This window comes from Pelophylax lessonae, assembly GCF_965119305.1.
Source record: "Pelophylax lessonae genome assembly, chromosome: 1".
Classification (NCBI taxonomy): Eukaryota; Metazoa; Chordata; class Amphibia; order Anura; family Ranidae; genus Pelophylax; species Pelophylax lessonae.
In genome coordinates this window covers 202,306,116-202,378,204 of record NC_138768.1, presented here as the reverse complement: position 1 = coordinate 202,378,204, position 72,089 = coordinate 202,306,116, and the positions used below count along the sequence as shown (strand labels likewise).

At 47.1% G+C, this 72,089-nt stretch overlaps 1 protein-coding gene across 1 annotated transcript; it reads right to left on the bottom strand.

Annotated features, from left to right (window-relative positions):
• Positions 1 to 17,236: 17,236 nt before the first annotated feature.
• Positions 17,237 to 68,438, bottom strand: PHAX (phosphorylated adaptor for RNA export). Its single transcript, XM_082261984.1, has 5 exons — positions 68,244 to 68,438; positions 49,734 to 50,332; positions 42,349 to 42,469; positions 40,531 to 40,614; positions 17,237 to 17,525 (listed from the first exon to the last, which is right to left on the bottom strand). Exons 1-5 carry the CDS (start codon positions 68,352 to 68,354, stop codon positions 17,265 to 17,267), a joined length of 1,176 nt encoding a protein of 391 aa, XP_082118110.1. The 5' UTR covers positions 68,355 to 68,438; the 3' UTR covers positions 17,237 to 17,264.
• Positions 68,439 to 72,089: the final 3,651 nt, after the last annotated feature.

Here is a 72,089-nt window from a genome sequence, read left to right as displayed (position 1 = left end):
AGGTTACTGCACATTAAGGTGTGCTAAATTAAGGTAGCCCATTTACTTCAAATGGGCTGGCAGCCACTTTCAAGCCACAAAAAAAAAAAGACAGCGTATGGCATGTGTCTTGTGGTGGAAAACCCGTTACTCTAACAGCATGTTGGGGTGACTGCAATGCATTTACGGTGATGTTCACATTATCATACACTGAGACAATGCAGTGAAACATGCAATTTACCACGGCTTATTGCAACATAAATGTGAATGTTTAATAATGTTAACATTTCACACTAAATATTTTGCTCATGGGTGTGTAACAATGTAATGTACCAATAGCAAATTTATGAAAACCAAGGTATGTGTTGCCCTTTGGACATGTTGGGAACCATTACCTGAATTACCAAAAACCTTTATATTTTGTAAGCTGATCACCAATACATCAGATGAAGCACACATGCACATGACACAGCAAGCACATGAAAATGTGAAATACATGCGAACAAATTTTCAGCTAAATTACAAAAAGTTTGGAAAGGAGAAACCAATGATGAGCTGATTATCTCCTTTGAAGTTATTAAAACATTCATCAATGGGGGGGCGGAGCTACCGCGGACGTGTATGGCCGCATGATCTGAGAGCTCCTGCACAGGACCAGGGAAATCTCATCTACGGAGTCGCCTAACACCGACAAAACACACCGACGGCTCGGCGGTGACCCCGTGAACACAGCGGCAATGTCCCAGAGGCAGCGCGATCCCCCTAAACTTAAGAAACTCACCATGTTCTTTCCTCCAGCGGCGGGTCGGTCCAGCCAATATGATGCCCGCTCCTCTCTTAACAGGGACGCTGCCAGCGCCCTGGCAGCAGCAGCTCTACTCAGGGACTCCCAGCACACTGCGGATGACGATCCCGACCACCACTCTGGTCAGTCCACCCCATCCACTCACAGTCCTGCTAAAAGTAAGCAGAGACGATCCACTTCACCCCTAGCAGGGGATTAGGCACATGGCGGGGGATGGGCAGAAGACATGCCTGCAATGGACACACAGATCCCAGATCCTATAGCAGCATTCCCTACCACGGGACAGCCTATTACAGACACGGCTTTAAAGGACATTGTGATGCTGCTGCGATCTTCCCTACAGGCTGACCTAGTTGCAGGATTGAGGGATTGCAGGGGGAACATACACGTGGTAGAATCTAGGGTTGACCAGGTGGAAGAGCAGATGACAGATTTTGCCACATCGTTTAACTCAATGGTAGATGCACATACATCCCAGGCCGATGATATTTCCTGGATTAAGTCCAAGTTAGCAGATCTTGAGGACCGGTCACGCCGAAGTAACCTGAAAATTCGCGGCATCCCAGAAACAGTTTCCTCGAATCCACTCCCGCACTTCGCAAAAGACCTGTTTCTGGCTGCTGTACCAGGCTTTACCCCTACGGATGTCACTATTGACCGTATACACCGCATCCCCAAACCTCCCCACCTGCAGATGTTCCAAGAGATGTGCTGCTTAAAATGCACTACTATCAAGCAAAAGAAGGCATTCTTCATGCATTTAAACTAAAAGACCAACTGCCCGAACAAGCGAAGAACTTTCAAAGTTTTTCCCGACTTCTCCCGCTTCACAATGCAACGCCGAAATAACCTAATGACCGTCACCAAGGCCTTGCGCAACCATGACATCCCCTACAAGTGGAAATACCCGGCAAGTCTGCTTATCACTAAAGATGGCACTACCAAAACAGTGCACAGCTTGGAAGCCGGACTAGAGCTCCTGCGCACCTGGGATATCATCCCTCCTCAACGCCGTAACCACGCCACCTCAAAAAGCGAACACCTCGCTGGGCTGGTCCAGACCCTCTACGGATCACCGTAACAAACCCTGAAGACATCACCATGACTTTATCATACTCAACGACCTTCCCTGGTCCGATGCACTGGTACTCACCACCGTACCTTACCCTGTTACATGTTGCAGGTTACCCTGCCCGAATCCCTTCTCAGGAATTCTATTTTTTACGCCCACCTATGGGCCTTTTGGTTGCTCTCGTTGGAGCTTGTTTCAATTACCATGCAGCGTTCGTCTCTCGATTTCCCTGACTCTTATGACAACATATTGCACCCGTATTTCCACTTCCCAGTGTACTTCATTCAGGAACGACTCTCCTATCTTGCTTATCCTTTTTCCCAGACCTGGATCTCATCGCCTCCCATCTTGAACTGTCCCCTGTACACAGAACAAATCTCAGATCTTAACAAATACCGCCTGCTGATCACATCTCCCCTGACCCTTCTCCCATGGGATTGAAGATTTTATCCATTAACTCCAATGGACTCAACCACCAGGCCAAGAGAAGGACTTTATGGAAGGAAGCCATTACCCAGAAAGCTGACATTTTAGTAGCTCAGGAAACGCACTTTCAGGCGGACGCATCTCCCTACTGTCAGCACCGAAACTTTCCTCACATCTTCCTTGCTTCTGCCTCTGTTAAGAAGAACGGTATCCTGGTGGCAGTCAGAGACTCAGTGGTGTTTACCCTCAAGTCGTCCCATCTCGATCCGGAGGGTAGATATATAATCCTGATATGTATTATTGATAATGTGCCCTTGACATTGGTATGTTTGTATGCGCCTAATTCTAAACAGATGCTCTTTATACGCAAGCTCCTCAAAAAGGCTCTGGCGTTAAGGGAAGGTCACCTCCTCCTGTGTGGGGACTTTAACTTACCCCCAGACCCGCGGGTCGATACCACCTCGGGGTGTAGCAGACGCCCGACTGGCTTGGGTAGTCTGCTGCGCCGGGAGGAGCTATTTGATGCCTGGAGATGCTTCCATGCGGAAGAGAAAGATTTTACCTTTTTCTCGACCCGCCATAGATCTTATTCCCGTATTGATCTTTTTATATTGGATTCTTGGTTGCTACACCACACATCAGAGGCTAACATCCATGATATCTCCTGGTCGGACCATGCGGCCATTTCCATAACACTCCAGCTGGGGAAGTCTGGTTCGGGCTTCTCCACTTGGAGATGTGACAATAGATTACTTCAGCTCCAACAGTATTCCTCCACAATCCAAGACCACTTGCAAACTTTCTTCCAGACCAATGATGATCCAAATGTCTCACCCCAAATATTATGGAATGCCCACAAAGCCTTTATTAGAGGTATGTTAATCCAACTTAAGGCCAGGGACAGGAGGACACATAAGACGTCCATAGATTCCTTGTTGGCTGAAATCCGCAAACTGGAAGCTTCCAATAAGGCCTCTCCTACAGACGCAACATCTGCCACCCTCACCAGACTTCGTCACGATCTATGCCTCCTTTTGATCCGAGATCATGACAAAGCTATGAGGTCCCTTAAACTGCTGTTTTACTCACAACATAACAAAGCCGGGAAATTCTTGGCCAATCGCCTGAAAGCGCGGAAAGCCAAGAGTAGAATACCCCACATCTTCCACCCGTTTACCAAACAAAAATTATTAAAACCCCAAGACATAGCGGACGCTTTCTCAGACTACTACGGGGCATTATATAACCTGAAAGAGGACTCCACATGCACCACCCCCTCCTACTCAGATATATTGTCTTTCCTGTCAGAGATAAAACTCCCCTCATTGACTGATGCGCAACTTATGACACTAAACTCACCCGTTTCCCTTGATGAAATTTCCCACACTATTAGTAAACTTCCCAATGACAAATCCCCTGGACCAGATGGATTTACAAACGAATACTTTAAACAATTCCAGGACATCCTATCCCCGTTCATGCTTCGCTTGTACCAATCAATTTCCCAGGCAGGCTCCTTCCCCCCCGGAAATGCTTAAAGCACACATAGTAGCCCTACCTAAACCTGGCAAACCCCCGGACACCCCAGCGAATTTCCGCCCAATATCCCTGCTAAATGCAGACGTGAAAATTTACGCCAAAATTATTGCAATCCGCCTCTCCACAATCCTTCCCTCCTTAATAAATCCCGACCAATTAGGCTTCATGACCAATAGACAGGCGGCAGATGCCACACGTCGAGTTATCAACTTAATTCACTATGCAGAACTGACAAAAACACCTTCCTTTCTCCTATCCATTGATGCCGAAAAGGCGTTTGATAGGGTCTATTGGAGATACATGCACTTGGTGCTGGAGAAGTTTGGATTCTCAGGCCTGATACTATCAGCCATTACGGCTCTGTATTCTCACCCATCTGCCCAAGTTTTTGTTTCGGGCATGATTTCCAAACCATTCTCCATCACTAACGGCACACGCCAAGGCTGCCCGCTATCTCCAAGCATATTTAATTTGATGATGGAACCGTTAGCAGAACGGATCAGATCCCATCCCCACATTTCGGGATTTCGTACTAAAGGAGTCCCCCATAAGATAACCCTTTTTGCAGACGATGTCATCTTATCCGTTACCAACCCCACAGTGTCCATGCCCTTCTTACACCGACTACTTGCGGACTTCTCTTCCATTTCGTATTACAAGGTGAATTTCACCAAATCACTCATTCTTAATCTGGGGGTACAACCACATGCTAGACAACATATGGAATCAAACTTCCCGTATATATGGACCGACCGGGATATATCCTATCTAGGTTTGAAGCTGACCCCTTCTGTTGCATCACTGGCAGAAGCTAACTATAAACCCCTACTGACAGACATCCAAACAGACCTAGCCAAGAAACCTTATCAGGATCTCTCCTGGCTAGGGAAATTGGCGGCTTTTAAAATGATGACCCTTCCCAAAATCCTTTACATATTCCGCACCCTTCCTGTCCCTATCCCGCCAACGATACTCAAATCCCTCAATCGGGTACTTAAACAATATATTTGGCAGGGGAAGCAGCCCAGGTGCTCGTGGACCCACCTTACCAAACACAAACGGGTAGGGGGGACAGGCATGGTGCAACTACAAGACTACTTTTTAGCGTCATAACTCACACAACTGCCTTCGTGGTTCCCCGAGAACCCCGACATCCATTGGTCGCACATAGAAGCCTCATTTAGCAAAGTGGACCGCCTCTACCTCCTACTACTAGCAGATAGCTGGAAACCTCAAAATAGGCCAGACTTACTAATCTCAACTAAAACATCCCTTGCTGCATGGAAAGAACTTTGTAAACACACAGATGTCAAGGAAGCCCACTATAAACCAAAACTACCCATACGATTACTAGATATCTTGATCCCCTGTATATCCACCTCTAAATGGAGAGACAGGGACATACACTGGATTGATGACCTCTTTATAGACAACCATCTGAAAACATTCCCTTCCCTCACCCAACAATACCACCTGCCAAAGACGGAGCTCTATAACTACAATCGCATATCCTCGTTCCTGACCAGGAATCCACCACCTGCCATTACCATTCCATATAAAGTATACCGGTTCTTCACTGATCCCAACGGGTCCACCAAAGGCATAACCTTTTTCTACAATATGTTTAACGCCAAAACTTCCTTCCTTAAAACTAACCCCATGGTCAAATGGGAAACTGATCTCCAAAGGACCTTCTCCTCTCAACAGTGGACGCGAGCCTTCCGGCACTCCTATGGAGTGTCGAAGTGCACCAACCACTGGGAGCTGTCACAGAAAATTCTGTCCCGCTGGTACTTTACTCCGTATAGGCTGTCCCAATTCTACAAAAACCATTCCTCGCTCTGCTGGCGGGAATGTGGTCAAGTAGGCAATCTATACCATATTCTGTGGACATGCAAAAACCTATCCAGCTTCTGGAACCAAACCTTTGGCCTTAAGGCCCGTACACACGTACCGATCGTCGGCATACAAACGTCGGTGGACGAAGGATCTGCCGATTGTACGCGTGTTAGTATGGTGCCTCCGACAGATGTCTGCGCACAATCCGCGGACAAAAGTCTTTCTTGCAAACATGAAAATTTTTGTATGCCGACACCAGAACGGACGATTGTTCGCCTGTCAGTACAGAATTCGGCCGACAGACCGCAGATTTGCAAGACTGGGCATGCTCAGAAAATTAAAAACACAGGGAAAGTTAACCATTACATGACATCACTTCTGCAGTCAGCTGAAGTCTGCAGACAAAATTCTTGTGCTGTCCTTGTGCTGTCTTTGCACTTTTCAACAGACACCGACATCCCGGGGAGAAAAGAGGAACATTTGTATGCCGACCATCGGTACGTGTGTACGGGGCTTTATCTCCTCTGTAGCGCAAACACACATCTCGCCGAACCCAGCTATGGCACTCCTTACACTAGACATCGATCTCATCCCCAACAAGGCTAGATGGGTGGTGTCACATATACTACTGGCCGCTAGGGCCACCATCACTAGGAGATGGAAAAACACAGAAGCTCCGAATCTATCGGAAGTCGTGGCTTCAGTGCGGACCACCTTTGAATTTGAAAAGTCACTGGCGAGGAGATCCCAATCCTTACCATTACATAACAAACACTGGGAACTATGGACCAAATGGAATGATAAATAATTGTATGTTTCAAGTTGACATTCCCTTCTCTCTTTTGATATGTTTTCTCATATATCAATTGTTGTCTATGTAACTTCACTCATGTTATACTTTGTAACGCTGACTGCATTTCTTGTACATGTTGTTTAAAATTAATAAAAATTATTTAAAAAAAAAAAACATTCATCAATGCAGTGTATAGTATTGTGTTGCGTTCAGGCATGAATACTTTAGCCATAAATTTAAGCACCATCTTTAAACATAGGTATTTAAAACTTGTGTTTTCTGTTTATTAAAAATAAATATAAAAAAAAAAAAAAAAAAGGAGCAGCAACATTTAGTCAAATCCAGAGAAAGTGCACTTAAAAATGACGAATTAAGCAAATTTTAATATTTCAAAGAAAATATGATGTGGTAGAAAGCAATTTACACAAGAAAAGTCATGTTATGATAGAATGTAGAAAATTAACAAAACCAATATGAAATGAAGCACCTTGTATAGAACATCCATTCCATGACAGAAAAACTACAAACACCTTTTCTACACATTTCTTGGGAGTTTATACAGTCCGCTTCCCTAAAGATGCACACAGCACTGTGTGTACACAGGACTACAAATACATAGTAAAGCAGTTTTAGATTTCATGCATTTAAGCCTAGAAGAAATGGTAAAAACCCTATAGATGACAGAGAAGTTCGCTAAATGGAACATGGTGGAGACTTTCCTAGCTCTATATTCCTCCTTGGTGATGCTAAAGAAATGCCAACCTAAGCCTTTAGAACAGCCAAAGAATGGTGGCCATACACACTTCGATAAATAATGGATTACTTTTCAATAGATCCCTTCGGATAGAAATAAAGTGATCCATAGTCAACCGCCCATTTGATTGATATGCCACACACAGTGAAGAGGAATTCAAAGCGTAGTTAAGACGTGACCATAATTTACAATTGTAAGTTATCGATTGCATCTGTTTCTACCATGAAATCTCAATCTAATTGCTTGAAATATAATGAGAATGATGAGCAAAGTGTCTCAGTACTTCTGATCAATGCAAAACGATCAATACATTTTCTACCCTGGCCGATAAACTAAGTTTGATCAAATCTGACCTGCAAAGAATCTACTTCGATTGGAAGGGAAGTTATTGCCATTATTTGAGGATTCAATTGTTTGGACTGAATCGTACATAGACTGAATAATAAAGTCGAAGCTGGTTTAAAAGTCAGGGTATAGAGAATACAAGAAAAACACATGAGTTTTAAATCAAACATCAAATGAAATAAAAACTCACACCCTCCAGCACCAAATAAAAACACATTGTGAGAGCTCATTAAATACATAGCTGCCTTAGAGATTCCATCCATCTTTGGCTGGCCTAAGTAAGCAATGGCAGCTTATATATTCTTAGCAGCACAGTCTTTTCTTTAAGGCAGCAGGGTGGAGGAGAATAAATCATGGGAGTCATTCTATCTTATGTTTGCATTTAGGCTGAGTTCACAATGGTGCAAACACAAACATTGCATGTGATTCGCACCACATTGGTGTGCAGATCACATGCAATGTCTGTTCGATGCAAATTCTGCCATACAGATTGTATGGCTGAATTTGTACTGCATTCGAATCAAAATGGTACAGGACCCATTTTTTGGTCCGCACTAGAATTGGATTGCATAGGTGTTCAACTTTATATTGACACCTGCAAAGTGCAGTGTGAACTGTCAGTGACATGCGATGTGGGAACCCGCACAGAAATCGTGCTGGTTCCCGCATATGTGTGAACCGAGCCTTAAGATGTATTCACACCTGTGAATGCACCGGCTTAGGAATTAGCTGCAAAAACCCCAGAAGGGGTTCCCACAGTTAGCTTATGAGAGGCAGACCCACTGGGTATCGAAGGCTGCAGGCTCCCGCAGCTAAGTTACTCCCACTTGCATGTAACCACGAAAGCATGACCAATTACATGTGTGGGCACAATTAGTTGGAGGAGCCAGCAGCCTCCCATTTAAATGGGGCTGCTTCTTGCATCTAATTGTGGGAATCTATGCTGGCTTTGTCACATCTAATTGCTGAGTGGGTGCAAGTGTGAATGCACCCTAATCACTAGCCTAGAAATGATGACTATTTAATCATCCTACTTTTTACACAGCACCGCCTAAAATGTTTTTGACCCTTGGAAGCATCAGAATAAACTGCTGTTGACAATGACTTCAGTATGCTGAGACTGAAGGGATTACGTTATAAAATATAATTTATAACTCTGCCTTTATGCTGACCGTAAACATGGCACTGTTAATTGTAACCAGCTTTAGAATGAAGTAACTGGATGAATCAAGCCAACCAACCACTAAAGGGCCATACACACTATAAGATTTTCTGAAGACTTTTTCCTTTAGACTTACCAAAACCATATAATATGAGGTCAAACCTAAACACTTTCAATTTGTATGCAATCTGGCAGGCCCTTGCACTACATAGAAAAAGGTAAATCTGAAGGAAATCTAACCACAAAAGTTGGATAGTGTGTATCCAGCTTTAGAGTTGCTTTACACTTGACATTGAAGCTATTGGTAATCCGTTAGCTTGACTGTTTGCAACAGGAGGATTTAAATTTCTATAAAGTATTGGTGTGTATGGCTATCATTAAAAGGACACAGTCGCCTTGTCCTTGCAGGTGCAATGACCGTGTCCATGTAAAAGGCACTGTCTAAACTGGATAGTTTCACCATGTCAGAGCTCCCCAACATTTCTTGCTTCCATAGTGGCCACCCCTAAAATCCATAGTGTAGAGTGGGTCAGATGTTACCTGTGACACGTCACAGTCTTTGTCATGTTACAACGCTAGGGCCTAGTGCTTGGCTGACCACCGTCACAGGGGAGTGGGCCACATGTTCCCTCAATCTTGGGTGCACCAGGTTTTGTCAAATGTAGGGTCAAAACTGGGCCATGAAGAGTTTCAATACAGTTTATTTAAAATGGAGCTTTAGCCTTACCTAGCCTAATCTTGCACAGGGCCCTCTCCTGTACTGAAATTGCTTACACTAATTTCACTGAACACTGTCCGCTTTCCACATTGTGCATTAGAGGCTGAAACAGGTTAGAGAATATCCAGCATCATCTAGTCCAGGGTTTCTCAACCGGGCGTTGCTAGAGATTCCTTGAGCGATGAGCAATTTCTGCCCCTCAGATAAATTCCCACTCACACCATTGATCTTTTTCGCTATCTGTAAAAGAGTAATTCTTCCCAATAACCATAAGTGTAAGGAGCATTCTTCCCACTGACCATCACACTAAGCCTAAATCTATTCTACCTACCCTGTAAAAGAATAGATCTGTGTACTTACCTACTCTGAAGTTGCTCGGGTCACAGAATCTCTCCAGTGCCCGCTTCAGAGTAGAGAAGAGCAGTGACAACGGCTGTAGAGCCATGGTGATGATCTCACTCATAGGCTTACTTTGGGGCAGCCGTGGTCAGCTGTCCCTCTTCTACACTGAAGCCAGTCCTGGGACCCAATCATGTGACTGGCCCAGAGCAACTTTAGAATAGGTAACTATCGACTCCTTTCCTTTAGAATAGGCTTAGAATGAGGGTGGCAATAGGTTTTAGTTAGGTTTTGACTGGAAATAACGGAATTTTTGTAAAATCTTACGGTAAAATTCCTCTGAGTCCTCCGACAGTCGCCGCCCACTCATACAGTCTTTACCAATGGGGTATGGACTTCCTCTCCACAGGAGTAGCTAGGCCTAAGACTTGTTAATACAAAAGCTTTTACATAGACACACCCATGGGGGCTGTCCCACTGGTCCAATACCCCCCTGCAATCAGCCATCCCAACTCAGTTTGGTAGCAAGCAGTTAAGTGTATAAGAACCCCAAAAGAGGGGCAGGGGCGGCGACTGTCTGACTCAGAGAAAGGAATTTTACAAAAACTCAGTTTTCTCTTACGTCCTCCGACAGTCGCCGCCCACTCATACAGTCTTCACCAATGGGGATGTCCCAAAGCAGTGTAGACATGAGGGGTGGGAAACGCAACCGTCAGAAAAAGCAACGCAGTACCCACATTAGAGAAAGGAACCTTACATGAACAGCAAGGCAACCTTCTGGGCAACAAAAAAAAAAGCTCAACAGGAGCAACAACCCAGGAAAGCAAATAACCAAGGGGGTAAACAACCCCAACAGCCAGGGACCCGCACAAAACCAGGGTCCCCCTATGGTACTGCCGCACAGAGAACTTTGCGGCCAAAGGAGGCATCAGCTGATGCCAGAACATCAATTTTGTAGAATTTGGAAAAAGGTATGCACTGACGACCAAGTCGCAGCCTTGCACACCTGGGCCACCAAGGCCTGATGCCGGAAGGCCCAGGACGCACTCACTGATCTGATAGAGTGCACCTTGACAGGGAACGGAGGCACCCGTTCCTTCAACGAATAGGCCTGTACAATTGTCTGTCTGATCCATTTGGCAATGGTCGCTGCAGACGCAGCCATACCCTTCCGAGGTCCCTCAGGAAGGACAAAGAGAATCAGATTTCTGAAAGGATTCAGTCGACAGGTAAACCCTGATCGCCCCGACAACATCCAAAGAATGCAAGGCAACCTCCTTATGATGCTTAGGATTCGCACAAAGCGAAGGTAAAACAATGTCCACATTTAGGTGAAAATCCGAAACCACCTTTGGCAGAAAGGACGGGCTAGGTCGCAAGACCACCTTATCCCTATGAACCAGCAGGTAAGGGGAGCGGCAAGACAACGCCGCCAACTCCGACACTCTGCGAGCAGAAGTGATCGCTACCAGAAAGGCAACCTTTTTAGACAGCAGAGGCAACGAAATTTCCCTGATGTTTTCAAACGGGGAATGCTGTAACACGGACAGAACCAAGTTCAAGTCCCATGGAGGTAAGGGCTCCCTACGAGGAGGGGCCAAGTGACGCACACCTTGAATAAAGGTGCGAATCAAGGAATTAGACGCCACATGGCGCTGAAAAAGAACAGCCAGTGCAGATACCTGGCCCTTAATCGTGGCCAAAGCAAGGCGCTGGTCCACACCAGACTGGAGGAAAGCCAAGACCCTCACCACCGAGTATGAACGAGGAGAGAAACCCCTGGACTCACACCAGGCAAAATAAGCTTTCCATGTACGGTAATAAATCTTACCAGACGAGGCTTTTCTAGCCTTGATTAAAGTAGGAATGACTTCTGAAGAGAGACCCCTGTCTCTCAGGACCTGGCTTTCAAAAGCCAGGCCGTTAAAGCCAGCGACTAAAGCAGGATGGAAGATCGGTCCTTGAGACCGGAGATCTTCTCGCATCGGCAGCCGCCATGGCAGCTCGACGGCCAGGTGAACGAAGTCCGCGTACCAGGACCGGCGTGGCCAGTCCGGCGCCACCAGAATCAGCAGGGTTTGTTCCGAGGCCAACCTGCAAAGGAACCTGGACAACAACTGAATCGGAGGAAAGGCATATATCAGACGATACTGATGAAAAGGCACCACCAGCGCATCCAAAGCGTCTGCCAGAGGATCGTGCGTTCTTGCCACGAACCTTTCCACCTTGTGGTTTAGCCGAAACGCGAACAGATCCACATCCGGGGATCCCCACTTCGCGCACAGCATTTGAAACACCTCCGGGTGCAGGGACCATTCCCCCTGGTCCAGGGTCTGGCAGCTCTGATAGTCGGCCTGCCAGTTTTCCACACCCGGAATGTGAACTGCCGATATCGCCGGGACATGAGTCTCAGCCCAAGACAGAATACCGGTCACCTCCTGGGCCACCCGGGCACTCCTGGTGCCCCCTTGGTGGTTGATGTAAGCCACCGCAGTGGCATTGTCCGTCTGCACCCATACAGGACGGCCCTGAAGACGATCCGACCAATGAAGCAGGCACAGCCTGATCGCTCTCAATTCCAATATGTTTATTGGAAAGGAGGAGTCAGTCCTCCCCGACCAAGTGCCCTGGGCAGACAGGTTGCCCAGGACGCTACCCCAGCCCGACAGGCTGGCATCCGTGGTAATCACCGTCCACAGTAACGAATAAAAAGAATTTTCCTTCCGACACAGCCGGGGACTGAAGCCACCACAAGAGATCCATTCTGGTTTGGCAACTCAGACACTCTCAGGTCCAAGGACTGAGGTAGTCTGTCCCACCTGGCCAGGATCTCCGCTTGGAGAGATCGTGCGTGAAACTGTGCAAATGGTATCGCCTCGAAGGCTGACACCATCAACCCTAGGGACCGCATACAGGTCCTGAGTGACGAGAATTCGTTGTCCCTGAGGGACCTGACCTCTGACTGCAGGGTCCGGAGCTTGTCCTTCGGTAAAAACACCTTTGCTTGAGCAGAGTCTAGAACCATTCCCAAATATCGGAGACGAACCGAAGGAGACAAGGTCGACTTCTGAATGTTGATAGTCCAACTGAACTCCTGGAGCGTCTGGACCATAGTGGACAGATCGCGCAACAGGCTCTGACTGGCACTCGATCTTAACAGGAGATCGTCCAGATAACCCAAGACCGCAATGCCCTGTGCCCGCAAAAGGCCCAGAAAAGGTGCCAACACTTTCCTCCGCGACAGCAAATCGGAGGTACCTCTGATGACCCTCGAAAATGGGGATGTGCAGATACGCATCCTTCAGATCGATAGAGGCCAGGAATTCTCCTGGACTCAGAGAGGCCACCACCGAGCGGAGCGATTCCATGCGTAATTTTCGAACGCGCACGAAGCGGTTCAGAGCTTTTAAGTCCAGAATCGGACGAACCTTGCCCTCCTTTCTGGGCACAGTGAACAGATTCGAGTAAAACCCCTGAAGCCTGTCCCGATGAGGCACCGGGACAATTACCCCCTGGGCGAGGAGATGCTGTACTGCTTGACGCAGGTCTTGTAACCGCCCTGGGGTCAAATGAAGATTTGAGGGAAAGAATCTGTCCGCCGGCCGTGAAAAACTCGATCTTGTACGCTGATCAAATGATTTCCTGAACCCACCTGTCCGGAATTCGGAGCAGCCAAGGTTGGAGGAAACCACGCAAACGTCCCCCCACCCCAGAAATGGGTGAGGGCGCCCCTTCAGGCAGAGGCGGACTGAGCCGCCGCACTCGCTTGGCCGGATTTTGGTTTGCCGGCCCAGGGCTTTCTCTGGCCACCCTGGCCCTTGAAGGGTTTTCCCTTGTTCTGCGCCTTGAAGGCACGAAAGGACCCCTGATTTGGTTTAAAGACGGGGCCCCGCTTGCCGCGGAAAAACCTACCCTTAGGATTCTGGGGAAGCAGAGTGCTCTTGCCCCCAGTGACTCCTTTAACCAATTCATCCAGGGAATCCCCAAAAAGGCGAGACCCCGCATAGGGAATGTCAGCCACCGTTTTTCTGGACTTTTGGTCAGCCGACCAACTTTTCAACCAGATTAATCACCGCGACACTGGACAGACACGCAGCCAATGGGACCTCAATTAAGGCCGCATCGCACAAATACATGACCCCTTGATAAATCTGGTCCACCATCTCCAAGGTAGTAGGGGTGGGGCAGAATCAGCCATGAGGGTGCGTTTGAGCACCTTGGTCCAATCCGCCACAGCCTGAGCCACCATGACCGAGGCAAAAATAGGTTTTAGCATGGAACCTGCCACCATGTAAGAATGACGGGCAAGTGATTCCAGCCTCCTATCCGTAGGATCCCTAAATACCGGGGAATCTTCGGTGGGAACCAGAGTAGCCTTGTTCAATCTGGCTACAGTGTGATCCACTTGAGGAGCCACACACCGGCGCGCAACCGTAGTAGCCGCAAAAGGGTAGAGAAGTTGAAACTTCTTAGGCACCGTGAAGGTGTGTTTTAAATTGCGCTATAGCTCATTCACTGTGTGATGAAACTCAGCGGGGCATGGAAAACCTGCGCCGTCTTGCGGGTCCTGTGTGTACCAAAAGAGGACACAATGCCCGGAGGATTGGGCTCATCCTCTAAATGGGTTTCTTTTACGGCAAGAATCAGTGCATCCATAGCTGCGCGTTCCTCGGGCGTCCCAGGGGGGGAATCATCCACCCCTGCAACCTTCGCCTCTCCCTCAGACTCTTGCGGGTCCGGAGAAGAGCGAGACCCTGAAAAGAGCACGCTACCTACAGCAACCATGTCACATTCAGAATCAGAAGAAAAAGAAATCCTAGGCCTTTTTCTAGCAGCACGTTCAGTCATCAGCACATCTATTTTGGACACCAAAGTCGCCACAACAGCAGCCAAATTAGTCAGGGCAGAGGATTCAGAGGAACTTGAATCCCCCACCAAAGCTGAAGGGAATTTGCTGCCCTGGAATTCCATTGCAAAAAAAGTTTTTTTTTTGTAAGGTACTAGCCCTTTAAGCGCGCCGCGGACCCCCGCAGCACACCGCTACAATGACTGTGGAACACAGACCCCCGCAGGGACAAACTGAAAGCCAGGAAGATTGCACAAGGAGGAAAAGAAGGACAGCAGAACAGAGCCCCACAAGTGTGTTACCACCGTAGTCGGTCGCTCCTGAGTGAAAGAAAGGAAGTGATGTCACCGCCAGAGACTGAACTGAGGCTGCAGGCTAAGGAAAAATGGTTGCCTATAGAGAATAATGGGAGGCTTCGGTAAAATGGCCGTCGACATGTGCTCGGAACGATAGTTTGCCACACACAATATGGCGCCGCAAGGCGCCAAAATACACTACATACAATGCTGTATAAGCGCCCATAGTGAAGCCAGACATGCTGCCCACACCTAAAATGGCGGACCGGCGTTTAACCCCGCAGCGGTCGCCACACGTGTCTGTACCTCCAAGCACCCTAAAGTGACTCAGGAGCAGTACCCCCAAAAACCCCACACAGCGCTGGCTGTGAGAAAAAAAACCCTCAGGGACCGGGATCAGGGAGCCCAAAACGCACAGACATAGGGGACACCACAGACACACAGGACTGCCGACCCCAGACAGAGGCCCCACACAGAGTGTACTTACCTGTACCCGATAGCGTGGGGTGCCTCATATCAAACGGAAAACCACCCACCTTCAGATGGCAGGGGGTGCCGTCAGCCAAAAACTCAGGACACCAGTAGTGCACGGACGAACCGTTGCTGTGTCCGGTGAGGTAGCCACCTCACAGGCTGCATCCCTGAGGACAGGGATGGGTTGTTTGCGAGGCCAGGGCGAACACATAGCCTGCTAAACGCTCGATGGAGGGCCAGGAATTCCATCTGACCCTCTGTCCTGGAGAACCAGGACTATCAGTCAGATTCCCACCTCTGCAGACGCTGTCTTCATCCGAAGATCCAACTAACGCTGACAAAATAAACAGCTAGTAATGCAAAGAAAAAAATGACATTTGCAGAAAATAAATCATAAAATAGAAGAAGGCTGAGACTGTAGCCCCAGCACAGGGAAGCCTATCTACTCCTTAGCTAGGCAGAAGACAATCTGAGTTGGGATGGCTGATTGCAGGGGAGTATTGGACCAGTGGGACAGCCTCCATGGGTGTGTCTATGTAAAAGCTTTTGTATTAACAAGTCTTATGCCTAGCTACTCCTGTGGAGAGGAAGTCAATACCCCATTGGTGAAGACTGTATGAGTGGGCGGCGACTGTCGGAGGACGTAAGAGAAACTTTAATTTAAAAATTGTATTAGTATGTTGGGAGAAGGAAGGCAAAAATACAAACAAACTAAACTTCAGCTTTAAAGACTGAGCTGAAATGAAAATTAAGTGGTACAAAACTATTTTGGAAAGTAAATTTGGAGAACGCAATCTAATTTTTCTTCCCGGATCAATCAAGGCAATTTCAAATTCACCTTCTTGAGGTAGACTGAAAACCACCATTTTATGTCTTCTATTGCTTTGTGATTTCGACAAACGAATTAAGAGCTCTATTAAACTGTCACATGCAAGATCGGCTTTTTAGGCAGTAACAATTACTACTGTGATCATGTGATGCAATGGAAAACAACTAGGACTCTGTAAAGATTTCCCATGCTGGAACTTTTTGGCAGCCGTCATTGGTGGTCCTAGAAATTCAGAATTATTTAGGATCAGCCTATATACTGTAAAATAATTGTGTGGGTGGGTAGTTAAATAAAAAGCCAGCTTTACAGAACAAGATGTTGCCTGGATAACATGCAAGAAAATATCTGCTGCTGTGAACAGCTAGGTGCATGACCACATGTAGTCCAAAACAGGCTGGCACTGAACTGAAAAATCTGTGCCCAAGGTGCACCAAGTATTACCTATTCGAAGATAGCAGGATGAAATCAAATTACCAGATATGCCTGCCTAACCTATAGGATATGAAAGTCAAAAGAATAAGTGCGCTCTCTAGTGGTAAATAGGCATCAGTACTGAGACTGAGCCCTGTGTTTATAGCATATTCCACCAATATAAGAGAAAAAAAAAAGTACAACCAAATGGTTTCCAGCATGCTGGGAAAATTATTACCTTCACATTCTGTATTAGCAAGTTCAGGATACTTCTACTACCAGTATGGCTTGCAATACCAAAATAGGATAACATTCTAATGTGACCTCATCATAAGTCCTGCCATCAGGGCTCAAACACTCATTACTATGCCTCTGGTGCTCGAACAATGCTTGGGGGGAAAAAAACACACACACAAACAAACAGAAGCACACTAATAGGGCATAAGGCAAAATACAAACATAAAAAGTACAAAATCAAAAAACTTACCCCAAAAAACTGAGGCACATTTAATAAGCAATGCCATTACTAATTTCAATCTACACGTAACTGGTAAATTTTGTCAATTCTGTAGCAACAAAAAGTCTCAAATTTGTACTAGTAAATACACATTTGTGCAAAGTCCTAGCAAGGCTCCAGTTAAAATGTTTCCAAGTCATGGGAATTGTCAATCTCAATGCCATCTTCAGGGTCTAATTTCATCTCGGGGTTTTCATCATCTAGAGAAGCTAAAGCTTCATTTGTGTCGCTTGCAAAAGTCTCCCTTGATGTATCATCATGTTCTTGAAAGTTAAGGCTTTTGATGGCCTCCTTAGCCTTTTTCCCCAGTATGTGACGCCTCCTTTTCTTCGCAGCCTTTTTACTCTCATACTCCTTCTGGTTTTCCACATAAAAGATCTCCTTTAGGGCAAATAAAAAAAAAAAAATGTTAAAAAGGAAAACTAGAATGGTTCAAGGCTTTTTTTTTAAGCTGACAAATGAATGCAGCCCTGTACTTATCTGTCCAAGTACCGAATTATGATTTGGTAACAGCATCACACAGCCCCTGTGGAGAGTGACACAAGTGTGCTGCTTCTTTTACTTTACAGTAACAAGGGGTGTGTGTAGACCTGTAAATAAAATTGAAACCTGTAGCAGGGAAAGATCAGCAACCCTTCCCAGACAGAGAAGGCTGTGTGGCAGAGCGGTGTATATTTAATGACTAGATAGAAATACAAATCCCTTCACAGGGGTCTACCTGAATTTCAACTTTAAGTTTATAAACTCAGCAATGTTCTGAAGCCACACACCATTATTTCCAAAGGCTAAAATTAACACTTTCTTGAAGAAAGTGGTCAGACGTTGGAAATGTGCAGGAAAAGTTGGAGATTTATTTTTAACCATTAACAGCTTCCGGACCGCCCGCAGCACATTTACTGCGGCAGGCTGGCCCTTCTGCACGAACAGACGTAGTCCTACGTCGGTAGCACGCTTGGTGCTTGAATGCAGCCGGGCACCCGTGATTGCTCCCCGCTGAGAAAGGACAACGGTCAGCTGTTATAAACACAGCCAACCGCTCTTCTCTCTGAAATGATCACCGAGCGCCAGTGATCCTTCTATATAGGATCGCATGTCTCTATGGTCATTTCACACGCCCCTCCCCCCACAGTTAGTAAACACTCCCCTAGGCTCATATTTAACCCTTTGATCACCCACTAGGTTAACCCCTTCCCTGCCAGTGTCATTATTACAGTAACAGTGTATATTTTTAGCACCGATTACTGTAGTGTCACTGGTCCACCCAAAAGTGTCAAAAAATGTCAGTTAGGGGTCCGATCTGTCCGCCCCAATGTCGCAGTCCTGCTAAAATAGCAGATTGCCTCCATTACTAGTAAAAAAAAAAAAAAAAAAAAAAACCAAATACATAAAATTTCTTTCCCCTGGTTTGTAGATGTGATAACTTTTGTGCAAACCAATCAAAATACGCTTATTGCGATTTTTTTCTACCAAAAATATGTAGCAGAATACAAATTGGCCTAAAAGAATGAAAAATGTTGATTTTAAATTTTTTTTGGAGAATGTTATATAGCAGAAATTTGAAAAGTATTGTTTTTTTAGAATTGTCGCTTCTAGCGCAAAAAAAAAAAAAAAAATTGCACAGATGTTTAAAATACCACTAAAAGAAAGCTCTATTTGTGGGAAAAAATAGGATTTTTCCTACGGCTTACCTGTAAAATCCTTTACTTGCAGTACATCACGGGAGTGACGGGACACAGAGCTCCAAATCATAACATATGGGTTATATAGCCACTTTCAGGTGAAGGACACTGTTAAACATTTAGAAATGATGTCCCCCTATATAACCCCTCCCACACAGGAAGTGCCTCAGTTTTGTAGCAGCAATAAAACCCCAAAGAGGGGAGGGACCCCCGTGTCCCGTGATGTACTCCAAGAAAAGGATTTTACAGGTAAGCTGTAGGAAAAATCTTATTTTCTTTATTCTACATCACAGGACACAGAGAGCTAAAATAACATATGGGATGTCCTAAATGCATCTGAGGGGAGGGGGACACCATCTGATCACCAAAAAGAAATCACACTGCTGCTTGCAGAACACTGCGGCCAAATGCAGATTCCTCCTTGGACCCAACATCCACTAGATAGAAACGAGTGAATGCATGCATCGACGACCAGGTCGTGGCCTTGCAAATCTGAGCCATAGAGGCTTGATGGCGATGTGCCCAAGAGGCACCTACTCCTCTGGTAGAATGTGCCTTAACAGGAAAAAGATGGAACCTTCCCTACTAACTCATACGCCTGGGTAATAACCTGGCAAATCCAAATGAGAAATCGCAAACTTAGATGCTGCCAACCCTTTCTTGGGCCTTTCTGGCAGCACAAACAAGCTCTCGTTTTACAAATCGGAGCGGATTTCTCCAAGTAAAGCTTAGGTGCATGCATTACATCAATAGAATGCAAAAATATTTTCCTCTTCTGAGTTAGGATCTGGAAAACAAGAAGTTAGTATAATGTCCTGATTCAAATGAAAGGCGGACACCACCTTGGGCAAAAAACCTGGGTGTGGACATAGAATCACCCTATCTTGATGAAAAATCAAGAATGGCTCTTTACAAGAAAGAGCTGCTAGTGCTAGATACCCTTCTAGCTAAAGTTATCGCAATCAAAAAGACCAGTTTTCTGGTCAAACGAACCAGGGGAACCTGCCCCAGAGGTTCAAAAGGCTGTTTTTGTAAAACTGCCAGCACCAAATTTAGGTCTCAAGGACACAATGGTGGCTTCACTGAAGGAAGCACAGACATTCCCCGGATGAAGGTCTGAACCAACTAATGGGAAACGATTGGTTCTTTGGAAGAAAACCGATAAGGCTGAAATTTGCCCTTTAATAGTGCTCAAGGCTAATTTCATATCTATCCCTGCATGAAGGAAGCTAGACTGTACAGCAGGGTGGAATATTGGACCTTGAGAGAGTAGGTCCGGACACAGTGGAAGAACCCCAAGGCCTCGTCACTGCCAACCCTTGGATTTGTGCATACCAAACCCTCCTTAGCCATACAGGATCTACCAGAATTACTGGTTTCCCCTCTAGCTGGATCCTGCGCAATAAACGCGGTATTAGCTGTTAACTTGGATGCCAACAGATCTACATCTGGGACCCCCCCCCCCCCGAGCATAGGCAGATTCATTGAAACATCTGAGGATGTAGGGACCATTCCCCTGGAAACATCTGTTGACCGCTCAAAAAATCTGCCTGCCAGTTCTCTATTCCTGGAATAAACACTACTGTCAGGCATGGCACAAACTCCTCTGTCCGGGACAGGATGATATCCACCTCTTTCTAGGCTGACTGACTCCTTGTGCTTCCTTGATGGTTGACATAAGCCACACAGTGGCACCCCAAAGTCTGGGCATCCAGTATTTCAAAGCCCGACTGCTCAGATTTCCAGAACGTTGATGGGGAGACAATAGTGGCTTCCTCCAGAACCGCTCCCCAGCCAGAGAGACTAGCCTCCGAGCATAGGAAATTGCCTTGAATGCAGACACCATTCTTTCCTAGTAACATCATGCAAAGACGTATAGAAGGACACCTCCGCCTTACTACGGACCGAACCAGATCCTTTAGGTCTGAGACCTTTCTTGTTGGCAAGAATATCTATGCCTGTATCGTGTCCACAAGATGACCCATGTATTCCAGACACTGGACTGGCTGCATTGCTGACTTTACTAAGTGCAGTATCCAACCCAGACGTTCTAGAAATTCTACTGTCTGGAAGACATTTTGGGTTAGAGCCGAAGCCGATCAATCTTGTTAATAGATCGTCCAGATATCCTATTACAGATATCCCTCCCAATACTGGAGTTAAAATCTTTGCGAGTTTGGAGCGGTGGCTAACCCGAAGGGCAGGCCCACAAAATGAAAATGACGGTTTCCTATCGCAAAGCGTAGAAACCTTTGATGGGCCTGGAAAATAGGCACATGAAGATATGCATCCTTGATGACTATGGATGCTAGAATTTCCTCTCCCTGCAGGGAGGCTATGACTAAATAAATTGACTCCATACAGAAAAGTACGAACGTTCAGAAACTGGTTTAGAGCTTTGAGCTCAAATGCCAGAAAGAGACCTTTTTAGGGAACCCAGATGGTTGAGGCCGTCGCCCCCATCTGGAATTAGAAGCACTGGTAGTATGAGTGCTGGGGATCTGAAAAGAAGGACGCTTGCTCTTCCTTTTCACAGGTAGCAATGTACTCCAATGTACTCTACTTCTTCCACATCCTCTGCCCAATCCTGAACTGAATTCAGGGTGTGGCTAAGGTGAGGGGGGTCTATCACGTTTCTTCCCTCTTTGTGCTGCTGCAATGTCAGCAATCTTACCCTCAAGGCTGGCTAATGCCGATGCCAAATTGTCTTTAGTGACGTAGGTTGCGGCAGAAGCACCTGGGATAGCTACTATTGCCGGACAACCGTAATGGCTCAGATTGGCTAGTCACCTCTGGCTGTCCAGGGGGAGTAGACACATAGAAAGCACATCTAGGACCTTCAAGGCCTGATGGTGGCATCACACAGTGCCCCTTCCAACTCTGCCCCCCCCCCCCAGCCCTCTTTGGGGCAGACATTGCTTTATAGCAAGACAAACTTGAGGTACTAACTTCAGTGTGCCCAACGCTTGTGCCAAGCTTATACAGCTTATCACACACAACACTGATTATCCCAAGATACAGGAGCTGTTTGTGCCAGTAATCATACACCCACAGGGACTCACGAAACCCAGCTGCTGCTGCGTCCCCTTCAGCCTCAGCAAAGGCAAGCGCGTTGGAAACAGTACCTTCTAAATCGCGCCCATTTATGCTGTACTGTACATGCATGGCATGCTATGTGGCGTACACGTGCACGCCAATTGCGTTCAAACACGCCCTCCATGCGGCGTACCCATGTACTTAAAAACTAAGATTCTCTCGCGCGTGCGGAAAAGTCTTCGCCACAGACATGCTATCAAGGGAGGAGATGAACATGTGGGCGCTTAGGGGCCAAGGCGAAAACAGCAACCACATGGAGTGAGAGCAGCTTAGGCTTAATTTTGTTTGTCACAGCTGATACCTTTCAGGTGATCAGCCCAGGGCAAGAAAACAATAGGCAAAGAAATAATGTTTAAACAAACTTTGCATCATGCCACAACTGCACAAGCTAGCTCATAAAAATCACAATTGATACAAATAGCACATTTTAATCCCAGAGAAAAAGCCAGAGATTTCAACAACATGTACTATGCATAGCTTAAGAGCCAGTTTACACTGACACGAATTGTCAGGCGACTTGGTCGCCTGACAAGTAGCGCTCCATTCCATGCAATGGAACCGTTCTAATCAGAGCGACTCAAGTCGCTCCGACTTAGAAAAAGGTTCCTGCACTACTTGGGGGCGACTTTGGAGCGGCTTGCATTGACTTCTTTTAGAGAAGTCATTTTGCAAGCCACGATGAAGTCGTACTGACTTTTGAGTCGCCCCAGTGTGAACCGGCTCGAACATCTACACAGTCCCATGCACACATTGTTTTGCCACAGCTGATACCTATCAGGTAATCAGCCCAGGTGAAAACAGCATGTCAGAAAAACAAGCACAGACAAGATGTATTTTGCCTAGGCCTTAACATCCATAGTCTCATGCAGAGACTCACATGGCATTCATCTGTTATCTTTTTAAAAGGAACAGTGCAAAAAATATTTACAATCTGCAATTATGGAGGGTATATACACATATATATATATATATATATATATATATATATATATATATACACATACATATACATATATATATATATACATACATACATACATACACACACTTAAAAGTATATCCCCCCGCGCCAATGGGTTGAAATAGAAGGTATTCAAATTTTAAATATACAGTAAAACCTTGGTTTGAGAGTAACTTGGTTTGAGAGCGCTTTGCAAGACGGGGAATTTTTAAAATAAATTTTGACTTGATATACAAGCAATGTCTTGATATACAAGTAGCGTCATGTCACAACTGAGTATAAAAGAGAAGAGAGGCGCCTCCAAGTGTAGCAATACTGTTACATTTAATGAAGGTTCAATATTTAGCAGCTCACATGGTTGATGATTAAAACAGGCACATCTAAGTATGCAGGCATCCGGGGTAAAGCTGTCCACATAGACCATCCTCCGCACTGCCATCTTTATCACACCCTTCCAAGCTGCGCTCCACGAGCGATTCAAAGTCTCGCTTTCAGATCACTCTACTGCAGGGTAGTCTTCCCAATCACAATTGCAGACTGACATCGGTGAGAGCCAGTGGTTCAGAAGATGGTCTATGTGGACAGCTTTACCCCGCATGCCTGCATACTTAGATGTGCCCCTTTAATCAAACCATGTGGAGTTGCTAAATGTTGTACCTTCATTAAATGTCCCCATATTGCTACACTTAGAGGCGCCTCTCTTCTCTTTTATACTCTGTAGCTCCTGCTGGATTTTGCTTCTAATCCCCTTGTGGAGGTGCCATTTGTGGATGGACATTTTATGATGACACAACCTATCACATTGCTATTATCTTTGTATATAGACTATAAACTGAAAGACTTATGAATAAATGGTTGTGGAACGAATCATCTGAGTTTCCATTATTTCTTACGGGAAAATTTGCTTTGATATAAGAGGGCTTTGGATTACAAGCAAGTTTCCGGAACGAATTATGCTCGCAATCCAAGGTTTTACTGTATATCAAATGCAGCTGCTATAGAGAGGGTAGGGATATAATTGAATATAGCCACAAATACAGGGGCTAGCTCTAGCGCTTGCTGTGAGTATAATTGAGGCTAGATAAAGGTGCCTTTCCAGTGCAAAAATTGCAATTCCAAAAGGATGGGTAACAGTTGTAATAAATAAGCCTGAGTTACTGTACTGTAGATATTCCTAAAAGTGCTCATAGTGCATAATTAGATAATTTATAAACACTCCAAAGTGCTGGGTGTGCTAATAGTGAGAAAAATCTATAAAATACAAAATAATCATATGAGATGGGTGCATCTAAACACTAACATTAAATGCAGCATATAAGCATTAAAACTGAATTTTTGTAAAATCTTACCTGTAAAATTCCTTTCTCTGAGTCCTCCGACAGTCGCCGCCTCTTCATATTCGTCACATATGGGGGTATTAGACTTTGCTCCGAAGGAGTAGCTAGGCAACAGAATATGTTAACAAACTCTTTTAACATATCCCACCCTCAATGGGTGGTCCCCTCAGTCAATACCCTCCTACTTCCTGCAACCATATCTCAGTTTCAGTGGAATAGCAGTAGAGTATACAACCAAACCCCAAAAGAGGGGCGGGGGCGGCGACTGTCGGAGGACTCAGAGAAAGGAATTTTACAGGTAAGATTTTACAAAAATTCCGTTTTCTCTTACGTCCTCCGACAGTCGCCGCCTCTTCATATTCGTCACATATGGGGACGTCCCAAAGCAGTGCAAACATGAGGGGTGGGAAACGCATCCGCGCCGAAAGGCAACGCAGTCTCCGCATCAAAGAAAGGAACCTTACCAAAGGAAGGAAACCAGCTGGGCTACAGGAAAAATAATTGCTCAACAGGAGCAACAACCCAGGAAAAGACAAAGAACCAGGGGATAAAAAAAACTCATCCCAACAGCCAGAGGTCCCCAACAAGGGACCCTAGGGAATTGCCGCACTAAGAACCTTGCGGCCAAAAGAAGCATCCGCCGATGCCTGAACATCTACTTTGTAGAATTTTGTGAAAGTGTGTACGGTCGACCAGGTCGCCGCCTTACACACCTGGGCTACAGAAGCCCCATGACGACAGGCCCAAGACGTACTCAGAGATCTAGTAGAGTGCGCCTTCACAGGCACAGGGGGAACCTTCCCCTGCAAGGCATACGCCTGTTCAATGGTCTGCCTGATCCATTTGGCGATGGTAGAGGCCGACGCCGCCATGCCCTTCCGAGGACCCTCTGGAAGAACAAACAAGGAGTCCGTCTTTCGAAAAGACTCAGTCGATTTAAGGTAAACCCTTATCGCCCGAACAACATCCAAAGAAAGTAGTCTCACCTCCTTTGGATGTGTAGGCTTCGCGCACAGCGAAGGCAAGACAATATCCTCATTAAGATGGAATTCCGAAACTCGCTTCGGAAGAAAAGAAGGATTAGGTTGCAAGACCACCTTATCCAAATGAACAACCAGATACGGAGACTTGCAGGACAAAGCCGCCAGCTCCGACACTCTGCGAGCCAAAGTGATCGCAACCAAAAAGGCGACCTTTTTGGACAACATAGACAACTAGATCTCCCTGATCTGTTCAAAAGGAGCACGTTGTAACACAGATAGAACGAGATTCAAGTCCCAAGGGGGCAGAGGATCCCTCCTAGGAGGAACCAGATGCCGCACTCCCTGAACAAAAGTGCCAACCAAGGAGTTGGAAGCCACGGGACGTTGAAACAGAACGGCCAGCGCAGACACCTGACCCTTTATCGTAGCCAGCGCCAAACGCTGATCGACACCTGTTTGAAGGAAGGACAGCACTCGGGAAACCGAGTACGTGCGGGGTGAAAACCCCCTGGACTCACACCAGGCAAAATAGGCCTTCCAAGTACGGTAGTAAACCTTCCCCGAGGAAGATCAAGGTATGAACGACCTCTGGGGAGAGACCCTTCTCCTTCAGGACCTCGGTCTCAACAGCCAGGCCGTCAAAGCCAGCGACTGTAAAGCAGGATGGTATATCGGCCCTTGAGACAGGAGATCGTCCCGAAGAGGCAGACGCCACGGGGCGTCGACCGCCAGAATCACGAGGTCTGCGTACCAGGACTGGCGAGGCCAGTCCGGTGCCACAAGAATCACCGTGCTGCGTTCCGAGTGTAACCCTTGGTGGTTGATGTAGGCCACCGCCGTGGCATTGTCCGTCTGCACCCGAACCGGGCAGCCCTGCAGCCGGTCCATCCAGCGATGAAGACAGAGATTTATCGCACGCAATTCCAGAATGTTGATCGGAAGGGAGGACTCCCCCTCCGACCAAGTTCCCTGGGCGGACAGAACGCCCAGAACACCACCCCAGCCCGACAGGCTGGCATCCGTGGTGATTACCGTCCACGAGATAGGACGAAACGACTTGCCCCCGGACACCATCGGAGACTGGAGCCACCACAGAAGGTCTCTTCTGGTGCGATGACTCAACGAGATTTGAAGATCCAGAGATTGAGGTCGCCTGTCCCACATGGACAGGATCTCCACTTGGAGACCCCGCGTGTGAAACTGGGCAAAGGGAATCGCCTCGAAGGCCGAGACCATCAACCCCAGACATCTCATGCACGTCCGCAGAGACGAGTGCGGAACGTCCCTGAGGGACCTGACTTCCTCCTGAAGAGTTCTGAGTTTGTCTTCCGGCAGGAAGACCTTCGCCTGCACCGAGTCTAGGATCATTCCCAGGTAGGGAAGACGAACCGACGGACTCAGTGTCGACTTTGGAAAATTTATCGTCCAACCAAACTCCTGCAGAGTTTGCATCGTGACAGACAGGTCCTTCTCCATACCCTGGCTGGTCGCAGACCGAACCAGAATGTCTTCCAGATACCCCAGGACAGAAATGCCCTGGGCTCTCAATGCCAGAACCGGTGCAAGCACCTTGGTGAAAACCCGCGGAGCCGAGGCGAGACCAAAAGGCAACGCCACGAACTGGTAGTGATCCTCCGCAATGGCGAATCGAAGGTACCTCTGGTGACCCTTGAAAATGGGGATGTGAAGATACGCATCCTTCAAATCGATGGAGGCCATGAATTCCCCCGGAACCAGGGCAGCCACCACCGACCGCAGGGATTCCATGCGGAACTTGCGAACCCGCACAGAACGGTTCAGAGCCTTCAAGTCCAGAATTGGACGAACCTTGCCCTCCTTCCTGGGCACGGTGAACAAATTGGAATAAAACCCCTGAAATCTGTCCCGATGAGGCACCGGAACCACCACTCCCTGAGCCCTCAGGTCCCGCACCGCCAGGTGCAGGTCCCGTAAACGCCCTGGAGACAGTTGAAGATTTGAGGGAAAAAATCTGCTCTCCGGCCGAGATAGAAACTCGATCTTGTAACCAGATCGAACGATCTCCTGAACCCATCTGTCCTGCACGCGGGCCAACCAGGGTTGAAGAAAACCGAGCAAGCGTCCCCCCACCCCAAAACTGGGTGAGGGCGCCCCTTCAGGCCGCACTGTTATGGGCTGCGGATCCGGACTGACCGGACTTCTGTTTCCCAGACCAGGGCTTCTTTTGAGAGCCTTGACCTTTGAACGGTTTGCCCTTGTAGTGCGACCGAAAGGCACGAAAGGACCCCTGAGGGGGCCGAAAATTAGCATGCTTCTTCCCAGAAGCCCCCTTAGCCTTGGGGAAATGGGGCAAGAGAGTGCTCTTACCTCCGGTGATCCCCTTAATCAACACATCCAAGGACTCCCCAAAAAGGCGAGACCCATCATAAGGCAGATTGGCTAAGGTCTTACGTGAAGATTGGTCCACCGACCAACATTTCAACCAAACCAGGCGGCGAGACAACACCGCCACGCTGTGCACACGTGCAGCCAATGGGACTAAGTCCAAGTCTGCATCACACAGATACATGACACCCTGGTGGATTTGATCCACCGTATCCAGGGTCGCCGGCGAGGCCGAATCGGCCACTAGGACGCGCCTAAGCATCTGCGTCCAACTTGCGACAGCCTGGGCCGCCATGAGAGAGGCAAACAGAGCCTTAAGCATAGAACCCGTAACAGAGTAAGTATGACGGGCAAGAGACTCCAATCTCCTATCCGTGGCATCACGGAACACTGGGGAATCCTCTGCAGGAATCGCAGTGGATTTGTTTAAAACCGCAATTGCGTGATCCACCGGGGGTGGCAGAAAACCACCGTTCATCAGTGGAAGGCGAGAAAGGATAACGCAGCTTGAACCTACTTGGCACAGCAAAAGGTTTGCGTAGATTGCGCCATTGTTCCTTAACAGCGCGCTGAAAATCATCATTGCAGGGAAAAACCTGCGGCGTCATGCGTTTTCTCTGCGTCCCATAAGCCGCCAAGGCAGCGGGGGGACACACTTCATCCTGCAAACGCAGCGTTTGTTTTATGGAAGCAATCAATTCATCCATGATTGCAAGCTCTTCAGGCGAGCCAGGGGGAGAATTATCAACCCCTTCAACTTCAGCCTCCACCTCGGACCCCACTAGATCCAGGGAGGAGCGGGACCCCGATAAGGAGACCCCCGCCATAACAGCCCCATCACCTTCACCCTCAGAATCAGAGGAAAGAGAAACTCTGGGTCTCTTAGTAGATTGAGCAGCCACCAGCATCTGCACCTGAGCAGCAAGGCCAGCCACAATAGTGGCTAAATCCCCCCCTGGGGGGGAAACAGCGGTCCCCTGGCTTTCCACCAAGGTGGCAGGTAATTTGCCCTCCTGAGAATCCATTGCCCCAATATCAAATGCCGGATAATAAAGGGTTAACTGCCCCTTTAACAAGCGCGGCGAGCGCAGCCCACCGCACCACACACAAGCACAATGAGACCCCCACAGGGACAATAAAACTGACACAGGCAATGGATAAGAAGGATATAACCTGAGGAGACCCTCGCCGCTGCCTCGATCGGTGTACCCAGGAGAAGAGGAAGTGATGAGACCAGGGCGCTCTATTAAAGCCTATGGGAGGCTACAAGAAAATGGCCGCCATGCATGTAGAACATGCGGTCGGAGCGAGTGTAGGCAAAATGGCGCTGTTTGGCGCCGAAACCGCCGCTCCACAGTACAGTAGTGCACACATTTTATCCATATATAAAAAACATGGTAGATCGCCGCAGCGATCGCTGTATAGTGCCCAAACATGCCACAAAACATGCCCCACAGCACACAGCTTCTCACACTGACAAAGCTGACACACAGCTCCCCCCCCCCCCCCCCCTGCAGCCCACAGCATGCAGCAGAGTGATAGGGAGACAAACAGTGAGAACAGAGGCAGGTTACACAGTCCCAGACTGACACCCCCCCCCAGACAGACAGGTCCCCACATAGATACACTTACAATGGCGTGGGGGACCCGCACAGGCGAACAAGCCGCTGCACATGAGGCAGGGAGAGTCGCATACAAGATGCACAAAATGGGGGTTAAGAAACCGCACAGCGTCCAGTGAGGTAGCCACCTCACCAATCATCCCTGCACCGAACAGGGATGGGTCGTTCACTGTGCCAGGAGCGTTACCTGGCTGAACGCTCGATGGCAGGCTGGGAAGCCACTGACCCACGACCTGCGACCAGGGGGATCAGCCCAAGACCCAGCCCGCATGATCCTCTTCATCAGAAGAACTAATGCTGACAAAAAGAACAGCTAAGCAAAGGTAGAGAGAAAACTCAAACAAAAAAATCAAAAAAGAAGAAAGTCTGGGGCACAAAGCCCCAGCACAGAGAGAGCCAGCCACTCCTGACAAGCTAGACATTGAAACTGGGATATGGTTGCAGGAAGTAGGAGGGTATTGACTGAGGGGACCACCCCTTGAGGGTGGGATATGTTAAAAGCTTTAATGTTAACATATTCTGTTGCCTAGCTACTCCTTCGGAGCAAAGTCTAATACCCCCATATGTGACGAATATGAAGAGGCGGCGACTGTCGGAGGACGTAAGAGAAATAGCAAATTTTGGATAACTATGGTTTTTGATAAGGTGTTGAAGAATAATGAAAACAAAGGCCAGTCCTCAGGAGGGATGTGTTGGAGCTGGAGAGAGTCCAGAGAAGGGCAACTAAACTGATTAGGGGATTGGAGGACCTTAATTATGAAGGACCTTAATTATGAAGAGTGTCTGCAATCGCTTGATTTATTCTCCCTGGAGAAGAGACGCCTGAGGGGGGACATGATAGCAATTTATAAATATCTCAATGGGGATCTCAGTTTAGAAAAAATGCTGTTCAGTCGAAGGGATTGCATGAGGACTCGAGGGCATACAATGCGATAGAGGAGAAGCGTTTTAACCTCAGGCAACGAGGGGGGTTCTTTACTGTTAGGGCCACAAGATTGTGGAATTCTCTACCACAAGAGGTGGTTTCTGCGGGAAGTATGGTGGCTTTCAAAAGACTCTTAGACGTACATTCTCAAGAATCAGAACATTCAGGGCTATGTGAGATTACAGCCACACACCTACACAGGTTGAACTGGATGGACTATTGTCTTTATTCAACCTTTACCTACTATGTAACTATGTAAGGTGCTCAATAAAACATAAAGTTATTACAATAAGGCTGAATAACATCAGTGCATAGTTCAGAGAAATTCATAAAAAAAAGGCTTGTAAAAAAAAAAAAAAAAAAAAAAAAAAAAAGCAAAGTTCATGAGTGATTGGAAGTGCAATTATTACTAGTGGTGCACCGAAATTTCGGCAACCGAAATTGTCGGCCGAAAATGGGCTTATTCCATTTCGGCCGAAAATTGGTTAAATATGCCGAAATTAATGACTGCCGCAGCGCAGGTTTCAAAAGTCCCGCCTCTGGCCGGCGGCCTGCCTCCCGGTTACTACTACGACTATGTGCATGAATGAACACACCGGGCGGGCGGGCGAGCGACCGCTAATAGCTATAACTATGTGAGCCCTTCACTTCCCTCTCAGGCGGGTATCTCCGCTGACCGGGAAGTGAAGGGCTCACTTAGTTATAGCCATTAGCGGCCGCTCGCACCGGTGTGTTAGTTTATTCATACACATAGTCGTAGTAGTGACATCACAGAGAGGCCGGCCAGAGGCAGGCCTTTTGAAAGGAAGGACACAGGCGGAGCGGAGAGTTTGCCTGCGACATGGAGGTGCCGACCAGGGGGGAGGGTGAGGGGGAGGGCTGAGGCGAGGTTACCAATGGTATTTGTATTATGCAGCATGAGGGGGTTAATGTATTGCCACTGCTGGTCACTGATGCATTAGTGACCGACCACTGGCAGTTAATTAACCCCTTTGTGCTGCATTAGTGCAAACTCATGCTGCATAATACAAATATCATTGGTAATTAAATTAACCAGATATTACCAACAGAGCATGTCTAGAAAAAAATAATAATAAAGTATCTGTGGTGGGTTGTCTATTGGGTCCTCAGACTACATTGGAGAATTGTACACTGCAGACACGTCCGTCTCCTCATACACGGCGCTGTGCACAGACAACGTTATCTGGGTGCACAGGTAGAGGGGAGGCCACTGATTGGCTGGAAGGAGAAACCCAGGACCACCCGGACGCGGAGAGATGGGACCCGGGTGGACATCTATTATTAAGCTCTACTCACCCACTTGCCGTAAGGTATTGGGGGTCAACACCTTACGGTGAGTTTGAATTGCCTACACTATATTGCACAAGCACGGAGGGTGATACCACTACTGCACTATTAGAAATTCCCATCTGACCGTTTTTTATTGGACATTAATACTGTATTTATTGCTTGGACTCTTTGGACACTTATCACCATTTTCTTCTATGAATTTCAAGGAAACTAAGACGTTTTTTTACAGACATTTATAAAAACACAAACATTTCTTTCTAATATTCAAATATTGCTGTTAATAATATCACATGATAATCTTGGTATTGGCTGCACAATAATGCACTTATTTTATGCACTGTTTAAGCACTTTATATGTATGTTGCAATGTTATATGCACTTTAGGTAACAGGGACAGGTAGCTGATAGGCTATCAAGTACGATTTATATGTGCAACAGTATTTTTATATGCAACATATCTTGGTATCAATTGTCTTGACCCAATAGACCACCCACCACAGATACTTTATTTTTTTCGAGAAATGCGCTGTTGGTAATATCTGTATTACATTTATTTTCACTGCCCACCCCTGCGGGTTGTCTAAAGCAGCAGTCCTTCGTTTATATATACGCAGCTTTACACACACAATTTTTACCTTTCTTGGCGCGAGTGTTATTTCACTATTTTAATTAAATTTACCACTTGCTAAGCCGTCACAGTACATATACTGCGACAGGGTGGCAGCTACAGGTGTACGTCACTGCCTGTTTGTGGCGCATGCCCCTCTATTTTAAAACCCATTGGGGGAAAAAAGTAATTTTCGGTTTTCGGCCAAGGGCATCCTGCATTTTCGGTTTCGGCCCAGAATTTTCATTTCGGTGCATCCCTAATTATTACTGTGATGAGTATTCAATCAGTGCTCAAAAAGAGTTCATGAAAATCCTCATAAAAATAAAGTTCATGGGTGACTTGAAGTGCAAATTAGGCTGGTATTTCTTGAGTGCAAATAAAGTGCAGGTGCTCTGTGCTCAACTTCCAAATGGTACGGTGCTGATACTGCTTTCCACCGTGGAAGGTAGTAAAATAACACACTCACCAGATAGAATGGGTCTTATATACCATATAGTAGTAAGACCGGGTACCGATTGTTTGGCCACCTGGACCAGGATAGGTTCCGCTGAGGGATGTAGTACCCCAATACTCCGGACTGTCACCTCCTAGTTAACCTCCATCCGTGAGTCCGGCTAGGTTATAGAATGAAAGAAGGCTCCAGATGGTGTAATAAAGTTTTTAAGGCTTTATTTAACTTTTTAAAATATACATGAGTATAAAAAAACAAAAACGCCAGCAGGAAGGAGCCCACGAGTGGAGAGTAGTATGGTGGCTTTCAAAAGACTCTAAAGCCCCGTACACACGTACCGATGGTCGGCTTACAAATGTTCCTCTTTTCTCCCCGGGATGTCGGTGTCTGCTGAAAAGTGCAAAGACAGCACAAGGACAGCACAAGAATTTTGTCCGCCGACTGCAGAAGTGATGTCATGTAATGGTTAACTTTCCCTGTGTTTTCTATTTTCTGAGCATGCCCAGTCTTGCAAATCTGCGGTCTGTCGGCCGAATTGTGTACTGACAGGCGAACAATCGTCCGTTCTGGTGTCGGCATACAAATATTTTCATGTTTGCAAGAAAGACTTTTGTCCGCGGATTGTGCGCAGACATCTGTCGGAGGCACCATACTAACACGCGTACAATCGGCAGATCCTTCGTCCACCGACGTTTGTATGCCGACGATCGGTACGTGTGTACGGGCCTTTAGACTTACATCTCAAGGATCAGGACATTAAGGGCTATGTTAGATGATTACAGCCACACACACCTACACAGGTTGAACTGGATGGACTATTGTCTTTATTCAACCTCACCTACTATGTAACTATGAATTTCTCTGAACTATGCACTGATATGTTATTCAGCCTAATTTATTGTAGTCATTTTATGTTTTATTGAGCACCTCGTTTTCATTATTATTCAACACCTTATCAAGAACCATAGAGTTATCCAAAATTTGCTATTATTTATTGCATATGTGCTGCATTTAATGTTATTGTTTAGGTGCACACATCTCATATGATTATTTTGTATTTTATAGATTTTTCTCACTATTAACACACCCAGCACTTTGGAGTGTTTATAAATTATCTAATTATGCACTATGAGCACTTTTAGGATTATCTACAGTACAGTAACTCAGGATTATTTATTACAACTGTTACCCATCATTTTGGTATTGCAATTTTTGCACTGATAGGCACCTTTATCTAGCCTCAATTATACTCACAGCAAACGCTATAGCTACCCCCTGTATTTGTGGCTATATTCAATTAAATCTGCAATTATGCCAGCAATTTTTACCTTCAAGGTTAGATGTGTAAATATTTTAAATAGGACTCACCAGTACTGCTGCAGGATTCTGTATGAAACAGGAATCCAATCTTCACCCATCACGGCAAGCTTGGTCTTGGAGACCTTCAAGGACTGGGTCCCCTTGTTTTAGAGGGGCCACGGCCTTGGACCTGAAGAGCACCCTGCACGGAGCACCTTTGGGGTTTGGTATTTCAAGGGTCCGGATCCCAGGGTCCAGCGCCTAAAAAGGAAAGCATTACAGGCAAAACCTTGCATCTGCTTCCCGGGGCTCAGGTACCATCTTTTTAGTCCATTGACTGTTTAGGATTGATGTGATCGCTAACCCCTTAGATTCAGTGATCTTTGATCGGGGTATGTAGCATAAGCCTCTTTCTTCTTTAAAACATAAAAAAAATGTGGAGCGACTCTCCACAGTGACCTTCGCCTTTGGACACTGGTGAAAAAAACTGAGGCACTTCCTGTGTGGGAGGGGTTATATAGGGCTACATCCTGTCTGATTGGTTACCAGTGTCCTTCACCTGAAGGTGGCTATATAACCCATATGTTATGATTTATGGCTGTGTCCCGTGATGTACGATAAAGAAAAAGGGACATCAATTTTATTTGGGTACAGTGTCGCACGACCGCGCAATTTTCTGTTAAAATAACGCAATGCTGAATCGCAATGGTCATTAAGGGGGCAAATCCATCCGGTCCACAAGTGGTTAAAGTGGTTGTAAAGGCAGGAGGTTTTTTTTATCTTAATGCATTCTTTGCATTAGGATAAAAATTCTTCTTTGTGTAGCAGCCCCCCTAATATTTATCTGAGCCCCCCTCTTTATCCTGCAATGTTGCAGGAGTGTCTCGGCTCCCTCCTCATTGGCTGAGACAACAGTGTGGCGCCATTGGCTCGCACTGCTGTCAATAAAATGCAGTGAGCCAATAAAGAGAGAGGGGGGGGGGGTTGCGGCTCTGTGTCTGAGGACTGACCATTTATGGTGGCAGTAGAGAGCCCCCTACAGCACAGCCTGTGTGGTTTGAAGAAGTGGATTTGTGAGATAGGGGCTTGGAAAATAGAAAAGCAGAAGAGCCGAAGCTCTGCAGTGAGTGTGACAGCTGCAGACACCAGCACAGTGCAGGGTGGATTTATCTGTAGGATCCCCCCCCCAACATTACCCAGGCGAGAGGTAACTGTCAGCATTATTGAACTTCTCTCAGTAAGGCTTCCCATTTTTCGGACATAGAGAGAGAGAAAGACATGTTGGGCATTGTACAACACCAACCAATGCATTTGGAGCGAGTGGTAGCTTGCTATAAAAATTGAACGTTCCAAGGGGTAAGCTCATTGCCTTGCAAATAACTGTTTTTGTCCTATTCTTTTTGAAGACTTGATGGTTGTGGTAGTGCATCTCTCACTAGCTGATAAGAAACCCAAAAAGTTGTTAAGCCAATGCAGGTTGACTAAGAATCCTTTGCATCCCGGACATGGGCATGAAATTGACTTGATTAACTGGACTGAGTCTTTTGAATAATCTTTAGGTTTACAGATTTCTGGAAGGGGAGAGTATTGGTTATGTATTGTATAAAAGAGATAGCCACTGTTATATGATTAGCTACACTATCTGTAGCTGCTCAGTGACTGAGGGCATAACCCTTACATCTACATTAGTCTTAATAGGAGAGTCTGTGGGATTCCCTGTGTCAGGGAGCCTGGGGGGATTGAGCAGCACAGTGTACCTGCAGTTTTCACACAGGTTACCTACGGTTTCTCATAGACTTCTGTTAGATCGTGTGTAGGGCTGAACGATAGTCGATATGATATAGACTATCGTTCTGCGGCAGTAGGCGATATTCATATCGCTGAGGTCACGATATTTTGCATAGGCAGGGGGAAGGGACTCGGAGGAGGACTCACAGACTTCCATTAGGCAGGGACTCGGAGGAGAACTCACACATCCATCCCACTGCAGCCCGCCCCACACGTTCAGTGAGTCTCACTCTCCGCCCTAGTTTTCTCAATGGCACATTCAGGGAACCAATCACGCCGTGAGCAGCTGCACAGCTAACCAATCACGCGTGCCTGCACACCTGATTGGTTCGCTGTGCCGCTACTCACGGCGTGATTGGTTCCCTGAATGTGCCATTGAGAAAACTAGGGTGGAGAGTGAGACTCACTGAACGTGTGGGGCGGGCTGCAGTGCACGAGTGAGTCAGTGTAATATGCGGCTGTGCTGTGATCCTTTCCCGGCTCCTAGTCCACCGCTCCAGCCTCCTACCACCACTGTGAGAAAGACAGTCACTGAATAATCCGATCGATTCCACACTGTCACTGAGACTTTGAATTACACTGAGTAATTGATTTGAGAATACCATTATTAACCCTGCCCAGTGCCCTGTATCTGCAATTAAAATTTAGAAGGCTGCCTGCATGCTTCATGATTTCCATTCCCAGCATCCTTCCAAATCCCTTGTTGACTTTAGCCTGGATTGACGGGTCCCTCAATATCGCAATATATATTGTTGAAAAAAAAATATCGCAATATATTTTTTTTCCAATATCGTGCAGGCCTAATCGTGTGTGTTTTGGCACGTCTTCTGAAAGGGCATCAAAGTTGCAGCATGTGTGCGACTTCTGGTTTGTCTAGTGCTAGAGCCGAGATCTGCAGCCAATTGGGTCTGGATTACCTTTATGATTTGAGAGTCTCTCTGGGATTCAGTTTTTGCACTGGCTGTTGTGCAGGCTATTGAATCTTACAATTGTTCTGGATGCATGTGTGTTTTTTTTTTTTACAAAAAGGTAACGGGTTTTTCGACTTACCGTAAAATACTTTTCTCTAAAGTTCATTGACGGACGCAGTTCTCTCTGATCCATATCAGTAGGGTTATATTGCCCCCTACAGGAGTAGGACACTAGGCAGAAAAGTTCTGGCTACACCTATGGGCAATCACGGAGGGTACACCCTCTCTCTCCCTGCATAGGATGTCAGTTTTGTATCAAAGCAGTGTCAGAAAGTAACACCAACTAGGGCTGGGCGATTTTGCCTAAAAAAAAAATCTTCGATTTTTAAAGAAAAATTCGAGTTTCGATTCGATTTTCGATTTTTTTTTTTCCAATGCACTTAAAAAATGACTGCAGAGTCTGGAGGGAGGACTGAGGAGAAGGAGAAGCGCTGTATATGTGTGTCTGACTCTGTTTGGATCAGTTGCCCATAGAGAAGATGACGGAACATCCGTACCCTGATCTCCTCTATGGTGAGAGGCTGGCAGTGACAAGGATTTCATCACTTCTGATTTTGGTGCCACCATTTCCTGGCTGCTACAAACACAATCAGTGTTTCACCAGATGAATTGCAGGGGAGATGTTAGGGGTCTGATGTCTCAATAAAGAGTACCTGTCATTGCCCAAGCTATCCTAAGGGATGTGTTTCTTCCCTTGTCATAGTAATAAAGTTAAATAAAAAAAAAAAAGTAATTAAAATATGTAAAATAAAATAAAGAAAGAAATAACAGCCTATTAGTACATATATGAGGTAATTGTATCGTCACAATGCTCCCTGTGCCTCCCATACATTCCTCTCTTGGTACACTGACACATGTATCCTGACACTCCTGTATAGAACTCACCCAGGCTGACCAGCACAACCACAAGGGCCACGATCACAGAGATCACGGTGGGGTCTTGTCTCTAGATTTCCATTCTGATGGATTCCATATCCAACGACCACTGAGGACCGCCGTCATCCTGAACCATTGCGATACCAGTTCACCAGGAGTAGCGCATGCGCAGTACAACAGACATCGCAACCCACATGTTCCTCGCCTCTCAGCTACATGTCACTTCACGCCAACCAATGAGCCGAGCGCTTCCGGGATCCGCACAGCACGCTAAAAGCCCACGGCATGTACAGACGCACCGCCCGCCCCGCAGCTGACGTCACATCCAGGCGCGGCGGTGGTCCGAGGCAGAAAAAAAGTATTGTAGAAAAAAACTCGAGTTTAAAAAAAAAAAATCGTTCCAAACTAAAAAATCGATAAATCGATTAAATCGATTTATCGCCCAGCCCTAACACCAACCCAACTCAAAATAGAGGGGCGGGTACTGCGTCCATTAATGAACTTAAAGCGGAGTTCCACTCAAAAGTGGAACTCCTCTGATCTGCTTCCTACCCCCCTCCGGTGCCCCATTTGGCACCTTTCAGGTGGGAGGGGGGGGGAATGGTTGCCTGTTTTTGACAGGTACCCTTCCCCACTTCCTGGGAGACAGCGCCGCGGCAATGTCCCTCGGAAGTTCGGCCCCCTCCTTTTTCCTTCGCCGCCGGGCCAATTACAAAGTGCAGCGCGCTTTGCGCATGCGCAGTAGGGAACCAGCAGTGAAGCTGGACAGGTAAGTTCTACTATTTATAAGTCAGCAGCTAAACACAGCCAGCCAGGCAACATAGGACTCAGCAGAACAAGATGAGACCCACCTGAAACAAACACCTGAAATGTCATTCTCATCACCCGAGGAGACAGGGCACGAGGTACCAGACCCGGCAGGGAGGTCCACGTCTGCGGCGGCAGAGTCAGAATCCGAGACATCAGAGGAGGCAAGGGGTAGGTGGGGAAACGTTTCAGAGCACCTCCACCCGGGCCCTAAAGATTCCCAAACTGTCGAAAATGCATTGATAGACAGTGGAGATCCGGAAGGCCCTGCGGCCTCCGTGAGGGGGTCAGGTGGGGATACATGGCCTGCAGGGTCCATACGGAACCTGCCAGCAAAATTAGCAAAAACAATTACTTTTTTTTTTTTTTTTAAAGAAGCGGCCCCACAGTGCTACAGAGCCCGCCGAAGGTCAGGCATGCGCTAACTAACCCCCCCCCCCCCCAAAGAGAGAGAGACTACCCTCAGTAACTCACTGTCCCCAGATAGCAATCGGATTAGAAGGGTCCCAGTGGTGGCTCACAGAAAATAGTGAGCCAGGAAGCTGCCCAGGATGAAGGGAGGGATTCCTTCCAGCAAAAGAACCCCTCCAGGCACTCCCACTGGCCTTTACAGCAGAAAATCCACCGCAAAATGGCCGAAAACCATCCCCCCAAGATGGCCGCCACCATAACTGCATACAAGGCTATAACAAAATGGCGGCCCCGCGCAGCAATAGGACCCCCTGCCAGCCCTACTACCTCATCCAGCCCTGGAGGGCCCGACCGAGGCCACCCCCCCGCACCATCGACCGAGCGCGGCACCCCCCGGCCCCCCATGCACACCAGGCCCCAGTCTAAGGTAGGCCGAAAATAGTCCCCCACGCAGGAGGAGGGGGGTCACAACAGGACAGAGGGAAACCCAGGAGTGTGAGGGTCCGACCATCCCAGAGAGAGGGCCCACGTCCACCCCAAAATCCGCCAGGGAAGGAGGGGACGTTTACTCACCATACTGGGAACACAGGCGGGAGCAATCTCATGACAGGACCCCACGCCACAGGAGTAGGGGGGCTGTCAGCCAAATAGGAATGCTGCGACATAAGCCTAGACCCTGACATGTGCGTCCTGGCGAGATATTTAACTCGCAGGGCCAGTCCCTGTCCAGGAGGACTATGTCGTGGCCGACCCAGCGCGGAGCTAAAGCCTGCACGCGCTTGCTGGCAAGACTGGGGTGACCACAGGATATGGGGGTCCAGTCTGTTGCCCAGCCCGGCATAATTGCTTGAAGATCGCACAGGAAAAACTTTCCGGAGAAAAAAAGACTAGCTAAAAAAAACAAAATCTACATAAAAAAATTACTTCCATGCCAGGACCAAAGATCCCAGCAAGGAACTAGGTCCTTACTCCTGAGTCTGACTAGGCAGATTAAAACTGACATCCTATGCAGGAAGAGAGAGGGTGCCTAGTGTCCTACTCCTGTAGGGGGCAGTATAACCCTACTGATATGGATCAGAGAGAACTGTGTCCGTCAATGAACGATAGGGAAAACCAAATACACATTTTTGCAGATAAAAAAAAAAATTATTTGGAGCCTGTGCATCCCCGTACGGGCAGATACAATCTGACAGGAAGAATCAATGAACTACCACAGCGCCATGGCAGTTAATTGAGAACTATAAACCGACAGCCACAAAAGGATGTCGAGATCTGTAGTTCAGTCATACACAGAGCTGTGTGAATGAATGATGTGGCCAAGTGGGTAGGGTAGAGCCCCGCACAGCTGTGCCGATTTCAAAAAATGACAACTAGTACAGGGAACTTCTCCCCTTACTGCTGTCACAGGAAGAGGAAAAAAAATAAATAAATAAATTGCACAGCGGCTGCAGCATTGGGAATGTTACATGTTCCACCCTAAAAAACGGTGGAACAACATGTTCCCAAAGTTGAACTTAAATCCTTCAGGCCAATAATACTTCAGCATAGTTATTGCTGGCAAGCTAATTTTTCTGGCAGTAAGATTTCTACACCATTTCCCAGCTCGAACTCTGTCTGAACCATTATATGGAGGAAGACACCTGCTTGCGTGCTACACAGTATAGAATATAATAGAAGGTGCAATCTTTGTTCATCTTTGTAATGGCCTCGCCATATATAGATGGCTCAATTTCACCCGCAGATAGATATGGCAGATAAAGTACTGTGCTGTTTTAAATGAAATTAAAACTATTTAACTAAAATAGTTTTAGGTGAAACTATACCTCTGGCCCATTAGCCAAGATAATACATTTTATGGATTTTTTTTTCAACCCCAATTTTAGTTATGTACATACCTTCACTTGATCTGATGTAATACTTGGTGTGTTTTTTAGAAGATTTAAATAGACGCCGCCAGGTGTCCTCCTCCTGCTTCCATTCTGTAACCAAACCAGAAAAGATTATTCTGAAGACAATAAAACTAAGGGTAAAAGTATACCTGTGGCAAGACATTAAACTATTTGCATAGTTAACAAGCAGTAAAAAAAAAAAAAAAAACAAAAAAACCTGATTCTAGACTGTGTTGGGGTTTTTGGGAATGTTTGAGAATAAATAACTTCATATTAAAAGCAGCTAGAGAGGTTAGAGCATTCTTGATTTTTCTCAAATAGAATCAGGTTTCAGTGTAACAGCTAAGAGACACCTGCTGGTTGTTTACAATAGAAGGCTGGCAGCCTTGCAAATCTGAATTTTGAAAATTAATTTTCTCTACAATGCTTATAGACTGAGATCTGGGCACAGATGCACTTGATGGAAATCTATCTAAGCCACATGATAAAAACGAAATGTCACATTTTAACCACTTCCATACCGGGCCTATTCTGGCACTCCTCTCCAACATGTAAAATTCATAATTTTTTTGCTAGAAAATTAATCAGAACCCCCAAACATTGTGTGTTTTTGCAGCACAGACACTAGGGAATAAAATGGTGGCTGTTTATGTCACACGTTTGTTTTTTTTAATCACTTTTATTCTTATTACAAGAAATGTAAAAATCCCTAGTAATAGGAATAGAGCATGACAGGTCCTCTTTATGGAGAGATGTGGGGTCTATAAGTGCCGGTTCACACTAGGGCGACCTGTGAGGCGACCTGGTCGCCTCACAGGTCGCCTCCCATAGGGAAGCTGCAGACCCGTTCTAATAGGAGTGACACAAGTCGCTCCGACCTAGAAAAAGGGTCCGGAGCTTCTTTGGGGCGACCCGGAGGCGACCGCCATAGACTTCAATGTTATGAAGTCCGTGGCGGCCGCTCCGAGGTAGCGGCGCGCTGCTCGCACCGCAACCTCCTATGTGAACGGGGGCTTAGTCCCCACATCTCTCCTCTAGGCAGAAAAGACTAACATATATATATATATATATATATATATATAAAAAAAATAAATAAATAAAAACAAAAAACACGATCTGGGCCTTTCTAGCTAAGTCCACTGCAGTATTTACAATTGCCATGCTGGACGTGAAGTCATATAATTGCGCCCGGGCCTTCAAGAGTCAGAGACTTCCGGGGACCACCTGGTCCTCAGTATTCTCTATGGTGAACTTCCGCCAACAGCAGATTCCTTCTCTGGCTCACCGATCACACGGGGATCCCCTCCCGCCGCCTGCAAGATCAATCAAGCGGCTGAACTGCTGCTATGATTGTTCTTGCGGTGCAGTGAATCGCTGGCTGAAAAGGAGGATCTCTGAATGATGCCTGTAGCTGCAGGCATCAGATATCTCCACTCAAAGTCCAGGATGTCATAGGACATTCATGGGCTGGAATTGGTTAACATATTACTGCTAACGGAACAACATGGCTGTCAACCTGAACTTCCTAGCGAGTTAATACTTCACGCAGAATAAGAATTTGAGACAGAAGTTTACACTCTTCAGACTTCCATTTACTGTATGCTTGCTCCAGGTTAGTAAAACCTATGTATAAAAAGGGCAATACTAGGATGACACCCCCAAAGTTTGAACCACTAAAAACAAGTTATAGAGGTATCCCCATAACTGCTGGCCCTGTTTCCAGTGCTTTAACCCTGAACTAGAGAACTTTGCACTTTACATTCAGTAGGGTTGGACAAGTTACAATTTTTTTTTTTTTTTACAGAATATAAACTTAAATCTTACCATAATAAAGAGTCCGCCATTTTGTTCCACCTCAGCAGTCTCCATTAGGAGCTCTATCGCCTTTTTGGTGCCAATGGTTTTCACAACTCGCTGGATGAGATCTTTTTTAGGTTCACGGAGTCTGCAAGATAAAAGGGGCATATAAAACAAACATTCTTCTGTGTGGGGGCAACCCTTTTGGTAGATGCAGGGCTTTGCTTTCTCATGTCAGAGCCTCCAGCAAGGAGAAGACTGAGCAAAACAGTAATGACATCACCAGATCTCAGATTAACAGAGGCAGAAGCACCGTTGATCTAACAGTGCATATATACAGCTATAAGACAATACAGGCATGACTAAGCTTATTTACTTGCTTGGAAGTACACTGCTATTTTTCAGAGGAATTCCAGACAAAATAGGTACATATTTCAAGGTACTGCTATGTTCAGGTCCAAAGGCTGAAGATAAGTCAGTTGCTCCCTCATCCTTGCTAAAAAGCATAAATGGAGTAATCTCCCCTGATCCCCCTGGCTTTTAAAACACCTGAAGGCTGGCTGCATCTTATTTCGATGAAGCAGCTATTTGTCCAAAAATTTTCTACCCAGCTCCTTTGATTTTCAGATTGAAGGATGCTGGGCAGAAGTGTTTCCTTTGGGCCAAGTTCAGCTAAAAATACCAGCGTATAAACATAGGCATAAATAAGGCAATATCCACATTACCATCACCTATAAAAAAAATGACAACACCCCCTTGAAGCCTGAAACATACATTAGTACTTGCTGAACACCGCATGTGATTCGCACAGGAGTCTCACCGCATTCCTTTGCACATCTCAGGCGATGTCTGTGCGGCGCGATTTGAGCCATACGTTTTGTATGGCTCAAGTCGCATGGCATCTGCACCAAAAATGGTGCAGGATCCTTTTTTCTGCACCTGAATCACATCACATGGGTGATCACAGTCCTGTGCGTTTCGCAGCCCATTCAAAAGAATGGGCTGCCAAAACACCGCACGAGAACGTGCACGTTCTGGTGTAAACTGTCTTTAAAGAAGCAAAGAGATCCAGTGATGACATCATTGGGTCCAGAATAATCTATGTAGTGAAAATGGGGAGGAGAAAGAAGAGGAACCAGAGAAGGCAAAATCTAAGCAAATTAAACATCAGGTAAGAAAAAAAAAAAAAAAAAAAAAAAAAAAAAAACGGAATTTTTGTAAAATCTTACCTGTAAAATTCCTTTCTCTGAGTCCTCCGACAGTCGCCGCCTCTTCATATTCGTCACATATGGGGGTATTAGACTTTGCTCCGAAGGAGTAGCTAGGCAACAGAATATGTTAACAATAAAGCTTTAACATATCCCACCCTCAAGGGGTGGTCCCCTCAGTCAATACCCTCCTACTTCCTGCAACCATATCTCAGTTTTAGTGGAATAGCAGTAGAGTATACATTCAAACCCCAAAAGAGGGGCGGGGGCGGCGACTGTCGGAGGACTCAGAGAAAGGAATTTTACAGGTAAGATTTTACAAAAATTCCGTTTTCTCTTACGTCCTCCGACAGTCGCCGCCTCTTCATATTCGTCACATATGGGGACGTCCCAAAGCAGTGCAAACATGAGGGGTGGGAAACGCATCCGCGCCGAAAGGCAACGCAGTCTCCACATCAAAGAAAGGAACCTTACCAAAGGAAGGAAACCAGCTGGGCAACAGCAAAAATAAGTGCTCAACAGGAGCAACAACCCAGGAAAAGACAAAAAACCCAGGGGATACAAAAAAACTATCCCAACAGCCAGGAGTCCCCAACAAGGGACCCTAGGGAACAGCCGCACTAAGAACCTTGCGGCCAAAGGAAGCATCCGCCGATGCCTGAACATCTACTTTGTAGAATTTTGTGAAAGTGTGCACGGTCGACTAAGTCGCCGCCTTACACACCTGGGCTACAGAAGCCCCATGACGGCAGGCCCAAGACGTACTCAGAGATCTAGTAGAGTGCGCCTTCACAGGCACAGGGGGAACCTTCCCCTGCAAGGCATAGGCCTGTTCAATGGTCTGCCTGATCCATTTGGCGATGGTAGAGGCCGAAGCCGCCATGCCCTTCCGAGGACCCTCTGGAAGAACAAACAAGGAGTCCGTCTTACGAAAACCCTTATCGCCCGAACAACATCCAGAGAGTGCAATCTCATCTCCTTTGGATGTTTAGGCTTCGTGCACAACGAAGGCAAAACAATATCCTCGTTAAGATGGAATTCCGAAACTCGTTTCGGCAGAAAAGAAGGATTAGGTCGCAAGACCACCTTATCCAAATGAACAACCAGGTACGGAGACTTGCAGGACAAAGCCGCCAGTTCCGACACTCTGCGAGCCGAAGTGATCGCCACCAAAAAGGCGACCTTTTTGGACAACATAGACAACGAGATCTCCCTGATCTGTTCAAAAGGAGCACGTTGTAACACAGATAGAACGAGATTCAAGTCCCAAGGGGGCAAAGGATCCCTCCTAGGAGGAACCAGATGCCGCACACCCTGAATAAAGGTGCCAACCAAGGAGTTGGAAGCCACGGGACGTTGAAACAGAACGGCCAGCGCAGACACCTGACCCTTTATCGTAGCCAGCGCCAAACGCTGATCGACACCCGTCTGAAGGAAAGACAGCACACGGGAAACCGAGTACATGTGGGGTGAAAACCCCCTGGACTCACATCAGGCAAAATAGGCCTTCCAAGTACGGTAATAAACCTTCCCCGAGGAAGACTTCCTCGCGTTGATCAAAGTATGAACGACCTCTGGAGAGAGACCCTTCTCCTTCAGGACCTCGGTCTCAACAGCCAGGCCGTCAAAGCCAGCGACTGTAAAGCAGGATGGTAAATCGGTCCTTGAGACAGTAGATCGTCTCGAAGAGGCAGACGCCAAGGGGCGTCGACCGCCAGATTCACGAGGTCTGCGTACCAGGACCGGCGAGGCCAGTCCGGTGCCACAAGAATCACCGTGCTGCGTTCCGAGTGTAACCTGCGAAGGAACCTGGACAGCAACTGAATCGGTGGAAACGCGTACATCAGCCTGTACTGATGCCACGGGGCCACTAACGCGTCCAACGCGTCTGCCCGAGGGTCGCGCGTCCGTGCCACGAACCTCTTCACCTTGTAGTTGAGGCGAGACGCGAACAGGTCCACATCTGGAAGACCCCACTTCGCGCACAACATCTGGAAGACAGCCGGGTGGAGAGACCATTCCCCCTGATCCAGGGTCTGGCGGCTCAGATAGTCCGCCTGCCAGTTCTCCACTCCCGGAATGTGAACCGCCGTTATCGCCGGGACATGAGTCTCGGCCCAAGATAGAATGTCGGCCACTTCTCGAGCCGCTCGGGCACTCCTGGTGCCCCCTTGGTGGTTGATGTAGGCCACCGCCGTGGCATTGTCCGTCTGCACCCGAACCGGGCAGCCCTGCAGCCGGTCCGTCCAGCGATGAAGACAGAGCCTTATCGCACGCAATTCCAGAATGTTGATCGGGAGGGAAGACTCCCCCTCCGACCAGGTCCCCTGGGCGGACAGAACGCCCAGAACACCACCCCAGCCCGACAGGCTGGCATCCGTGGTGATTACCGTCCACGAGATCGGACGAAACGACTTGCCCCCGGACACCAACGGGGACTGGAGCCACCACAGAAGGTTTTCCCTGGTGCGATGACTCAACGAGATCTAAAGATCCAGAGATTGAGGTCGCCCGTCCCACCTGGACAGGATCTCTGCTTGGAGACCCCGCGTGTGAAACTGCGCGAAAGGAATCGCCTCGAAGGCCGAGACCATCAATCCCAGACATCTCATACACGTCCGCAGAGACGAGTGTGGAACGTCCCTGAGGGACCTGACTTCCTCCTGAAGAGTCCTGAGTTTGTCTTCCGGCAGGAAGACCTTCGCCTGCACCGAGTCCAGTATCATTCCCAGATAGGGGAGACGAACCGACGGACTCAGCGTCGACTTTGTAACATTTATCGTCCAACCAAACTCCTGCAGAGTTTGCATTGTGACAGACAGGTCCTCCTCCAGACCCTGTCTGGTCGCAGACCGAACCAGAATGTCGTCCAGATACCCCAGGACAGAAATGCCCTGGGCCCTCAATAATGCCAGAACCGGTGCAAGCACCTTGGTGAAGACCCGCGGAGCCGAGGCGAGACCAAAGGGCAACGCCACGAACTGGTAGTGATCCTCCGCAATGGCAAATCGAAGGTATCTCTGATGACCCTCGAATATGGGGATGTGAAGGTACGCATCCTTCAAATCGATGGAGGCCATGAATTCCCCCGGAACGAGGGCAGCCACCACCGAGCGCAGGGATTCCATGCGGAACTTGCGAACCCGCACAGAGCGGTTCAGAGCCTTCAAGTCCAGAATCGGACGAACCTTGCCCTCCTTCCTGGGCACGGTGAACAGATTGGAATAAAACCCCCGAAATCTGTCCCGATGAGGCACCGGAACCACCACTCCCTGAGCCCTCAGGTCCCGCACCGCCAGGTGCAGATCCCGCAGGCGCTCTGGAGACAGTTGAAGATTTGAGGGAAAAAATCTGCTCTCCGGCCGAGAGAGAAACTCGATCTTGTAACCAGATCGAACGATTTCCAGAACCCATCTGTCCCGCACACGGGCCAACCAGGGCTGAAGAAAACCGAGCAAGCGTCCCCCCACCCCAAAACTGGGTGAGGGCGCCCCTTCAGGCCGAACTGTTATGGGCTGCAGGTCCGGATTGGCCGGACTTCTGTTTCCCAGACCAGGGCTTCTTCTGAGAGCCTTGGCCTTTGAACGGTTTGCCCTTGTAGTGCGGCCGAAAGGCACGAAAGGACCCCTGAGGGGGCCGAAAATTAGCATGCTTCTTCCCAGAAGCCCCCTTAGCCTTGGGGAAATGGGGCAAGAGAGTGCTCTTACCCCCGGTGATCCCCTTAATCAACACATCCAGGGACTCCCCAAAAAGGCGAGACCCATCATAAGGCAGATTGGCTAAGGTCTTACGTGAAGATTGGTCCACCGACCAACATTTCAACCAAACCAGGCGGCGAGACAACACCGCCACGCTGTGCACACGTGCAGCCAACGGAATCAGGTCCAGGTCCGCATCACACAGATACATGACACCCTGGTGGATCTGATCCACCATATCCAGGGTCGCCGCCGAGGCCGAATCGGCCACTAGGACGCGCCTAAGCATCTGCGTCCAACTTGCGATCGCCTGGGCCGCCATGAGAGAAGCAAACAGAGCCTTAAGCATAGAACCCGTAACAGAATAAGTATGACGGGCAAGAGACTCCAGTCTCCTATCCGTGGCATCACGGAAAACAGGGGAACCCTCTGCAGGAATCGCAGTGGCTTTGTTCAAAACCGCAATTGCATGATCCACTGGCGGAGGCACACACCACCGTTCATCAGTGGCAGGCGAGAAAGGATAACGCAGCTTGAATTTACTTGGTACCGCAAAAGGCTTGCGCAGATCGCGCCATTGATCCTTAACAGCGCGCTGAAAATCAGCATTGCAGGGAAAAACCTGCGGCGTCCTGCGTTTCCTCTGCGTCCCATAAGCCGCCAAGGCAGCGGGGGGACACACTTCGTCCTGCAAACGTAGCGTCTGCTTAATGGAAGCAATCAACTCATCCATGATTGCAAGCTCTTCAGGCGAGCCAGGGGGAGAATTATCACCCCCCTCAACTTCAGCCTCTACCTCAGACCCCACTAGATCAAGAGAGGAGCGGGACCCCGATAAGGAGGTCCCTGCCAGAACAGCCCCATCACCTTCACCCTCAGAATCAGAGGACAGAGCAACTCTGGGCCGTTTAGTAGATTGAGCAGCCACCAGCATTTGCACCTGGGCAGCAAGGCCAGCCACAATAGTGGCTAAATCCCCCCCTGGGGGGGAAACAGCGGTCCCCTGGCTTTCCACCAATACTGTAGGAAACTTGCCCTCCTGAGAATCCATTGCCCCTGTAATGCCAGACAACCAAGGGTTAACTGCCCCCTTTTAGCAAGCGCGGCAAGCGCAGCCCACCGCACCACACTCAGGCACAATGAGACCCCCACAGGGAATATACAAACTGAATACAGGCAATGGATAGCAAGAACAGAAGGATAAAACCTGAGGAGACCCCGCTGCTGCTGCTGCCTCGATCGGTGTTCCTGGAAAGAGGAAGTGATGCTGCCAGGGCGCTCTATGTAAGCCTATGGAGGCTACAAGAAAATGGCCGCCGTGCATGTAAACCATGCGGCCGGAGCGGGCGCCGGTAAAATGGCGTCGTTTGGCGCCGAAAACGCCGCTCCACAGTGCATAAAAACACACACATTACATCCCAATATAAGGATACATGTTAGATCGCCGCAGCGATCGCTGTATATGCCCAAACATGCCAAGAAAAAACATGCCCCACAGCACACAGCTTCTCAAACTGCCCAGCCTGACACACACAGTGTCATACAGCTCCCCCCCCCCTTGCAGCCCACAGCATGCAGCCGAGAGATAGGGAGACAAGCAGTGTGATTAAAGGCAGGTTACACAGTCCCAGACTGAGACCCCCCCAGACAGACAGGTCCCCACATAAATACACTTACCTCACATGGCGTGGGGAACCCGCACAGGCGAACAAGCCGCTGCACATGAGGCAGGGAGAGTCGCAATTCAAGACGCACAAAATGGGGGTTAAGAAACCGCACAGCGTCCAGTGAGGTAGCCACCTCACCAATCATCCCTGCACCGAACAGGGATGGGTCGTTCACTGTGCCAGGAGCGTTACCTGGCTGAACGCTCGATGGCAGACTGGGAAGCCACTGACCTACGACCTGCGACCAGGGGGATCAGCCCGAGACCCAGTCCGCATGATCCTCTTCGTCCGAAGAACTAACTAATGCTGACAAAAATAACAGCTAAGTAAAGATAGAGAGAAAACTCAAACAAAATATTAAAAAGAAGAAAGAGTCTGGGACAGAAAGTCCCAGCACAGAGAGAGCCAGCCACTCCTGACAAGCTAGACATTAAAACTGAGATATGGTTGCAGGAAGTAGGAGGGTATTGACTGAGGGGACCACCCCTTGAGGGTGGGATATGTTAAAGCTTTATTGTTAACATATTCTGTTGCCTAGCTACTCCTTCGGAGCAAAGTCTAATACCCCCATATGTGACGAATATGAAGAGGCGGCGACTGTCGGAGGACGTAAGAGAAAACACGTTTCTAATGCAATGCATATAGGGGTCTGTGTAACAGTGAAAACCCTTTTGCAGGGCAACCTTTGGAGTCCAGGCAAAATGTCTGAAAGATCTATTTAGACTGAAAACTACAGACAAACCATTTTAATTTTCTGCTGACTAAACAATGTAATGACTCGCTGCCAATGCCTTTTCTGCATGCATAATAGCACATTTCAAATACACTTCAGAACTAACCTGTGTGCTATTTCATCAGAAACTGTGTCTTCTGGATCATCCTCAGTGATTTCATATCTGCCTTTAAAGTCCATTTCTAATTTATCACCGAGCCTATCTTTTACAGGTCTCTTCCTCTTTAAGTGACCATTCTCTTCTTTTGGCACACGATCCTTATCATCATTCATGTACTCATCCAAATCTTTGTCTAGTTTTTCCTTCTCGCCATCATTTTCTTTTGCCATTATTTTCTTGGCTAGGACGTAATTGTAGGTCTCTGACTGCCTGCTCATATCTATCTGACCATCCATGTCCATAATTCCAAGTTCGGCAGCTACAGCCTCTTGCGTCTGCTCCTGAAGCACTGCCCCCCATATATTATTCTTCACACTTCTCGCCTGCCTGTTTTGTACGGGAGCTGGGGCCAATGTTGGTCTTGATATTGCTGGAGGAGGATGGAAAGACTTCTGGCGTTTACGTTTCCATGGAGAACCCTCATCTGTATCAGAATCAGAAAAGCTGTCATCGCTGGAATCCAAACCTTTGACATTTCTGTAAGGGACACCGGAAGACAGAGCTGCATTGTTTCTGTGGTCACCAGCTCTGGGTAAACCAAGTTTCTGTAAAAAAACACAATTATAAAAAGGCAATGAGTTTGAAAACATTTACAGAAAAAGGAAAAAAAGGTCTAAGGGAAAAAAAAAAAAAAAAGGTCTAAAAAAGGGGAAAAAAAAAAAAAAGGTCTAAAAAAAGGGGAAAAGAAAAGGTCTAAAAAAGGGGAAAAGAAAAGGTCTAAAAAAGGGGAAAAGAAAAGGTCTAAAGGGAAAAAAAAAAGTCTAAGGGAAAAATGCAGAGAACTTACACTTTAGCAGTTTGAGCCGACGATCCCGCTGATAGTGAACTACTAAAGTGTAAGTTCTCTGCATTTTTCCCTTGTTTGAAAATACTACGCAATGGGGGTTTTCTGCCTTCTGTCTTAAAGTGCACCAGACCCATGGGACAACCGAGAGGGGACCGTAGCGGTACCGAACCTACAGGATATCCAGAGGGGGTCATCTCCCATTGAACAGACATTCAACAATAACAGCCCATGCCCCTGTGGAAAGGGGGATTCCGTGTGGTGAGTGCAATACCTAGTGGGGGGCCACGAGTAGCAGCACTTAATACACCTGCACGGCATTGGGCGGACTAATCATCTGGGATTTTTGGACACTACAGTGTGGAACCGAAACCTCTAGAGTCTATTCTGTTAACATTCCAGCAACTATCTGCTATTAGAAAGCTTTATCACCCACCGGCACTATTGCACTGGGCACAACAAGACTTTATACTCCCTGCCAATCAGGGATCACATAAGCAGGTTAATAATAAAATATTACTTATTCTGCACCATTACAGCATTTCTGATTCACAAATGGGGTACTATCAAGTATCCAGCACGCTGGCACTTTTCTCCAATTGGAACACGTTGCACTTTTTATTTTAAGCAGCAATTTATATTATCCAGCACGCTGGCACTTTTTTCCAATTAAGCAAAGGGCACTTAAGCAATATATGGAATAACCACACAGTACCATTTAATGATCATTGTATTTATGGTCTCACCACCCTAGCACAGTGAACTTTCATGCAATTTATGCCATAATTAACCATACTATATTTAATGGCTGTTGTATTTACCAAGTTATAATATTGCATACGTTTGATGCTTAAATATCCCACTGCATACTGCTTGCATTCAGCAAAGTCATACATTCTCTGAAGTGGTAGCGCCAGATACAAACACCACACCATATTTTTACCCTAAAAGTCGGCTCAAATGACCACCAAAATAAATAAATAAATGAAATAGATCCATCTATGGCGAGAGAGAGAGAGAGAGAGAGAGAGCGCGCAACATAGTTCTCACACACACACACAGTATCTCACAAAAGTGAGTACACCCTTCACGTCTTTGTAAATATTTTATTATACCTTTTCATGTGACAACACTGAAGAAATTACACTTTGCTACAATGTAAAGTAGTGAGTGTACAGCCTGTATAACAGTGTAAATTTGCTGCCCCCTCAAAATAACACACAGCCATTGTCTAAGCAGCTGGCAACAAAATGAGTACACCCCTCAAGTCAAAATGTCCAAATAGGGCCTAAAGTGTCAATATTTTGTGTGGCCAGCATTCTTTTCCAGCACTGCCTTAACCCTCTTGGGCATGGAGTTCACCAGAGCTTCGCAGGTTGCCACTGGAGTCATCTTCCACTCCTCCATGATGATATCATGGAGCCGGTTGATCTTAGAGACCTTGCGCTCCTCCACCTTCCATTTGAAGATGCCCCAAAGATGCTCAATCGGGTTTAGGTCTAGACATATGCTTGGCCAGTCCATCACCTTTACCCTCAGCTTCTTTAGCAAGGCAGTGGTCATCTTGGAGGTGTGTTTGGGGTCGTTATGTTGGAATACTGCCCTGCCACGCAATCTCTGAAGGGAGGGGCTCATGCTCCACTAAGTCACAGTACGTGTTGGCATTCATGGTCCCTCAATGAACTGTAGCTCCCCAGTGCCAGCAGCACTCATGCAGCCCCAGACCATGACACTCCCACCACCATGCTTGACTGTAGGCAAGACACACTTGTCTTTGTACTCATCTGGTTGCAGCCACACACGCTTAACACCATCTGAACCAAATACGTTTATCTTGGTCTCATCAGGCCACAGAACATGGTTCCAGCAATCCATGTCCTTAGCCTGCTTGTCTTCAGCAAACTGTTTGCAGGCTTTTTTGTGCATCATCTTGCACACGTGTAACCCCCCTCCCCCTTTTACGTATCCCAGGCTCCGCTTGCCCATGTGTGGGCCCTGGACCAGCATAGCGGGTGCCCCTGGGTAGGGAAGCAGGGAGGAGAGAAAACAGGCATCCGCTCTCCTTTCCTACTAGTTGTTGACCCGGAAGTGACGCGTGACCATATTTCCAGGTCCTGCTGACAATTTCCCTGGCCATCAAGGCTGGTAAAAAATGTAATGCACTGCGATGTGCATTGCATTACATTCAGTTGAACACAGGGGAGACATGCAGGGTCTTTAAGATCCTAAATGTCCTCCTTCGCAATGCTAAACTGATGACCTATAGGGGTCTTTTAAAGCATCGCCTATGAAAAATATAGGGTACTGACATGTTTAAGGTTTGACATGTTGGGTATCTATTTACTCGATGCAACCTCGGCTTTTATATTTTTCCAAAAAAAAAAAATTCAGAAAAAAAAAAAAAAAAAACAGGTAATTGCATTTTTGTGCCCCCTAAAATTTACTTATGTGTTTTTGCAGTAAGATTGTGTGACATAAAAATATTGGAATTATCACTATTTTCTTCTCTAGTGCAGGGGTAGGAAAGCTTAAAGAGGTGGAGATCTACCTGAACTACGTGGGAGAAGTCAAAGATCACTGGGCACAGAGTCGCATCCTCAAACCTGATTCAAACCTCTAATTTCCATACTACTGTGTCACAATCGTGTGCATTGCACGCCAATCATGGGTTTAAATCAGGTGGTGAGGAGGCAACATTGGTAACACCTCCTCACGACGTATCAAAAAATACCCGGATCACATTTCAGAGGAGCAGCAGTGCCTGTTGCACATGTGAATGAGCCCTTAGTTGCATTCCACAGAAGCACCCTTAGGTTCACATGTAAAGTTGGGGGGGGGGGGGGAGGTGTGACGGTGGCGGGTATCAGACCCCTGGCCTTCTCATCCACCTCGTGACCAAAGACCAGGCAATCCCACACCCTGACGTCACTTGCGTAACAATGCCACTCATCTGCACCCGGCACACAGATTGTCCAGCTTCCGGGACCACAATCTAGATGCCAGCGACAGAGCGATTGTCACCGGGCTAATTAAACAATTAACCCTTTCTCTGCCACCAACTCTACGTTATAATGAGCCCAGAGGACGCTCGTAATTTTAGAAATACCAATTATGACTTTAGAATAACCATCTGTTAAGCCCCGTACACACGTGCAGATCGTCGGCCGAACGATCGGCCGTCTTTTGTCCCCGGGCTGTCGTGTCTGTTGAAAAGTGCAAAAGACTGCACAAGAATTTTGTCCGCCGACTACAGCCGACTGCAGAAGTTAACTTTCCCTGTGTTTTTTCTTTTCTGAGCATGCCCAGTCTTGCAAATCTGCTGTCTGTCGGCCGAATTCTGTATTGACTGGCGAACAATCGGCCGCTCTGGTGTCGGCATACAAAAATTTTAATGCTTGCACGACAGATTATTTTCGGCCGAAAGTGCGCTGTCGGCTGTCGGAAGCATCATACTAACAAGCCTACAATCGGCCGTCGGCCGAAGCTTTTCGGCCGACAATCTGCACGTGTGTACGGGCCTTAACACACACTGTCACCTCAGACAAGAATGTTCAGATAGGTTAGCCTAAACAGTAGCGCTCTTTCAGGAGGCAGGTTCTTTTGGGTCAGTTTGCGTTTAAGAGCTTAGAGACAAAGTTAACACTTTTTAAAATAAGGTTTAATTATAAGAAAGGTTAAAATTGGTGCGAATAAAAATATTTACAGAAAAATGGGTTACAAAGAAATAGAGACAATACAGCAATTTAGAAATACGAAGATAAAGAATGACAATACTTGCATTAAAACGGTCCTGTTATTACCTTAGTTTCAGAAGCTAAACAGGTATGATCGGTTCCCCTTGAGCGATGTTATTGCTTGGATGGTAGGATGAGAACTGAACTCTATCAGTTCCTGTCCTTTTCTCTGACCCCCCAGGGGGTGTCACCAGAAGTACTTGGCCAATAGGCTCTGAGTCCATGGGCGGCCCCCTTGGAGGCTCACAGATGCTAAGACACATCCCGTTTAGACATATTAAAATCACTCATATCTGGAAATATGTAACGGTTACATGCTTGAAACTGACATTGGATTGTACGGTATTTTATCTATTTTCTACAGACACTAAACTATCTCAGAATAACCTCTGACCTGTAAGGCATCTGATCGCTAGCTGGTCTCCCCTAGCAACGACAGTAATCAAGTTTGATCTTAATTTGCTCGGTATTTTAACTGGCATTCAAATATATATTTCCTAGAGACATATCTTGCTTGTGTATGAAATTATGAAGTTTGAGGTTAACTGTGTCCCCACACAACAGGCTATTGAAGGCTTTTGTTCTATGACCTAGGAGCCATATGGCTGTGTTCAGATTACCAATTAACTCGAGAGCACGAGGAGACGGAATGGCTAGGAGGCCAATCTGCTTGTTAATGAAAAAGGTGTTAGAAGCCTTGCATACTAGTGTTCAGTGACCCAGGGGGTAATTAACACTGCCAAAAGGAGCTGGGGGATGAGGGCTGGTAAGAAATGACCCATTTGGTTTCTAACACGGTCAGCTGAGCTCGAAACACAAGATGGATGCTTGCGACAGCGTTTGAACGAAATGGCTGCCTGACAAACTACCATTACAGGAGGGTTAAAATCCTGCGGTTGAGCTTACTGTCCCCATTCACAGTAGCAGCCAAAGGTGTACACATGCCACAGCAGGATTAAAACCCCTGTTGCTTTTGATGGGTGCTATTGCCTGCTAATCGTGACTAATTCAAGTAAATGGGGCCATTCTGCAAGTGCCCTGCAACTGCATGCTTATGCGCCTTCCAAGGGCAGGTGGGGGGAAAGCAACACAACGCTGCCTGCCTTAACCCCTTGTTCGTTGTACTTCACAAGGTTGCAGGGCACTTGTAGAGCGGCCACATTCACCTAAATGGGTCATGCTTGGCAGGTGCTACACCCTCCAACCATGACAGGGCGAATAACTTCTGAGGCTGCGACATGTACACTCCTAGCAACTGCAACCAAAGATGGTGTGGTTGGAACAGGGGTGTTCAAAACTTGTCTTAACCACTTACCGCCCGCCGTCATAGGACGGCGGGACGGTGCGGCTATTATCCTGGGCGGACGTCATATGACGTGACCCAGTAAATGCACGGCAGGCGCGCGATCGCGGGCGCGCCGCCGTGCACTGCCGGTGTGGGCGTGTCCCCGGGACACAGCCGGTCACCGGCAGGGGGGAAACAGCCAATAGGCATGGCTGTTTCCCACGTGATCGGCTGTGTTCCAATGACACAGCCGATCACAATGGAGGCGCCCGGGAGATGACCGCGCATGCGCGATCGGGAGCGCGCAGCGCGGTCATGTCGGTGGCACTGTGTTCCGTAGGAACACAGCTGTCACCGGCGGTAGTAAGCAGTCACTGACAGTGACTGTTTACTATGTGATCGGCTGTGAATCTATTCACAGCCGATCACAAAATGTAAACAAAGAGCAGTAACTCAGTGTTACTAGCTCTTCTCTCCTCATACAGCTTCCAGTGTGAGGGGAGAAGAGCTAGAAACATTGAGTTACTGCTCTGTACCCCTGTAAAAAGTAAAAAGCACACAAATAAAGGTCCCCCACACACAGTCCTCAGCCCCCCCCAATGTCCCCTGTCACCCAACAGTCACCTCATCAGTGCCCAGAAATTGACACCCATAAGGCTACGTTCACATGTGAGCGTAGCGATCGCAGGCAGAATAACCGCGATTCTGCCCGCGATCCGGAAATCATTGCTAATTGCGGGACGCCTGTGCGTTGCCCGTGATTTGCAATAGCACCCCAAACGCTGTGCGATGTTGCCGCCATTTCCGCCTGCCGAATCGCGGTAACATCGCGCAAACATCGCATGACGCCCAAAAAAGGTACAAGAGTTTCTTTGGGGCGTCATGCGTTGTTTGCGTGATGTTACCTCGATTCGGCAGGCGGAAATCGCTGCAACATCGCACAGCGTTTGGGGTGCTATTGCAAATCACGGGCAACGCACAGGCGTCCCGCCATTTGCAATGATTTCTGGATCACGGGCAGAATCGCAGTGATTCTGCCCATGATCGCTACGCTCACATGTGAACATAGCCTAAAGTTCACCGGTCACCAGAGACTGCCATCAGTACCGCCGTGCACCATCGCCCGTCACCTGTCACCCATCAGTGACCATCGCCCGTCACCCCATCAATCACCGTCACCTGTCACCCCATCAATCACCGTCACCTGTCACCCCATCAATCACCGTCACCTGTCACCCCATCAATCACCGTCATCTGTCACCCCATCAGTCACCGTCATCTGTCACCCTATCAATCATCGTCACTTGACACCCCATCAGTGATCGTCACTTGTCACCCCATCAATCATCGTCACATGTCACCCCGTCAGTGATTGTCATCTGTCACCCCATCAATCATCGTCACTTGTCACCTCATCAATCATCGTCGCCTGTCACCTCATCAATCATCATCACCTGTCACCCCATCAGTCATCGTCACCTGTCACCCCATCAGTCATCGTCACCTGTCACCCCATCAGTCATCTTCACCTGTCACTCCATCAGTCATCTTCACCTGTCACCCCATCAGTCATCGTCACCTGTCACCCCATCAGTCATCGTCACCTGTCACCCCATCAGTCATCGTCACCTGTTTGTCATATACATGCAATCACTTACTGACCGCCTAACGACTATATGCGTCGGCCATTAAAAGCTAAATACTGGGGTTATGGCAGCAGATAGCCCCCATAACCCCGGTATTTTTTGAAACGGCGGGCGGTCGGCTTTCAGATAAGGGTGGTCCCAGTGGCGGATTCGCCGCGGAATTACCCTTGCGGTGCAGGGGAAGAGGTGCCCCCCCCCCCTCCTGCCGCGTCCCAGACGTTTTCCCAGCTTACCCAGCTTTTTCTTTTTTAGTGTAGTTGTGAGGTGTGAGGTCTTTTTGACCCCAGATCTCACAATAAAGAGGACCTGTCATGCCTATTTCTATTACAAGGGATGTTTACATTCCTTGTAATAGGAATAAAAATGATCAAAACATTTTTTTTTTTAAACTGTGTAAAAATAAAAAAATAATAAATAAAATAGGAAAAAAAAAAAAATTAAAGCGCCCTGCCTCCGTTAGCTCGCGCGCAGAAGCAAACGCATACGCAAGTCCCGCCCACATATGTAAACGGTGTTCAAACCATACATGTGAGGTATCGCCGCGATCGTTAGTGCGAGAGCAATAATTTGAGCCATAGACCTCCTCTGTAACTCTAAGCTAGTGACCTGCAGAAATTTTTAAAATGTTGCCTATGGGGATTTTTAAGTACCAATGTTTGGCGCCATTCTGTGAGCATGCACAATTTTGAAGCATGACATGTTGGGTATCTAATTACTCGGCGTAACATTATCTTTCATATTATGGAAAAAAAATTGTGCTAAATTTACTGTTTTCTTATGTTTTAGTTAAAAAAAGTGAATTTTTTTTCAAAAAAAATCGCATTTGGAAGACTGCTGCGCAAATATGGTGTGATAAAAAATATTGCAACGATCTCCATTTTATTCTCTAGGGTCTCTGCTAAAAAAAAATATATAATGTTTGGGGGTTCTAAGTAGTTTTCTAGCAAAAAAAAATGATTTTAGCTTGTAAACACCAAGTGTCAAAAATAGGCCCAGTCTTAAAGTGGATAAATGGACAACTTTGTGTAAAGCGCTACTTGGATGTTAGGCCTATGTATGTGGCCAGGCTGTGAAAAAGTGTTACACATGTGGTATCGCCATACTCAGGAGGAATAGCAAAATGTATTTTGGGGTGCAATTTTTGCTATGTACATGCTATGTGTTAGAAATATTGCATAAATGGACAGCTTTGTGTAAAAAAAATGTGTTTTCATTTTCTTTCCACATTTTCCAAAAACTTGTGGAAAAAAATTACATATTCAAAAGACTCATTATGCCTCAAAAATTATACGTTGGGCTGTTTGCTTTCCAAAATGGGGTAATTTTATGGGGGTTTCCATTGTCCTGGTGCTCCAGGGCCTTCAAAAGTGCGATAGGTTGTCAGGAAATTATATGTGTAATTTGTGCTCCTAGAATGCCGGACGGGGCTACTTGGATGTTAGGCCTCTGTATGTGGCCAGGCTGTGAAAAAGTCTCACACATGTGGTATCTCCATACTCAGGAGGAGTAGTAGAATGTGTTTTGGGGTGTAGTTGCAAGTATACATGTGCTGTGTGAGAGAAATAACCTGTTAATACGGCAATTTGTAAAAAAAAAAAAAAAAAAAAAATAAATCTTCATTTTGCAAAGCATTGTGGGAAAAAATTACAACTTCAAAAAACTCACCATGCCCCTTATTAAATACCTTGGAATGTCTACTTTCCAAAAAGGGGTCATTTGGGGGGTATTTGTACTTTCCTGACTTTTTAGTGTCTCAAGAAATGAGATAGGCCTTCAGTACATCAGGTGTGATCAATTTTCAATGATTCGCACCATAGCTTGTGGACTCTATAACTTTCACAAAGACCAAATAATATACACTTACTTGGGTTATTTTTACCAAAGATAAGTAGCAGTATAAATTTTGGCCAAAATTTGTGAAGAAAAATTACTAATTTGCAAAATTTTATGACAGAAACAAAGAAAAATGCGTTTTTTCACAATATTTTCAGTCTTTTTTTATTTATAGCACAAAAAATAAAAAACCCAGTATTGATCAAATACCATCAAAAGAAAGCTCTATTTGTGTGAAAAAAAGGACACAATTTTTGTATGGGTACAGTGTTGCATGACTGAGTAATTCTCAGTCAAAGTGTGAGAGCGCTGAAAGCTGAAAATCGGTCTGGGCAGGAAGGGGGTGAAAGTGCACTGTAGGCAAGTGGTTAAGTATGGGGTTTTACCACCCTCCAAAATGTGAATGGAAGTCTATGGCTAAAGCCAGCAAACCCGCAGGAAAGCAGAGCATGCTGGGTCAGTGATGTTACAAGGAGGTGGTGCCAACCCAGTGACGTCACCAGGTAATCCTGCCGCTGTTATTTAAGAGCTGCGTCACATGGCGAAGTTGGCAGACAGCAGGAGCTGATTCTGAGGATTTTTCTGTTTCTTTTTCCGGGTCGGCTGTGGCAGTGTGATTGACGATGGATTTACACCGGGGGGCATTTCACCCACCCAATGTCCTGACCTGCAAGGCTGCATGCTTGGATAAGGGTATGCTATAGATTTTGGGGGAGGAACTCCAATTTTTTGTTTTGGTGTGGGGTTTTCCTTAAAATCCATACCAGACCCGAAAAGCCTGGTATGCATTTATTTTTCATTGTCGGCATTCTTTTTATTTTTTTTATGTACACTCAGCTGTCAGTGGGGAAACTTGCTAACAACTAATGAGTCCATTTGTTAAAGGGATTGTAAAGACAGAAGGTTTTTTTTTTTTTTTTATATATCTTAATGTATTCTATGCATTAAGATAAAAAAAAAAACCTGTGTGAAGCAGCCCCCCTCAGCCGGCCTTTATCCAGCGATGTTGCAGGAGTGTCTAAGTTGCCTGAGACTCCCCTCCTCATTGGCTTAGACAGCAGCATGGTGTGATTGGCTCCCGCTGCTTTCAAATTCAGCCAATCAGGAGAGGGGGCGGGGTCGAGTCACAGCTCCATGTCTGAATGAACACAGGAAGCGGTGACTCAGCTTGGGTGCCCCCACAGCAAGCTGCTTGCTGTGGGGGAACTCAACAAAAGGAAGGGGCCAAGAGAGCGGAAGAGGGACCCGAGAAGAGGAGGATCCAGGCCATTCTGTGTAAATCAACTGCACAGAGCAGGTAAGTGTTTGTTGTTTTAAAAAACAACAAGACTTTACAATCACTTTTCCCACTTAAGGGCCGCTCGCCACAGATTTACTGCGGCAGGCTGCCCCTTCTGCGCGAACCTACATCGGTCGCGCGTCTGGACTTGGCACTCTCAGCAGCCAGGACTCTGATGCACGGTGCCAGCGGCTCTGATTGCCGCCGGGCACGCATGATCGTTCCCCGCTGAGAGAGAAGAACGGTCAGCTGTTGTTAACACAGCTGACCATTCTCTCTGGAATGATCACAGAGCCCCTGTGATCCTTCTATATAGGAATACAGGTCTCTGTGATCATTTCAAAAGCCCAACCCCCATACAGTTAGAAACACTCCCCTAGGCTTACATTTAACCCCTTGATCACCCACTGTGTTAACCCCTTCCCTGCCAGTGTCAGTACAGTAACAGTGCATAGTTTTAGCACTGATTACTGTCGTAAGGTCACTGGTCCCCCAAAAGTGTCCGTTATAGGTCCGATCTGTCTGCTGCAATCCCGCTAAAAATCGCAGATCACCGCCATTACCAGTAAAAAAAACAAAAATAATAAAAATTACAAAACTTTCCCGTAGTTAGTAGACGCGCAAACCAATCAAAATATGCTTATTTATTATGTAGCAGAAAACAAATTGGTCTAAAACTTGATTTTTAAATTTTTTTTGGAAATATTATATAGCAGAAAGTGAAATATATTGTTTTTTTTCTTTCAGAATTGTCATTTATTTTGTTTATAGCGCAAAAAATAAAAATCATGGAGGTGATCAAATACCACCAAAAGAAAGCTCTATTTGTGGGGGAAAAAAAAGGACATCAATTTTTGTTTGGTACAGCATCGCACGACCGCGCAATTGTCTGTTAAAGTAACGCAGTCCCGAATCGCAAAAAAATGGCCTGGTCATTAAGGGGGCAAATCCTTCCAGTCCAGAAGTGGTTAAGGATGAGGCAGCTGGCTTCCTGGCCAACTCCATAACCACTTGCTGACCAGGCTTTTTCTGGCACTTTTTTTTTTTTTTTTAATTTACAATTTTTCAGTATTTTTTGCTGGAAAATGACTTATAACCCCCAAACATCACTATTTTTTTAGAAATTAGCCAGAATGAGCCAGCGGTACAGGTAAGCCCTAGAAGCCTGTCACACTGGGAGACCCAAGATACCCGGGACGTCCGCCGGCCGGCTACAGTCCCGAACGAAGCCGGATTTGGCTTTGATCGGGTCTCTAATGTAGTCACTGGTGCCGATTTTTTAAAAATGACAAAAAAAAAAAAAAAAAAAAAAAAGTACATACTTTGAACTGCAAAGGAGGGATTTGGGGTCTTTTAGAACCCAGATTCCTCCATAAAGAGTATCTGTCACTGCCTATTACTGTCACAAGGGATGTTTACATTCCTTGTGATAGCAATAAAAAACCAGAGTTAGACTTACCGGTAACTCTGTTTCTAGGAGTCGTCCAGGACAGCACAGGAGATATAGGCTCCACCTCCGGAGACAGGAAACACAAAGGATCAGGTGAATAAAGGGGCGGACACCCACCATCTTCCCCAGTCTTTATCCGAGAACTCCCCGGACATGGCATCTGTAACAAGACAAAAAGACACTTGCCCATGGTTAAAACAGCATTATAGGGAGGGAATCCCTGCTGTCCTGGACGACTCCTAGAAACAGAGTTACCGGTAAGTCTAACTCTGGTTTTTCTCCAGTCGTCTGTCCAGGACAGCACAGGAGAGATCAACGAGAACTTACCAGATTAGGGTGGGACTACCGCCTGGAGGACCTTCCTTCCAAACGCTTGATCTTGCGCAGAGAGAAGGTCCAGTATGTAGTGCTTGATGAATGTCGAGAAGCTAGACCAGGTGGCTGCTTTGCAAATTTGTTCTGGTTTGCCCCAGCCCGCTCCGCCCAAGAAGCAGATAATGCCCTCGTGGAGTGGGCTAACAGAGAAAAAGGGCATTCCTTATCTAAACTTCTATAAGCTTCTACTATCGCCTGTTTAATCCACCTGGCTATAGTATTCTTTGAAGCCTGCTGCCCCTTATTTTTCCCTGAATGCACTACAAATAAAGCATTGGATTTTCTAAAGCTCTTAGACAACTCTAGATAGCTTAACACACAGGCCCTGACATCTAAAAGATGAAACTCTGCTTCCCTTGGATTGGAAGGGGAGGAGCAGAAGGATGGTAACACCATTTCTTGGGCCCTGTGGAACCTGGAAGCCACCTTAGGAAGGAATCCTGGATCTGTACGTACGACCAACCTATCTTCAAAAATTTGAAGAAAAGGTTCCCTAACTGAAAGCGCCTGAAGCTCACTAATGCGCCTGGCTGTAGAAATTGCTACCAGAAAGGCTGTCTTAAGGGTAATATACTTTGACAGATCTACATCCTGCAAAAGTTTTATCCAACCCTGTAGTACTATTGACAAGTCCCATTTAGGACTTTGGTGAAAATCCTGGGAGAAGAACTCAATCCGAATGGCAGGGCTCTGAACTGCAGATGGCGAACAGCACTCCCCCATCTTATCGCTATTCTTAAAAGTTTTTGAGACTTCTTGTGAATCGGGATATGAAGATAGGCATCCCTTAGATCCAGGGAAGCCATAAAGCAATTTGGGGGGAGCATGGCTTTCACCGTAAAGATGGTTTCCATCCGGAATTTTTTGTAGGTCACCCATCTGTTCAGAGGTTTTAGGTTCAGGATTAGCCGAAAAATCCCCGATGGCTTTTTTACCACAAAGACGTGCGAGTAGAAACCCATGTTTGTTTCTTCCTGGGGCACTGGAACAAGAACTTTCTGGTCCACAAGGTCGCCAATTTGCGAGAACAGTGCCGACTACTTTAGGGGATCTTTGGGAGGGGAGGTCAGAACTGTTCTCGCGGGTGGAATACCCTGGAACTGAATCTGATAACCTTCCTTGATAATCCTCAATATGAACCCGTTTTGGGTCACGCTTTCCCACTGTGGGAGGAATTGACCCAACCTTCCCCCCACCGGAACCCGGTCATTGGGGTTTAGAGGTTTTTTTAGGAGAGGAAAAGAGAATACCTTTCTTTTGTTGTCCTCTCCCCCACTGCTTTTTCGTGGCTGGCATTTTGGAAGTTTGCCCTTGGGGTCTTTGGGGACGAAAAAAAACGTCGCTCTGGAGCTTTCTTGGGCTTTGACGGAAAAGCTGACGTGAGGAGTTCACCAGGGCTGCAGTTCTGGCGGACAACTTGACCGATTCTGCCGAAGCATCTGCCATATACCCGGCCGCTTTTGACAGCATAGGAATGGAATCCAGAATTTCTTTACGGGAAGTCCCTCCCTCCAGATGGGCTTTAAGTTGGTCCAGCCAAACCTCCAGATTTCTGGCCACCACTGTTGTGGCCATAGCTGGTTTTAGGTTAGCCATAACTGCCTCCCATGACCTTTTAAGGAGAACCTCTATTCTCTTATCCATAGGTTCTTTAAGGACACCCATATCCTCAAAGGCCAGGTCTGTAGATTTGGGGCATTGTGAGAAGGCCGCATCCAGCTTGGGAAACTTGTTCCAAATACAAGAGGGGTCCTCCTTAAAGGGAAACCTCCTCTTTAAGCTCTTTGGGAAAAACAGCTTCTTTTCAGGCTCCACCCACTCCTTTTTAATGGAGTCCGACAAAGTGTCATGTATCGGAAATACCCTAGACTGAGCTTCTTTCAGGGTTTGGTACATTTTGTCATGTAGGGACAGAGAGACCTGCTCTTCCTTAATTTCTAAGGTCTCATAAATCACTCCTAGTAAAGCATCCACTTCCTCCAGTGATAACTTATACCTAGGCAAATTAGTCCCTAACTCAAGGACCTCCCTGGAAGAAGCTGCCTCACTAAGCTCTTCAAGGGAATCTGAGTCCTCTGCCTCTGTTTCTACACCCTCCTCTGGGGCTGAAACTAGGGGGGCTTCTGCTGGCTGTCTGGGGGTCTCTATGTTAGTCAGCATAGATTTAATCGCTTTCATCTCCTTTTGGACTCCTGCGATTAACTCCTTGCATGCCCCTGTTGACTCCTTATAGACCAATTTGTCTATACAGGGTTTACAAAGGGGTTTACACCAGCCCTTAAACTTAGCAGCACAGGCCGGGCATCTTTTCTTCCCCGAAGGTTTCTCTGTGTCTTTGGGCTGAGCCTGAAGACGAGAGAAGGGGAAAAAAACAAGGAGAGGGTGAGACCCTAACAGAAAAAACAAGGAGGGGGGATAAACTACAATAGCCACCCCCTCCCCCTGCCAGAGAAGTTAAGCCATAGTTCCAAGGCTCATTAGCCCGAACTCAGCTTAGAGGGGGGGGGGGGGGGGGGAGCAATAAAACAACAGGGAAATCACAGCATTCTGAGGGTCCCTGTACTCACCCCCCCCCCTCTCCCAGCCCAGTAGGTAGCCTACCCCTGTGACACCTACCTGGGCCGAGATGGCGCCACCACCGCTGTGTCCCGCAGTCTCTGTGAGAGAGGCCTCTTTGTCCTGCAGCATCATGCCGCTGCGTTCAGCTCAGGGAAGCCTCGCGGTCCTGGAGCGGCTTTGGCAGTTTAAATAAACCGCCACGGCTCCGGCGTCATCACCGCTGTGAGAGCCGGAAGTGATGCGCCGGAAGCCCCGCCCTCCTCCTATGCGCTCCAAAGGCCGTAACTCAAGGCCTGCGCATGCGTCCCCCTGCCTGAATGCGGAAGTCCTCAGTACGGCGACCGGACTCCCCCTTGTAGCAGGTACTCGAACATAGCCCTCCCCGGGCTCCAGGAGGAGATGCGCTGGACACGGCCTTGTCGACCACCGGGGGCCCCCACCGCTGACCTCCTTCCCAGGGTAGGTACAGCACAGCTCCACACCTGCCTCCTCCTCCGGGGAGGAAACACAAAAGACTGGGGAAGATGGTGGGTGTCCGCCCCTTTATTCACCTGATCCTTTGTGTTTCCTGTCTCCTGAGGTGGAGCCTATATCTCCTGTGCTGTCCTGGACAGACGACTGGAGAAAGTGATTTTTTTTTTTTTTTTTAAAAGGGACCGTGAAAAAAAAAAAAAAATAGGAAAAAAAAAAAAAAATTGAAAGCACCCCCGTCTCACACACCAAAGAAAAGGTATACGCAAGTCGCGCCTGCAAATGTAAACGGTGTTGAAATCACACATGAGGTATCGCCGCAATCGTCAGAGCAAAAGCAATAATTCCAGAAAAAGACCTCTGTAACTCTTAACTGGAAATTTTTAAAAACATTGCCTATGGAGATTAAGTACCGTAGTTTGTCGCCATTTCACAAGTTCATGCAATTTTGAACTGTAACATGTTGGGTATCTATTTACTCGGCGTCCTCAAACAGAAGGTGGAGGAGAGCAAGGTCTCTAACATCCACCAGCTCCGTGATGTTGTCATGGAGGAGTGGAAGAGGACTCCAGTGGTGACCTGTGAAGCTCTGGTGAACTCCATGCCCAAGAGGGTTAAGGGCAGTGCTGGAAAATAATGGTGGCCACACACAATATTGACACTTTGGGCCCAATTTGGACATTTTCACTTAGGGGTGTACTCACTTTTGTTGCCAGCGGTTTAGACAATGGCTGTGTTTTGAGTTATTTTGAGGGGACAGCAAATTTACACTGTTATACAATCTGTACACTCACTACTTTACATTGTAGCAAAGGGTCATCACATGAAAAGATATAATAAAATATTTACAAAAATCCGAGGGGTGTACTCACTTTTGTGAGCTATTGCACGTGATCCCGTGCTTCCAGGTAGCAAGCGCAACTGCACCAACAAGTCACTCCTGGTGGCACCCGTGCAGGGGTGGGGGCGATCAGCGAGTACTCGATGTCCGCTGGCACCCGCTGATCATTTGTTACAGAGGCAGAACAGCAGTCTCTGTCTATGTAAACAAGGCAGATTACCATTCTGTCAGTAGGGAAGGCATGGATCCTGTGTTCCTGTAAAGCAGGGACATGGATCTATGCCTTCCCCTAGTAAAAGCACCTCCTCCACTGTACACAAACATTGGCTAGGCACACAGTTACTGAAAAAGACAGTGGCTGCACACCACGGCCATACCTGAATCCTTTTTTTTTTTTTTTTTTTTTTTTTAAATACCCCACTGTGACAGACACAGGACACTGGCAAATTACAGATGGTTAACGTGTTTACACAAAAGACTGTGCTTGGGCACACAGGTAACCCTTTGATCGCACTGATGTTTAAACCCTTCCCAGCAAGTGTCAGAGCAGATTTTTAGCACTGTATTAGTGTCACTTAGGGTTGCACCAATGCCTGTATGGGTGCTAATACAAGGCATTTGCACGAGCAAATGCACCGATCGCCAAAACCGATACCTTCTGGCTTTTCCCCCTCTAACAGCTAAAATGTAAAGAAAAGAATGCCGGCAAGTATTGGTTAAGGAGCGGTGACGCTGTGTCCTTAACCAATGACATTTCATCTGTCCGCAGGACTCCCTCAACTGAGCCCTCCTCCCCTCCTGCTAGCTATCACCTTACTGTCCTGAAGGACAGATAGAGCAGCGCCATCTAAGTGCAGTATGACGGCAATTTAATGTATGAAAGGTAGTAAATACACTCACAAGGTTAAAAACAATTCCATCATAAATCTTGGGTGGTAGCGGCTGGTGTGTTGGTGGCCAGAGGTCCCGGGGGCGATGGTAGCTATTAACGCTTCCTGGTAAACTTAGACACTCTGGTGCACTGATGTCATCACTTCTGGGTACTCTGAGTTTACCAGTAAACGCTGAGAGCCACCAGCACCCCTGGACCTCTGGCCACTGACACACCAGCGGCTACCAACCGAGTACAGAGCGGATGAACACCACCACGTTCATCATTTATGATGGAATTGTTTTTAACCTTGTGAGTGTATTTCTTGGTATCAGAGAGAACTTTAAAAAAAAGTATCCGCACTCAGAGTTTAAAAAAATGGCATGGGTGCATTCCTAGCGTCACTGGTCCCTAAAAAGCATCAGGTGTCTCATTTGTCCGCCGCAATGTCGAAGTCCTGCTATAACCCGCTGATCGCTGCCATTACTAGTAAAAAAAAAAAAAAAAACATCACATAAATAAAAATTCCATAGATCTATCCCATAGTTTGCAGACACTATAACTTTTGTGCAAACCAATCAATATATGCATAATGGGCTGTTTTTGACCAAAAATATGTAGAATATATATTGGCATAAAATCGAAGAAATGTGTATTTTTACATGTTTTATTGGATGGATTTTAGAGCAGAAAGTAAAAAATAATATTTTTTTCAAAATTGTTGGACTTTGTTTATAGCGCACAAAATAAGAACCTCAGAGGTGATCAAACACCACCAAAATAAAGCTCTATTTGTGGGAAAAAAATTACATACATTATTTGGGTACAGCGCCACACGTCCGCGCAATTGTCAACTAAAGTAGCGCATCGCGGTAGCCCAAAAAATGGACTGGTCATGAAGGGGGGTAAATCTTCTGGGGCTGAAGTGGATACAAAGGCAGAAAACACAGTAAGAAACAATATCATGAGAAATAAAAGGACAGAGCCATTAATAATAGAGCAATGTGGGGAGAGGTGTGCACATGTCACAGGCAGCCAGGAAGTGCAGTCAATGTACATCTGAGGGGGGCATGCAAGGAAAATATAAAAACAGCATTTTAGCTTGCACAGGATTGGATGATAGAAATCAGCAGAGCTTCCCCTCAGATCTACAGTAATGCACTTCCAAGTTCCTAGTGCAGTGGATTTGTCTTTGGTGAATAGCCCCCCTTGTGTCCCCATACACACAGAGGAGAACTCATTGTATATAGAGAGGAGCCCACACTGCGCACTACACCTGGGCTTCATGGCGGGAACAGAGCTCAGCCCGCCCATTAACTGCCAGCTACCTGCTGCTGGGCTCTGTCAGCCGACTCCTTCATGTCTGTATCAGAGCCGCTCAGCTCCCCATCCTCCAACTCTTCATCCTCCATCATTCCCCGGGCGGCTTCCAGCGCCATGACACTGAGAGGAAAAGCGGAATCACGTCAAGGCAGAGGAGAGCACGCACACTGCACATTACTTCCGGGGGAGCACCGGGAGAGTGCCGTTGTAACGTTAAAAAACCATACCCCGTGGAGAAACCATACCCTCGTCACTTCCGGTCTGAAACTGCTGAGCAGCGCAGCAGTGCGCATGCTCAGAGCCCCGGAAACTTCAAGGAACAGCAGAGAAGATCAGAAGTACGCATGCTCGGAGGGGATGGAAATAATACGGAGTATGTGTTTAACGTTATACTTGCCGCGATTACAATAAAAAGCTCCTCTGCAACATTGCTCATCCCCGCTGGTATCCCTGTCACTTCCCTTATGTCGGCTAATAAATATGAAATCGGCAGCGGGTGTATGAAATGAGATATGTCTGCTCCGTGAGCCGCTTTTATATTAATTAGCCGAGATGAGGGAAGTGACAGGGGAAGGAGCGGGGATGAGCAATGTTGCAGAGGAGCTGTTTTAATGTAATCGCGGCAAGTATAACGTTAAAAACACTACTGTGAGAAAACCATACCCTCCGGAAGTGACGAGGGGTATGGTTTTCTCACGGGTATGGTTTTTTCACGGAACACCGTACACTGTGCCCGCCTTACTGCTGCGACACTATTACAAGTAATACGGTACAGCATGCTGTGGCATGGGGCGGATCCCCAATCCTACCGTATTTTCTGTGCTCCGGGCGACAAGTCATATCAGCCATGCTTTGTGACATAAGAAGGCACCTAACTACTGTAGCCCTATACTGTATCTGTGCTGTTCAGTTATGTATATATGTAACCACTTCTGGAGCAGAGGGTTTTACCCCCTTAATGACCAGGCTTTTTTTGCGATTTGGAACTGCGTTACTTAACTGACAATTGCGCGGTCGTGCGCCGCTGTACCTAAACCAAATTGAAAAGAAATAGAGCTTTCTTTTCGTGGTATTTAAACACCTGTGCAATTTTTATTTTTTGCAATATAAACAAAAAAAATGACAAGCTGGGGAGTTGTGAGAAAAGGAGTTAAAGCGGAGTTCCACCCAAAAGTGGAACTTCCGCTTTAGGGAGTCCTGACCCCCCGACATGCCACATTTGGCATGTCATTTTTTGGGGGGGGGGAGCGGGTACCTAGTTTTGACAGGTACCCGCTCCCACTTCCGCTCGGAGCGCCGCGGCGCCCTGAGCGGAAGTTCTCCTCTCCCCCTCCCTCCCTGCAATCTTCTGGGACACGTCAGAGGTCCCAGAAGATTGCCGGCCAATCACGGCGCGCAGCGCGACTCGCGCATGCGCAGTGGGTACCCGGCTGTGAAGCCGCAAACTGTAACAGCCGGGTGCCCACAGCAGTGATGCCGGCGCCGAGGGAGAGGATCGAGGCTTCCGGCGGCCGCATCGCTGGACCGTTGGACAGGTGAGTAAATGGCTGGAACTCCGCTTTAAAGGGGGTGAGCCTGCATCTCTCCGCTGCAAGTCCAGCTGTTTATTAACCACTTAAGGACCAGAAGGTTTTACCCCCCTAATTAAGGACCAGGCCATTTTTTGCGATATGGCACTGCATTACCTTAACTGACAATTGCGCAGTCATGCGACGCTGTACCCAAAAAAACAAAATCGATTTCCTTTTTTTCCTCACAAATAGAGCTTTCTTTTGGTGGTATTTGATCACCACTGCGGTTTTTATTTTTTGCGCTTTAAGCAAAAAAAGAGTGACAATTCTGAAAAAACAAAAATCAATATTTTTTACTTTCTGCTATAAAACATTCCCAATAAACAATAAAAATAAAAATCTATTTCTTTCATCAGTTTAGGCCAATATGTATTCTGCCACATATTTTTGGGGGAAAAAATCCCAATAAGTGTATATTGATTGGTTACCACGTCTACAAACCATGGGAAAGATTTATGTAATTTTTGTTTGTTTATTAATTTTTACTAGTAATGGTGGCGATCAGCAATTTTTAGCAGGACTGCGACATTGCGGCAGACAGATCGGACACCTAACTGACATTTTTGAGGGGACCAGTGACACTAATTCGGTAGTCAGTGCTAAAAATATGCACTGTTACTGTACTAATGACACTGGTAGGGAAGGGGTTAACACCAGGGGCGATCAAAGGGTTAAAGCGGTAGTATCCCGCTTTTTGACACTTTTACCTACTGGTAAGTCTATAATAAGGCATACCTGTAGGTACAATTAATATCTCCTAAACCGGCATGGTTTAGGAGATATTTGCAGTGCATGCAGCTGCTCACGCGAGCGGCGCATGCGCTCTGAAGGTCCGGTGGGACCTTCAGTTTTCCTTGCCGGGAGCTTGCCGGAAAATCACTCCCGCGCGCGCGGGAGTGACATCATCGCGGCTCCGGCCAATCACAGCGCTGGACCCGCCGAACCCGGAAGAGATGCCGAGGGATCATGGCAGCGCCCGCAGCGATGTCCGGGGGTCCGTGTCGGGGCTTCGTTCTAAGGTAAGTAATACATAATCAGCTAGTATGCGATGCATACTAGCTGATTATGCCTTTGTCTTGCAGGTTTTTTTTTTCAGGTTTACAACCGCTTTAAGTGTGCTCCTAGGGAGTGCTTTCCATCTGTGTTGGGGATGGACTCACTGGATGAACACAGAGACTTGTGTTCCTAAATAGGAGGAACACAGGATCCCTGTGTTCATCTCTGACAGAACAGCTGTCTGCCTGGTTTCCTTCGGCAGACCGTCGCTCTGCTCTGTCTCCATGGGAAGTGATCACAGGTGGCCGGCGCACATTGTATCTGGCGGACCCACTGATTGACTCCCCCTCTGGCCAATCGACGTGTGTGCGCGCCCCCACTATCTGTTACACGAAGCGCCATACAGGTATGTCGTTTCGCGAAATAGAGCCGACCTGCTGCAATAAAACTACGGCGCTGGTCGGCAAATGGTTAATGCATAATCTGAGAACCCTTAGGTTCAGTTCACACTTTACTCCTCATGTGAATCACACAGAGCTCATTCATTTTTTAATAGGCTCAAATCGCACCAAAGAAGTGTGTGCACCTTTTTTGAGCCGACCTGAACTGGATCGCATGGTCGCTTTGTACCATGCGACCCCGTGCAGGCAGAAACATTGTGCTTGCGACCTGTGTTTGGGGGTTTCGCTAACTTTGTATTGACACCCGCAGCAGATCGCAAGGGCAGTGCGATTTCAACGTGGTGGAGAAACATGTACAGATCAAGCATAAATGTGAACCTAGCCTTACAGCAAGCTGTATATATGGAATGCTCCATAAACTCATTGAATCTGTCAAGCTTAGTTTATATGAATTTAAAGGGCTTGAGGGGCATAGGCAGGAGTCTGCTATTGGTTTTTCAGGTGAAACAATAGCAAACAGGATAGATACTCTTAGTGCCCGTTCACATGCGAGCAACACTACTTCCCGGGGCGACCTCCGAGATTGCGGTGCGAGCAGCGCGCCGGGACCTCGGAGCGGCCGCCACGGACTTCATAACATTGAAGTCTATGGCGGTCGCCTCCTGGTCGCCCCAAAGAAGCTCCGGACCCTTTTTGACTTGTGTCGCTCCTATTAGAACGGGTCCGCAGCTTCCCTATGGGAGGCGACCTACGGCGACCTGTGAGTGTGAACGGGGACTAACCCATTCTGTTAGAGTTCTTTCACTCTGCTTTGCTCAGCTGATCCCCGCTGAGCAGGACGATGACAGGTCCATCTCTGCTCACTGTGCTGAGACAGACCTGT

What these genes read in the sequence shown, in the direction of transcription:
- PHAX (XM_082261984.1), bottom strand. Translation starts at nt 68,354, where the DNA reads ATGGCGCTGGAAGCCGCCCGGGGAATGATGGAGGATGAAGAGTTGGAG. An exon ending in ATGGCGGACTCTTTATTATG is followed by an intron (nt 40,615 to 42,348) that starts GTAAGATTTAAG and finishes GTTTGGTTACAG; the next exon opens with AATGGAAGCAGGAGGAGGAC. An exon ending in TTACATCAGATCAAGTGAAG is followed by an intron (nt 17,526 to 40,530) that starts GTATGTACATAA and finishes TTTGCCCTAAAG; the next exon opens with GAGATCTTTTATGTGGAAAA.